Source organism: Phasianus colchicus, chromosome 2, assembly GCF_987193195.1.
Source record: "Phasianus colchicus chromosome 2, bPhaCol1.hap1.1, whole genome shotgun sequence".
Taxonomy (NCBI): Eukaryota; Metazoa; Chordata; class Aves; order Galliformes; family Phasianidae; genus Phasianus; species Phasianus colchicus.
The window spans coordinates 83,505,541-83,577,629 of record NC_143437.1 but is presented as its reverse complement, the minus strand read 5'-3'; the positions used below and the strand labels follow the sequence as shown (position 1 = coordinate 83,577,629).

The 72,089-nt window shown below is 36.7% G+C and overlaps 1 long non-coding RNA gene across 1 annotated transcript; it reads left to right on the top strand.

Annotated features, from left to right (window-relative positions):
• Positions 1-15,124: 15,124 nt before the first annotated feature.
• LOC116240584 (uncharacterized) lies at positions 15,125-68,772 on the top strand. Its single transcript, XR_004169334.2, has 4 exons — positions 15,125-15,201; positions 26,017-26,110; positions 67,464-67,596; positions 68,702-68,772. It is a non-coding gene; the product is annotated as an uncharacterized LOC116240584 (long non-coding RNA).
• The last annotated feature ends 3,317 nt before the right edge of the window (positions 68,773-72,089 follow it).

Here is a 72,089-nt window from a genome sequence, read left to right as displayed (position 1 = left end):
GTTAGAATAAAGTACTTGAATAGTTAACACAATTAAAAGATGTTTTATACTCAGTAGCTCCCACTGGTCTCTCAATTTCTATGGCAAGAAAAGATGTGTTTTCAGAAAATTTCCAGATTCTTTCCAGTGCACTTTAGAACGTTATTACATTTCAGATTGTAAGCAATCTAATGATAAAGATATGGTAAACTGCTAATTTGGTAAATCTCAGGATCTCGTAGATATTGGACACTTACCTAGTCAGTCGGGGAGAGAAATAGGTACTGTTGGAATGCACTTCATCTAATCAAAATCAGAACTTTAAAATGGGTCTAAAATTTCCATTTACTGCAAAAAACACTGGAGTAACTACTTCAGATATTAACATCTAAGAGTGAATATCTAGGGCAGGATTCAGATCAAGAAGAAAACATTTTATGGTTAGTTGTCTACATGAAATGATCTGCAGACACACAAGGTATCAAGACAATGTTTTAGATAAAGAAGAGCTAGTAAATGCAGCTGATGGAACCAAGAGAGCAAACTAAGCAGCAATCTGGTGTCTAATTTAGATCAAAATTTTAGAGTGAGCCAAACTGCTCTCCAGGCTCTCCTGGTTAATCCTCTGCTGTCTGACATGGGAGCTGAATTAACTTATATGACTACCTACTACCACAGAGACATTTACGTATGCATTTCTTTATTTTAAACAGAATGCATATTAGGGTGTTTTTTCCTGATGTATATCATAGCATACTGTTTCCATATTCAAAGTGGGCCCATATCTCATCAAACAAGTCAAATATATTTTGGCTCTTCTGCCTCTATGGAAACAGAATGAAACAAAAATGAAAATTAAGAAAATCTTGCACTCGTTTCAGAATTTAACGTTTAAAATTCACAGTAAACTGACACTACAGAACATCCATTTGAACTCTATACCAGACAGGATATTTTCACTCTAGACTCTAGGTTTTTGGATTTTCCAGAAGTGCTGAACAAGTATGAACAGATTAAACAGGTTGTTAAACATTTTTGAAATGCTAGCTTAACTTCTAAAGTCATCTCATAAGTATGCATAAATATATATCTCATAAATAAGCAAGGTTACTTAGAAACTATGATTTAGCAGTTAGTATCGTAAGGACACTGTATGATCTAAAACTGTGATCCATAAATTTAGCATTTGTTTAGTTTACTGAATATATAATTTTTAATCTCTAGAAAACGTGGATGAGAAAGAGCATTTCTTTCCCTGTTTTGTCTCCACTTGTTCTAATTTACATGAAACAATTTATCCTGATTCAGTGTTTTCTACAAATAAAGGCATAAGATGCAGACCTTGCAGACATACTCAAGCTAAATTAACCAATCCAGGTAACAATATGTATCAAGACAGCATAGTAAAATCCCATCTCTGAGGGATTCCACAGAATCACAGAATCACAGAATGGCCAGGGTTAGAAGGGATCTCAAGAATCATGAAACTCCAATCCCGCTGCCACATGCAGGGCCACCAACCTCCCCATTTAATGCTAAGCCGGGAGGCCCAGGGCCCCATTCAGTCTGGCCTTGAGCACCTCTAGGGACGGGGCATCCAAAACCTCTCTGGGCAGCCTGTTCCAGCACCTCACCACTCTCTCTGTAACGAACTTCCCCCTGACATCCAACCTAAACCTTCCTTCCCTCAACTTAAAACCATTTCCCCTTCCCCTGCGGTTATCTACCCTTTCAAAAAGTTGATTCCCCTCCTGTCTGTAGGCTCCCTTTAAGTATTGAAATGCTGCAATGAGGTCACCCCGCAGCCTTCTTTTCTCCAGGCTGAACAAGCCCAGCTCTTTCAGCCTGTCTTCATAGGGGAGGTGCTCCAGTCCCCTGATCATCTTTGTGGCCCTCCTCTCAACCCTCCCCAACAGCTTCGTCTTTCTTGTACTGGGGGGTTGTAAGAGATTATTATTTTGCATCATCATTGTCTCAAAGCTTGCTGAGGACACAGAGGAACAAGTTCAGGCAAGTCCTGGGCAAGGGTTGAGAGATCTTTTGTCTGGAGAAGTTTGATGGACAAGTCTTGGGCAAGGATTGCGAAACCTTTTGTCTGAGGATGACAGATGGACTGGGCCGGGGGCAACGAGAGAGAGAGATAAGCTGCAGCTTAATAGCTGCGAAGTGGTCTTTTGTGTGGGCTTATCTCGAGGAAGATGGCCATCTCGGGAAGTACTCGCAGGACTCCTGCTAAAACGCCCAGGGATGTCACGTAGGCAGGAGAAGAAGTAGGATAAAAAGAGGAATCGAAAACCATGAGAGTGGAGGTTTTCTGCCATCAGATTCCTCACCACGGAACTCCTGCATGCTGACGGACTCTCCTGGGCCTGCTACCTGAATCCCGCTGCTTCCTCCTGGACTGGCTCTGCGACTTCTTCCTGCTACCTGTTGCTCCCCAGGCCTTCCACGCTGCTGCTCTCCCCCCCTGCTGCTTCTGCCTTGGACCTTTGGAACGTCGTGCAACGGGACCGCCGCTGGATCCTGGTGGTGACTATCCCCGCTTCACGGCATTCTTGCTTTCTCCTAGCTTTTCTATCACACTCCTTCCCTTCCCCGTCTCCCTAATTAGACTTATAATAAACTGGTTGGACTAACATATGAACCGTTGTTTCTTAATCTCACACCGGGTATACAGATATTAACAGAACCACAGCTCCCTCCTATAAATTGGAGCGTGACAGGGGTCCACACTTGGACGCAGTATTCCAGATGGGGCCTCACAAGAGCAAGGTAGAAGGGAATAATCACTTCCCTATCCCTCATGGTCACCCCTCTTCTGATGGAGCCCAGGATACCATTTGCCTTCCGAGCCGCAAGGGCACGCTGCTGGCTCATATTAAGTTTCTCATCTATCAAGATCCCCACGTCCTTCTCCACAGGGCTGCCCTCAAGGACCGCTCCTTCCAGTCTGTATGGATGCCTGGGATTCCTCCGGCCCAAGTGCAAAACTCTGCACTTTGCCGTGTTGAACCTCATCAGGTTCACCCGGGCCCACCTTTCTAGCCTCTCGAGGTCCCTCTGAATGGCATCCCTTCCTTCAACTGTGTCGACCGCACCACTCAGCTTGGTGTCGTCAGCAAACTTGCTGAGGGTGCACTCGATTCCGTCATCGATGTCATTGATAAAGATGTTACAGAGCACCGGTCCCAAGACAAACCCCTGGGGGACGCCACTCGTTACCAGCCTCCACCTGGACATAGAGCCATTGATGACCACCCTCTGTCTGCGGCCTTTCAACCAGTTTCTTATCCATCGAGTGGTCCACCCATCAAATCCACATCCCTCCAATTTGGCGATGAGGATGTGGTGGGGGACCATGTCAAAGGCCTTGCTCAAGTCCAGGTAAATGACATTGGTCACCTTTCCCTTGTCCACCAATGCCATCACTCCATCATAGAAGGCCACCAGATTGGTCAAGCATGAGTTTCCTCTGGTGAAGCCGTGCTGGTTGTCATGGATCACACGCCCATTCCTCATGTGATCAAGCAAGTCGTCCAGGAGGATCTGTTCCATGATCTTCCCACATACAGAGGTGAGACTCACCGGCCTGTAGTTCGCTGGGTCCTCCTTGCTCTCTTTCTTGTAAATGGGAGTGACATGATCCTTCCTCCAGTCATTCGGGACCGCACCTGATAGCCACGAATTTTCAAATATGGTGGAGAGCGAATCGGCAATCACCTCAGCCAGCTCCTTCAGAACCCTGGGATGCATGCCATCTGGCCCCATAGACTTGTACACATTCAGTCTCATGAGGCGGTCTTGGACCTGCTCTGTCCTCATAGCAGGGGGGGATTTACCACCCTGGTCCCCACCTAGAGGTGTAGGGATGTAGGGCTCAGGGACGGGAGAAGTACTGGAATCCTGGATGCCAGTGAAGACCGAGGCAAAGAACTCATTCAGTACTTCAGCCTTCTCTTTGTCCATTGAAGCCAGTTCTCCTTCTACATTTACCAACGGAGGTACACTTGCTTTGGCCTATCTCTTCTGCCCATGTATCTGTAGAATGTCTTCCTATTTTTTTCACGTCCCTCGGCAGGTTCAGTTCTGCCTGCACCTTGGCTTTCCTGATCCCACATCTGCAAGTCCTGATGGCATCACAGGTGACACACCCTTGTTTCCAGAGCCTATATGCACCTTTCTTTGCCCTCAGCATGCCCAGCAGGTTCTTGCCAACCCATGCCGGTTTCCTACCTGCTCTGCCCGCTTCCTTATTCGGAGGAGCAGGGAGCTCTTGTGCTCTTAGGAAGGCATCCTTGAAAAGTAGCCTGCTCTCCTCAACATCTTTGTTTTTATAGACAGCATCTGAGGAGATCTTGGCCAACAGTCCATTAACAGCTTAAAGTTCGCTTTTCCAAAGTTCAGGGTCCTGATGCCACTCTTTGCCATGCCCACATCACTCAAGATCTTGAACTCGACCAGGGCATGTGGTCACTGCAGCCCAGGCTGCCTCCACCCTTAACGTCTTTAATGATTTCTTCCACATTGGTGAGCAGCAGATCCAGGAACGCTTCACCTCTGGTTGGTCTGTCCAATACCTGGACAAGAAAGTTATCATCAATGGATTCCAGGAGCCTCCTAGACTTCTTGCAGCTCACCATGTGGTCTTTCCAACAGATGTCTGGATAGTTGCAGCATCCAGCATCCCCCTGCCCTAGTCCATCCCTTTGCACTCCACCATCTTTGCCCATCAAGTTTGGTACGTGACCTCGAACAACCTGCTCAACCCCAGCAGCCTTCGTTTTGTCCCCTTCCCCCTTCATTCCTAGCTTAAAGACCTTTCAATGAATCCCACCTGTTCCTTGGCTGAGATCCTCTTACCCTTCGGAGACAGGCTAATTCCATCTGCAGCCATCATGCCAGGTGCCAAATAAATTGCCCCATGGTCAAAATAAAAACCAAAATTCCTGTGCTTGCACCAACTTTTAAGCCATTTATTTATGAGGTGGGTTCCAGGAAGGTAGATGTGTCATGATGAGTTTTTTTTTTTTCTATTACAATCATAGAATCATAGAATGGCCTGGGTTGGAAAGGACCACAATGATCATCTAGTTTCAACCCCCTGCTATGTGCAGGGTCGCCAACCACTAGACCAGGCTTCCCAGAGCCACAGCCAGCCTGGCCTTGAATGCCTCCAGGGATGGAGCATCCACAACTTCTCTGGGCAACTTGTTCCAGTTCGTCACCACCCTCTGAGTGAAAAACTTCCTCCTAATATCTTCTTAAACCTCCCCTGTCTTAGTTTAAAACTATTCCCCCTTTTCCTATCACTATCCGCCCTCATGAACAGTCATTCCCCCTCCTGTGTATATGCTCCTTTCAAATATTGGAGGGTCACATTGACTAAGACTATATTTGGTACCTAAACAAATAAAAAGCTAACTCAACATACATTTGTACAAGACTCAGTCACCCATTTAACTAGATCATCAATATGCTTTTAATCATGACCATTGAATGTACTCCACTTTGCATGAAGTAATTAAATAATCTTTCAGTCACATAAAGAAAGCAAGTGAATAATTGCTTGCAGAGAGAGGCATGTATCCCAGCCCATGTCTCAGAGGCAGGATAGGAAGTAGGAATTCTACTTTGTGAACAAGGTAAAGGTAAACAACTCAGTGCTCAAAATTTAGCATTTTGCTGTACAGTTTGGTACACGCTTAGGAACATAGAGTTCAGTGTCTTAAAAACGCTCCAACTCTCCTTTACAGGGAAAAGAGCATATTGTCTATATACAAGTCTAGACAGGAGTGATGATTTTAAAGCTCTAAATTTTGGGCTTAGAAACCATCTTTGTACCACATAGGTACCTTTAGCTCTCCTCTGGCTTTCATTATCTGTCTGTCTAAACTACTTAAAAAATAAAATCTCCTGTTTATACAATCTTCATCATAATAAAAGATACTATCATAATAGTTAATGAGTTCCATTTATCTCTGGTAGAGCTCTAAGTGCAAAGCCATAAATATGGACCAAAGTGACCAAAGATGACCACAGTTTTAAATCTCAAAATGGCATTATAAAAAAAAAAAAAAAAAAAAAAAAAAGTCTACTAAGTCCCAATTAATCTTTGGTTAAAGCAGAACAACTAAAAAGACACATGTGAGAGAAGCATTAATACAAAATTAGCTTAGTCAGATTCATTTTTTTGCAATGCATATAAAATGAATTCAATATCACAAGGCACTCACATCATTACCAAAATATTTCTGAACCTGAATAAATATCACTTTAAGGAAAAATCAAAGACATAAAGAGCAAAGGTCCATGGTGTACTTTCAGAGATATCAGTGTAAGTCCTCAGCAGCTACAGCAACTTTGTGTGTGCAATAACTATATTATACTAATGACTGCATTCAATTTTCTTAACCCATCAGCTCAAGCAACATTTTAATGTATACTAGTCAGAACACTGAAGAAACTGGCACTCTGTCACAGGATTCTTACAGACTGGAAAACTGGCCTCCTAGAGGCTTTTGTCTGCCAGTTCATGATCCAGAGATGGTATGAGCTGTACGAATTCCATTACACCATATAACATTAGCTCCAGCTCTCGCAGACGGAGTCCATTTAAAAAAATATAATGGCGCAGACAAGAGGCATAACGTTAAATTATATCTCACATTGCTTTAGGGAAAACAAAACGTTTTCAGAGAAAAAAAAGTCTCAAGCTTCACTTTCCAAGACATTTGTACATTAAACAACTGAGTGATTACAGTTATGTTTGTTTACTTAAGGGGAAAACTGTTTATAATTGAAAAGAAAGCTTGTTCAGAAATTACTGAGTGTTCACTGTAGTTATAATCCTCTGATAACAAGGAATAACAAAGATTACTTTGACAAAAACTTAATTATAACAGCACTACAAAAAGACCCCACATACTTGACTAATTATAGTAATTGAAACTGTATTTAATCTGCTGTTATCGTGTTTCTGCTTTTAAATCCCAAGGAGCCACAATTGTTTGGTTTGTGAAGATGTGGTTTAATACCAAAATAATAAATTTGGCTTGAGATGGATAGGCTATGCTCAAAGAGCTTTGTAGCCTTTCTACTACATGTAGAAATCTGCATGCACTAAATGAAGCGTAGTTTTCTCACTGAGTGTTTGTATTATTAGCAACTTTACCAGTTGCTTATTTTAAAAGAATTTTTGTAAGGGTGCCTCAGTGTGATAGCAGAGAATCCTTTGTGATTTTATCATAGAGATGTACGCTAGTAATACTTTCCATGCACTTTTGTGCTCAGGAGCCAACACCCCTATCATACTCAAGATATTTGTAGGTAAACAGTGCCAGTTGCTGAAGTGAATTGGGGGTTTTCTATTCAAGATATTTATAAAAATACATGTCGGGAGCATTCAGAATTAAAAAAACACATGTTCTGTTTGCAGTGAGAAGATGACACATAACTACACACAAATACTAAAATTCAAAATCCTGTTGGATTTGGACTCCCTACTCTATTCTAGATGTTTTGGGATCTAATTGCTGTTTCAATTTTAATTAATTCAGCCAGAGTGGATGGAAAAAGCTTTAAATCCAAGGGTTATTTGTGCTCCAAAAAAAAAACAAAAAACAAGTTATATCACAAAGGCTGGCTGTTAAAAAATGAAGCAGCTAATTACAAAATGGTAATTCCAAAACACTGGTGGCCACAGCTTTAAATAGAAAGATAGCTTATAAGACTTAAATCACACTTACCACAAAACTGCAGACTTGTCCTGCTCTCATCTGAAATAAGTATCAAAATTCTACTGACAAGTAATAGGAATCTAATCAGGTCCTAAATCTGCTGCTTGGAAGATTAGCTGAGTTCAACCAGCCTTTTCATGAAAAAGATAACAAAGCAAAGTGAATTTCAGACACTTCAAGGAGTTAAATTCTAAATCTCTTAGAAAATACTGCCTTTGGGCATGGCACATTTTGTACTGGTTTGTTGAGGGAATCAAATCTCTGGTAAATGAAATGGATGTTTCTGAAAAGCAAATGACTGACAAATTTATGTCACTCAGCTTAAAGAGATATTGCCTCCCATGTAGTTCTGCTCAAATTCCTTCTTTTTCTCTTGGTTTCTTATCCTCTTGGTTTCCTTTAATTTCCTCTTCAAGACAGAAATTTCAACAAAAATCTTTCTATTTCAATTTTCTAGACAACAATTTCCTCCTCTATCTCAATTTTCTAGACAGCAATTTTCTTCTCTGTCCTTTTTTTTTTTTTTTTTTTTTTTTTTTAATTGTTATTATTATTTTAAACAACAACAACAGAAAGAATAATTACAAGCATTCTGGCTTTGGAAGAAGTCAAAATACCAGATAATATGTTTTATAATGAATCTAACTCAGTAGTTCTTAAAATAAAGGAAGAGTTTTGCCTTTTCCTCTGTAGAAAAGTTTTTGAATGTTGAGTGTTCTCAGACTTTTTGACTCTACAAAAAGCAATTCATGCTTTTTAACATATTGGTCTTGCAGAAGAAGTTTGATCTTAACACTTGTATGCAACTTTCAAAAAAAAAAAAAGAGGGAAGTCAAGATGAAAAGAAGTAGCAGGAATATCTTGTAGGTGAAAAATTTGTTTTTCATCATGACAAATTAAAGAAGATAGTAATATAAACATTTTAATGATTGCTGATATTGTACTGTAGTAAGGAAAGTATCCTATAAATATGTTTTAATTCTTGTAATTTATTTATTTGTAACACCTTAAATCTCTTGCAATTAATGATTAAGAAATGTTATGCAGACTGGACTTTTACAACAAGGAAGTATGTGCCGAATTTGGCATACAGCTACAATTTTTAGATATTATTTGCTTATCAAATATTTTTAGATATTATTTGCATATCATATCATTTTCATTCCTTATCCTCTGTGTCTGTTTTGTCTTTTACACAGATATATGCATGCATGCTCTCATGAAGTTTGTTCATCAGCTCACAAATTCTAGCTTTCCTGGGTATGTTAATAGGAGTTAGAGGCATTGTACTTAAAGCACAACAGTTTTGATCTGAGAGATGAAGAAAATTATAGAAAATGAAATGTATAAAATATAACTAATTTATAAATTCTATATTATCACTGAAAATAGCCTGCACATACTGTAGTCTATTTAAGTGGAAATACTTATATCTAATTTCATTAAAACTAACTGAAAAAGTTCTGCAGGTGTTATATGACTAATATCACTTGCCTCCAATAAGCCTTGTTTACATTCACATTTAATCATTCCTTCTACAGCATGATACCCCTTCCTTCTGTTCATTAGGATGTTATTCACTGTGGTTTGTTCTTATACCAATATATATGTTTGTTTTCTCCTACTAGTACCAATTGTATTCTATCTTTTTCTTTCTTTCTGTATCATCCCTATCAGGGCCCAGATTAGCAGATGAAATAGTAAGTAGCAAGCAATATTGCATTATGTTTTTCTTCATAAATGTTTTAAAATATACATGTATGTACTGAGACTCAGGTTCTGGCCCTTCAAGTCAAGGTCAGCTTAAAGCAAAATCAGGCTTTATTACATTAATTTATTATTATGTTTCCTTTGTTAATCACAACACTGTTTCTGCTGCTCATGAAATTAGTATTCTATTAAAACAAAAACACTGAGATTTTCTCCAGGGACATTTTACAGTAAAGATCTCCTGTCTAAGTAAAATTAGTAAGATATTGATAAATCCCTTAAACGTAGTAACATTTGATGATTTAATCTATTTCTAAAGATGCTCATCTGTTAATTACTCTCAGAGCTGAAACTTCACCAAGCATCTCAAAGACAGACACTTGTCGACTGACATTAAACTCTTCATCACTGAGGCAGAATTTGCATAGATTTGATTTCTTACTCCCAATGACAGCTAAATGTGTCCTGAATATTGAACAATACAAATTTCAGATGAAATAATTTGTCATTCCTAATGAATTTGCCATTAAATTATGTAAATCTGTAATGGGATGGAAGATTAGTTATTTATCAAAGCAATGAAAAAGAAGTCCAGAAAGCAAGAAAATAGTATATAAAGATGACAGACTGACACTTTTTATAAGCTGAGTGATTAATTTTGAATTTATACATCCTGTAATATCTCCTGGTAGTAACAGAAAACAATAAAATAGGAAGTACAGATATAGCAAAAATCAGTGCAGATTTTGTGTTAATTTTCCACTGCCTTATACTTCAGGAACTGTGCTTGTGAAATGGATGTAACTATTTGCTTAATCAAAGGAGTGGAACTGACCTCATAATATACACATTTTCAGCTGTTTAGACTCTCCAGGACCTTCAAAAACAGGGAAAAAAAAGAAAAAGAAAAAAAAAAGCACATGGAGAAAACAAAATAAATTAAATAGAACTTGTTAATATACTCTATATATCAAATACACTTACACCAATACACTATCACTGGGCATCATGCATGACAGATGCATGACAAAGTACTTTGAAAAGGCTGTCCCTCTACAAAAATAATAATAATAATAAATAATAATAATAATAAAATCTAGGGTGTATAAAATAAATAAATATTATTTCAGAGACGTTAATTTAATTCAGTTTCCCCTGGCCTTAGAATAGCTTTTCTGAGTCTTGTCTAAGAGGGCCATAATTCTGCACCCTTGTGCAACATTAGAAAATAGGACCATAAGTGTAGAATTGCATTATAGGCAAAGAGATAATAACAATCTCAGAAAGTTTTGTTTTTTAGTTAAAAATAAACATTTCCATTTCCCTTCTGACATGCAACTGATAAGTGACTATTCACCTTCTGTTATCACAAGGGAAGAATATCAGACTACAAGAGAAATATCAATAGCTGTGTTTTAACCTCTTAACTCATCTTTCAAAATCATTTTCAGAGTTGAAGATGGATAACCATATAGGCACAATGTAGAATAAGAGGTAAAATTAGAAAAGTTTATGAAGTAAGTAGACACCCAGTCAAAGAGACTGCTCACAAGTCTGTTATCTCTGCCATATCAATGAGAAAAAACTGCTTTTTCCAAGCCAAAGCTTTATCACTCATGCAAGATGCATTCTCCACCACAGACATGGTCCTTACTCTTCAACAGGCATATCTGAGAAGATGGGAGAACACAGAAAATGTGGCACAAATATGGATGAAAATTACCAATTATGATGGCCACTAAAATCTCTTGTTTAGAATAGTGTGTGAGATTGTTAGACTAAATATAGACGCTGCTCTCACTCCTTCCCTAGCAACTTCCTCTGTTCATGCTTCTTCAGAAAAGGACTTGTGAAATCAAGCTCTGTAAGAACAGAAATAACTAATGAAGTAAAATGCTCAGCACGGAGAATGAGAAATTAAAGCATTGGTATAGAGAAAAAAGGAAGAAAAGTTTTTGTTCTTTCTGAAGCTGAGAAGCTGTTTACCGTAGAGATTTGTTTGTTTAACCTATGAAGTGACTCACTGCAGTGGAGAATTGAGCCCTTCACCTTGAACTATCTCAGTGTAATAGAGTGTAAGAATGAGTAGCTGGTTGCTGTGATCCAAAGCAATTTCCCCAACAGTGTCAATACATAGGAAAGATTTTTATAACCAATATTTTAAACAGCCAAAATTCTCACATCCCAAATTCTGCATGTAAAAGAAAATTACTGAACGCCCTAAAAATTAAAGAGATAAAGCCAACTCAAGCATTTATTGAAAAGCATTGCCTACAAAAGGAAAAATAAAGAATGTACAGAAAGGTTAGGCAGTAAAAATTCTTAATCCTAATCACTTGTTCAAAAGAAATAATCATGAAATCATCTTATAGGGAGTGTCAGTTTGCAGAAAACAACAAATGAACCAAAAGAGAAGATTAATTTTAAGTTGAATTTTTAATTTCTCCTTTGTTTGCAAGAATTATATGCTCATAGAGAAACAAAAATAATATGCATTGCAAGGAAATACGGAAAAATCTTATTTTGATTGTCAAAAATATAAGCATATGATCCTTCTTATTTGAAAGTGTTGATTAACACTTCATCATTTTCTCTCACTACTGTTCATCTTCCTTTGCCAGAATAGAGGCATTACACCAATGTTTTATCTCTTCATTTATATATTCTCTATTTAACACAAGTATGATATTATAAGATTGTAAATATCATAAAAATTCTTCCTTTCACAATATACATTCCATCTTCAAAAATTATTTCATTATTTCAAGTTGTTGCTTTTCCCAGATTTGCCATTTTCTTATTGATTCTTATCTGTTTTTTACTTCGTTCTCATATGCTCTTCTTGTAATATCATCTTCACTTTCACCACTCTTTCTTCCAGGAAAGTCTTGCATAGAGGAATATTTACCAGCAGATAGCACAGAAATTTTTCTCAAACTGAGATTCAGTCATAGAATGCAATATAGTAGGCTTTTGGGAATAGTGACCAAGTTACGAATTGTTGCCACAATCAGTGTCATGTTTTTTTGTCTAGGATAAAGATAATTTTCTTTGTGGAGGGTCATATGGTGGTGTGTTTTGAATGTGTGATGAAAACAGTGATGATAATAGACAAATATTTTTAGTTGTTGCAGAGTAGTCCTTACACAGAATCAAGGTCTCTTCTGCTGCTTGTAGTGCTGCTCTGTCAGCAAGCAGGCTGGAGTGCAAAAGTTTGGAGGGGACAAAGGATAGCTGATCCAGACTATCCAAGGGGATATTTCATACCATATAGTGCCATGTTCCACAGTAAGACTGTTGGGAAAGAAGGAGAAAGTGGGGGATGTCCAAAGTCATAGCATCTGTCTTCCCAATAAACCATTACATGTGAGGAACCCTGCTTTCCCAGAAGTGGATGAACATCTGCTTTCCCATGGGAAGCAGTGAATGAATTCCTTGTTTTACTTGCTTGTATGCACAGCTTTTGCTTTACCTTGTAAACTGTCTTAGCATCAAAAAAAGAGTTCTCACCTTCTTACTTTTCTGTTTCTCCCCTCCATCCCACTCTGGGTGACAGAGACATATAGAAAATTTGATCCAGAATCTTTAAATGTAAAAAGAATAAATGCACAATATGCTAAGATTTTAACACAGGGAAAAAAAAAAAAAAAAAAAGAAAAAAAAACAACAACAACAACAAAAAAAACCACAATTCTACATGTCTTTTCATCTCAATGAAGACCTCAACTTTTTCTGAAAAGTGACATTAATATAATTGTAAAGGAATTCAGCTAACAGAAAAATTATTCATGATTTATGGACAGACAATATACTTGCTTATAGGAACACTAAATATACTAAAACATAACATCTAAATATTCAGAAAATAATATTCTTTCCTTGAAAATCTGATGCAGATCTTGTATTAACACCATAAGTTGAAATATTCAAGTTGGGGGGAAAAAAAAAAAAAAAAAAAAAAAAGGTTGTTTTTTCTAGATATCTGAAACATCTTTCTAATTTTCAACACCTGTTCACCAGAACATAACTCTTGATTTCATCGTCTAAGATTGTGTCAATAATTTAAGTTTAAATGTTTAACTCATGTCTGGATTATCTGATTTTATCTGACTGAGATTGGCCTTTCTGATGGAGGACACAGATTTGCTGAACAGCCCTTGGAGACTTGGATGGATGGATATGTGATGAAAACAAATGTTGCTAACAGACTAACACCACAAAAGAATTTAGTGGTATTAATTAACTATTTAGAGACACTGCAACAAAACTTACAGCTTGTTATGCATAGAGTAGTAAGTGACAGTCCTTACCCTCCTACAACAATGCAAATCAATCAACTCCTATTCCTTGCCAGAAGGAACTGGCATCCCAGTTTATCTTTAATTATTGAAAGATAACAGACATTACTCTTGATCTGTAGATACACTGTTTCTAAACTGGCACTTATAGTCCAGGTCTGTCTTGGCTATTATATTGGCTACTGTTCCTGGGCAGGTTTTGGCAGCAGGAGCTACAGGACTCCTCTGTGAGATGTGGAGATGTCCAGTGCTACCCCATGCCATATGAGGTAGGTTCCAGCTGGCTTCAGCAGTGTCAGTGTGGGGGTAGGCATACCAGCCAAGGTTGCCGTGCCTCTGGAAGATACATTTTAGGAGGGGTAGAAAGCATTTGCTTTCTGGCAAGAGATGCAGCCCAAACAGAGAGAAGCCCAAACAGGAACATGTTGTCTGGCAGGATGTGCAGCCTTGAGTAGAGGAGGAATAACTAGAGCAATTTTTGAAGGATTTTATCCCATGGGATCCCATGCTGGAGCAGATCAAAAGTGTGAGGAGGAAGTTGAGGCAGAGAGGAATTGTTACGTTCTGATTGCAACCTCCAGTCTTCTGCACTGCTTGAAGAGACAGATGAGATAGAAAGACAGAATGAAGGTGTGAAGTTCAGCTAGCGTCAATGGGAAAGGTATTTCTAGTTTTGTCTTTTTCTTTCACTATTCCAATCTTATTTTTAATTGGCAGTAAATAAAAATAATCTTCCCTAAATTCTTCCTTATTTTGCCCACAATGGTAGATAGAAAAAGCTATCTCCCTGTCTGTATCTCAAGCCATGGCCTGTTTTACCCTGTTTTTTCCCCTTGTCTTGTTGAGGAATATGAGTGAAAGAGAAGCTTGGTGGGGTTCTGGAAGCCAGCCAAGGTTAACCCATCAGAACTACAGAGCCAGCAAAAGCTGCAAACAACTGACACAGATGATAAGTCAGATGGCTGTCATTGTAGTGATCACAGGAACACTGTGGAATTATGTTGCGTTGGCAGCAACATGGCACATACACAGAGAACATTTAATGGACAATCATGCTTGAAGGATTTTCTGTGATGAGCGAGTTCTCATTTTGACTCAAAGATTTATTACTCATATCTGACATCTATCCTGATGTCTTGGTTTCTGCTGGGACAGAGCTGATTTTCTACACAGTGTCTGGTATGATTCTATGTTTTGGCTTTGGGAGAAAAACAATATTGATAACACACCAATATTTTAGTTGCTGAGTAGTACTGTACAGAGCCAAGGACATTTTAGCTTCTGTTACTGATCTCAATAAGATGGGCTGTGGGGTCCAAAGTTGTTGGGAGGGGACAGAACCAGGACAGCTGGCCTAAACTGGCCAAAGGGGTATTCCATTCTATATGACATCATATGAAAGAACTATAGAACTGAAAGGAGTTGCCTAGGGGGTGCTGCTGCTGCTCAGGGACTGGCTGGGTATCAGTCATCGAGTGGTGAGAAATTGCATTATTTTCTTTGTATATATACATATCACAGAATCACAGAATTTCAGGAGTTGGAAGGGACCTCAAGAGATCATCACATCCAACCCCTTGGGGGTTGGCATCACATAGGTAGGCATCCAGACAGGTTTTGAATATCTCCATTGAAGGAGACTCCACAACCAATCCAGGAAACCTTCCAGTGCTCTGTCATCTTTACCACAAAGAAAATCTTTCACACGTTTGTATGGATCTTCCTATGTTCAAGTTTTAGGCCATTGCTTCTTGTCCTATTGCTACGCACCACCAAGAGCCTGGCTTCGTCCATTTGTCTCTCACTTCCCTTTAGATATTTATAAACATTAATTAGATCCCCTCTCAGCCTTCTTTTCCCCAAGCTGAACAGACCCATGTTACTCAGTCTTTCCTTGTGCAGGAGATGCTCCAGGCCCTTTATCATTCTGTGGGCCTCCCCTGTCCCACTGGGGTTAGAAGGCGGGAGGGTGAGGAAGAGTGAGCAAAAGGCAAGTTAAATCACAACACTTACAAAACCTGCCAACAATTAAACTCTACAACATACCTATGTAGTCATCAAGGTACTTCGTTTTTTTGGGGTTTTTTTCAAAGATCAATGACAATATCATTTTGTTGCAAATGAAATGTAGTACATCTTGCTCTACTAGTAGACATGAAGCATATTGAATCAGCTGTCTTTCCCTAACACTTCATTTAAGATTTCCAAGCCAGTATCACCCTTTGCCTCAGTTTCTTCTTTCCCTTTATGATTTTCTTTCACAATCTTAACTGTTTCTATTTCTATCCTCTAAATTCTCTCCCGTTAGTGTCGTTTTTTTCTTTTCTTTTCTTTTCTTTTCTTTTCTTTTCTTTTCTTTTCTTTTCTTTTCTTTTCTTTTCTTTTCTTTTCTTTTCTTTTCTTTTCTTTTCTTTTCTTTTCTTTTCTTTTCTTTTTTCTTTTTTTTTTTTAAGCCCGGTGCCCAATCCTAGAGGCATTATGCCAGATGTCTTCCATTCCAAGCAAAGTATCATAATTACCGTCTATGTCTTACATGCATTATTTTGCTTAATGAAGCAGAGGTTGTAGGAAGAGAAAGGATGTTTTCCTAGCCAAATGAATATAATTTAGATTATCACATCTGCTGTAGTACCATTTTGCATTTTGTTAAAACAATGCAGATTTTTCCCCTGTAAAGAGATTCATTCTGATTTATTTAGAAGATTTATTTTTGGTAAGTTTGCAACCCATTGTCTCTTTTTCTGCCACAATGCTGCCTCTCACTTAGTCCCACGTTTTATTTTTTACTGTGCATTTTTCTCTTTTACTGTTCTTATGTTTCTAGCTTTTGCAACTCTTTTTATGTCTTAGTCTCATTATTGTATTTTCTTCATATTGCTCTGTTACTCTTTCTTAGTAATCTTTTTCTCTTTATGTTCAATCACTTTTTATATACAAATCATTAAGAGGTCCTGATGCACCATTTGGTTTCTAATTATCCTTCCCCCACACCAGTATACATCTAAGTTTTCAAGTTTCTTAAACTTCACATTTCTTTTTTTTCTGCAATGTTTGGTGACTAATTTCTTCCAGGTCACCTATAAACAAGCTCTCTTCAGATTAAATTCTAACATTTTCTCCATTTCAAGTAATCATTCTGCCTTCTGAGGCAAAGAGCTCTCATATGTATTGCAAGAACTGGTTGAACAATATGTTATTTACTTAAGTTTTCAAATTTAAGGAACCAGCTAAGGTCCTTGAGTTGACTTCTATATCTGATAAAAGGTATTTAGCTACTGTTCTGTCTCAGTCTTCTCTATTGTACGTATCTATAGTGGACTAATATGTGTTAAATACCATGGGCTATATTACTTTCTGACAAATATCCATGTTCTGTTACTCTTTGAGTTGAAGGTCTTGTCCTTTAGCTCTTTTATTAAAAATAAAATTAAAAAGTAAGCATTATAAACTTTTGGGGTACTTGCATCATTTTGAACCCATAGGTATTTTGACACCAGTGGGTTTGTGAATTTGGAGGAAAATATAGGAAAAAAAGAAAAAAAAACATTAAAAAAAAAAAACAAGTTTTAAATAAAAACTCAAAGGAAACCTCAACTATGGGTTTAACATGTCCTCTTCATAAAAAACAAACAAACAAACAAAAAAACCAAAAAACTCCATAATAAGAGTAAAGATTCTACTTAAAATTCTTACTATGCTCATCCATTTTTTTCCTTTCATTTTCCAATTCACATTTATTCTAACAAAAATTATACACAGATGGGTGTTTGTCTTTTTGAGTCTAATATTTAAAAAGATGTCCCTCCATGATTTTGTTTGCTTTTCCTTACAGAACTCATTTAGCCTTAATTTAAATTAATCTATAAATATTTCTGTATCTCAGAGTTAAAATGCAATATGCATGACAAGCTTTGCAGAAATAGACAAAACACCATAAAACTTAATCAAAATGACAACAAACATTTCTTTCCATTTGCAACTTACTCCTTTAAGTCCTACTGAAGATACACATAGTCACAATCAATTTATTTTCTGTTGTTTCCCTCAGGAAAACATGGATGTTCCCAAACATAATCTTATTTCTCTTTTCAATCTCAGTAGGAAAAAAAACTTACACACATTTCTCCTGAAGCTTGGTATTTTTCAAGTAAAGAACACTAATCTTTTTGACAATTATCTGTGAATATCTTACTAAAACTTAAATACATTTAAAAGAGCTTACAATATTTCCTGGGTACAGAGACCATTTTGCACTATCTCTGGCATTGCAGGTATAGGGAGCATTTGGATAAGTAACTTTACGATTCAGTAGTTCTGCTCCAGAAGTACATTGCACACTACTGGGCTCAGAGAGAAATGTATCTGTCACGGAGTTAACTGGATCAATCTATGCCCCCCTACCCCACAAAATGGGAGGGAGGGAGGGAGGGAGGGAGGGAGGGAGGGAGGGAGGAAGGGAGGAAGGGAGGAAGGGAGGAAGGAAGGAAGGAAGGAAGGAAGGAAGGAAGGAAGGAAGGAAGGAAGGAAGGAAGGAAGGAAGGAAGGAAGGAAGGAAGGAAGGAAGGAAGGAAGGAAGGAAGGAAGGAAGGAAGGAAGGAAGGAAGGAAGGAAGGAAGGAAGGAAGGGAAGGAAGGGAAGGAAGGGAAGGAAGGGAAGGAAGGGAAGGAAGGGAAGGAAGGAAAAACAGTGGCAACAATCTATGGAGGTAAACTTATTTTACTAACTATGATATCAGAATGCAAGATAACACAATACAATACAATCTAATCGAAACTGAGACTACTAAATCAAATAAGATAGGAGAGAGAGAGATCCTGAGACCAAGTCAAACCTGAAAAGCTTGGAACGGCTAGGAAAGCACCCTCCAGCACCCACTGCCAGGCAGTAAGAGACAGCCCCACCTGGAAGGGTCAGATTCCATGACTTCTGTAATGTATAGGGAGAGGTACCTGGAATTGGAGCATTAACACTAATTCCAGTACATGATGTTTTAATGTGGAACACTGAAAACCAAAAAACATAAAACCATGACAGTATCTGAAGAAAAACATTTAACAGCTCTCCAGATGCTTTTGAATAACTCATAATCTGGCCCTATGCATTTTTTTTCTGTTGGAATAATTTAGCTTTAACTTTATAACAATCTATTTTAATAGAGCAAAAAAGAAAGGCAAGACAAGGCTTGTGAAGGGCTTGGAGAGTATGCACTATGTGGAGTGACTGAAGGAACTGGGGCTGTTTAGTCTGGGGAAAAGAAGGCTGAGGGGAGACCTTACTGCTCTCTTCAAATGCCTGAAAGGTGATAGCAGAGGGAGCAGAGTTGGTCTCTTCTCACTGGTGACAGGTGACAGGATGAGGGGAAATGGCCTCAAGTTGCGCCAGGAGTGGTTTAGGTTGGATATCAGGAAAAACTTCTTTACTGAAAGGGTTGTTAAGCACAGGCATGGGCTCCCCAGGGAAGTCGTTGAGTCACCATCCTTGAATGTGTTTAAAAACTGTTTGGGTATGGTGCTCAGGTACATGGTTTAGCGGAGGGTTTTAGTGTAGCATGGTGTGGTTGAGATTGGACTTAGTGATCTTGAAGGTCTTTTCCAACCTGAGCAATCCTATAAACATCTCCTCTTTTTTAATACGTATCTTAGAGATTTTCATATTATATCTGAAATATAATTGGTGTCACTTTAATTTTTTTTTTGAATGTTCAATCTGTTATGGATTATTTCTAGCCTAAGAACAGTTTGTCCTACTTGAAGCTCGTGTTAGAGTCTCTCGTTATTAAAATGTGGTATTTCTTTAATGAAGTCATGTTTACAGAGATAATTTCATGTAAGAACCAACTACTACACCCCTTTATTCACATTCTCTTTATATTTCACAGTATGTATTTTAATTAATATATTTATAATAACTTACGATCTAATATTGTAACAAATATTTAAATACTTAAAGACACGTAACACATGGCTGCCCAGAGAATAGAGCTGTAGTCTGCTATATTACTGCTATATTACCTGCTATATTACATGAGACATGACTCTATTGCTATCCCATTCCGAATAACTTTTACACTGACACAAATATAGTAGGCTTATGGGGGTTGTATGGGCATATTTCATCTAAATTAGTGTATCTTGGAGTGTATTTTGGAGGAATACGTGTTATGAGAGGATTTTATGAAACTAGCTTTTATCTTAGTCTCAATAGAGAAAAAGTTTTTGGATTCTTTATTATCTAGTCTGGTAGTAAAACTCTTGTTTTTAATGACTTTATTTTTTATTATTTCATTTATCTTTTTCTTTTCTCGTGCAATATATGAATTGTGTTGTATATCCAGTTTTAAATTCTAATTGATAACCTAAACCAAATACTTTGAAATTTTCAGTTCATATCTGCTACACACACACACACACCAAAGGGGGAAAAAAAAGAAAAAAAAAAAAAAAAGTTAAATTCCTTCACTTGTTGCTTTTTTTTTTTTTAAAATTGCTGTACATGAAATTTGGAAAATGATATTTCCCTTTTCTTTCTTTTCCTGAAATATCAGTATACAGCAAGCTTAACCAAACTCTCCACTGTTTTTTCAAATTTATTTTTAGAAAAACATGTATAAAATTATTCTAGTCCTTATGCTAACTCAACATACCTCAGTGCGGTTTCCACTTAATAATGAGCAAATTCAAATTTATATTAAATCACTGCCTGATACAATAACCTGTTTTTTTATACTATATATTATGCTTGAGAACACAGCAGAAACACCACTATTCTGGTGTTTAAATAGAACACTTTTTTTTTTTTTTAATTTAAAAATTAATTCTTCAGTATAGTTACTCAAGAAAGTAGAGCTTGAAACCATTATTCTTGGTTTGGGTACTATCTTACCTTCCTGGAGAATATTTTATATTTTATTTATTTGGTTGGTTGGTTGCTTGGCTGCTTGGTTTCAGTTTCTGAAGACAGCTCATAGATTCATGGAATATTTAGCTATATTTTTCTCTTTGCTATTGTCATTTTGTTTTATTTTCATCCAGAATATCTGAAGTGGGATTCGAATTCCTTAGCAATACAAACAAGCATATTTTCTATTGAAAACTGACTTATTGTTTTCTCTGTTAAGAATGCAAAATAATAAATTTTCTTGATACAAGAAAATAATAAAAAAAAAGATAATGTAAAGGCTAAAGATATTGTATTCTGACTTTAGCAGACCAGAAACTGTATTTCAGTTCAGGAAGTCATAAGGTAATTCTTGATTTCTCCTTGTTCCAGGCAGGAGAATAATATGCGTTGCAACTTTACCTACCAAAGGTTTCTTCCCCAGTTTTTCTAGTGTCTGAGCTGTCTGGGGCACCCACAGAAGAGTCTTAACAAAGCAAAACTGCCTTTGTTCTTTGTCTGCAAAAGAAGAGCTTATGTGCTGTATTTTCAAAAATAAGTATATAAAGAAGCAGCATCACTTCTTACAAAGGTGTTTATGTCTTTATACAGAATATTTTCAAAACACTGTCGGTTGGTGCTGTATATGTACTTCTACAAACATGAATAAATGTTAACATGACCCAGTGAATTCTGCGCAATACTATTTATAACCTGAAAATGTGGAAAATATTAGTGTTTTTCTGATTGATTTATCGGGAGTATTGTTATTGTTCTTTTCAGAAAATGGGAGCATTTGCATATCTATGGAAAAGTGTCACGGTAAGACATATCAAGTCAAACTATGTGAGTCACACCATGCCAGAATACAATGCACAAAGAAACTTTATGAAAATGCTGCAACCTGACAGTGTATATCAGAATCTGGTACATCATTATCAAGATAATCCAACCTATGATAACTTCATTATCTAAAATTTTCAGTGCAGAAAAACTGCATTAGTTAGGGATTGCAAAGGTCTCCTCTAGTCTTAAAGACTCTTTTTTCAATGCAATTTACAAATGATTTACATGCTAAGCTCAAAACTACTCCTTTATGGAGCTGTGAAGAAAAACTGTTGTGTATCAAATATAATACCTATAATTTTCTGTATACAAATCAATTAAATACAACAAAGTAATAAAATATAAAGCTGATATAACATCACATCTGTCAAATCCTCACAATCGGCAATGTGTGACTAGGAAAGAGGTAAGTAAGAAAAAAAGCTTAAGTGTTCTGTGCAGTGTAATATTGTTTGGCCTTGATAATACAAGAAAATATTCATACAACTTTGATTGGAGCATTTAATTTAAGATGCTATTCTGTCACCTACAATCCATTTATAGAGTCTCCACAGCTTCTAAAATTTATTGGATATCTAAAATTATAATACTTTATAGCCTTTCTTTGACCTTAAATTCTTTATAGGAAACAAAAATCTCTAATTCAAGCATCTAGATCTAAGTATAAGCATCTCCTGATATTTCTTTTGATGACTTGCTGGTCCTGAAGAAAGATGTTTCTTGCTTTTTAATAAGAAAATTATTAGACTTCACAAAGAAGGTATAATGTATTATATAAAAGAAAAATCTCCTCTATGAGGGCGCACTGAGAGAGCTGAGGCTGTTCAGCCTGGGAAAGAGAATGTTTCTGGGAGACCTGATAGTGGCCTTTCAATATCTAAAGGGAGGCTATAAGAAGGAAGGGAATAAATGCTTTAGCAAGGGGAAATGTTTCAAACTAAAAGAGGGGAGATTTAGATGGCATGTAAGAAAAAAGTTCTTTACAATAAGGGTAGCAAAGCAAGGGAACAGGTTATCCAGAGAGGTGGTAGATGCACCATTCTTGGAGACATTCAAGGTCAGGCTGGATGGGGTACTGAGTAATCTGATCTAGCTGTGGGTGTCCCTGGCTATAGCAGGGGGATTGGAACTAGATGACCTTTAAAGGTCTCTTCTGCTTCAAACAATTCTGTATAGAAATAATCATATTAAAAAAAAAATCATTTGGCATGTTTCAAAAAAGTATATATATGTGGATGACTTATTAACAGGCAGTGGGTGCTGAGTTCATTTCAAAAGGCCATTTCTTAGAGGGCTCCAGTTTGACTTTTTAACAAAATCTGAGTGGGTGACCATATCTGATCATTTGTTTTAACAGCTTGATTAGGACAATTTTAGTAATTCCAGTAATTTACTCTGCTCTTGTGAGGCTCCATCTGGAGTACTGCATCCAAGTGTGGAGCCTCCAGTACAAAAAAGACAGGGAGCTGTTGGAGAGGGTCCAGAGGAGAGCCACAAAGATGATCAGGGGACTGGAGCACCGCCCCTATGAGGACAGGCTGAGGGAGCTGGGCTTGTTCAGCCTGGAGAAAAGAAGGCTGTGAGGTGACCTCATTGCAGCCTTTCAGTACCTAAAGGGAGCCTACAAACAGGAGGGGAATCAACTCTTTGAAAGGGTAGATAATCGCAGGACAAGGGGAAATGGTTCTAAGTTGAGGGAGGGAAGATTTAGGCTGGATGTCAGGGGAAAGTTCTTTACAGAGAGAGTGGTGAGGTACTGGAACAGGCCGCCCAGAGAAGTTGTGGATGCCCTGTCCCTGGAGGTGTTCAAGGCCAGATTGAATGTGGCCCTGAGCAGCCTGGTCTGGTATTAAATGGGGAGGTTGGTGGCCCTACATGTGGCAGAGGGACTGGAGATTCATGATCCTTGAGATCCCTTCCAGTCCTGGCCATTCTGTGATTCTGTAATTCCAGCCATTTCAGAAAAAAAAACATAGAAAAGTTTCCTGGAAGCTCTTATGAATTTTTGTTGTTTGTTTTTTGAAATTGAAAACTGTCCTAATGGACAAACTTTAACTTGAGGGAGAAACAAAGAGAATATTTTTCCCAAATGTCCCATTTTTTTTGTTTCTGGATGTTCAACTGATACTTTTTTTTTTTTCTAATTTGGTATTTTAACCACATTAGTGCAAATTGCCATAAATTTTATTTGGTCTTAAAATAGGTATCAATCTAACAATAAAATCAATCAAAAGCAGAGGCCACATAGATATACATATGTTTCAAGAAATTTCTGCTCTCCATAAGCACATTTATAAATTTTAGCATGGCCTTGAAAGATAAGCTGTGTAAGTGCTGTGCTTCTCAAGCCTGTGTAAATTAGCATTAGACAGAGAAATATAGCAAAATGCAGCAAACAAAATCCTACTCAGGGGAATTGCAGCAACTGGTTAAACAATGTTGAAACAGCTGGAAGAAAAGAAGAAATTAAGGGCTAAAGTTAAATACTTTTTTTTAAAGGGGAGATACTTAGAGGAAGTGATTATAAACGATCTTTCTCTCATTCATTACTTAGGCTATGATTTAGTACTTTATCCCCTCACTATGACTACCAACACATATGCCACAAATCCCATCACAGCCTGTATTGTTGTGTTCGTGTTCCTTTTTAATACTTTAAAAATTAACCAACTCTTTTATCTGGGTACATTTGGTACATGTGCCTATATCTTGTACAAACTGGTTGTCCTGTTGAATGATGCTTACTCCCACTGACGTCTGCTATGATAAGATGGAATGAGTCATGCTAGGTGTTTGTAAAGGTTAACAAGTAATGTATTCAGAGCTGCAGATAAATCATGATGCCCTTCTATGTGGCAGATGTTACAGTGAAATTGCTAAGAAATGCTTAAACGTAGGTAAATAAACAGGTGGAACCAGTAACTCTAAAATAAATTCAAGGGTACACTTTCTACTGTACATGTTGAGCATTATCTCTGTAAAAAATAGCAGCACTGTGAATGGCCACTGAATATTATTACTTCATTATTAAGAATCTGGATATACCATTAAAAAACAAAAACAAAAAAACCACACCATTTCTGTGATGTCTTGTCACTGCATACTGCCAGTGTTGAGTCCCTATCGTGTTTTTACATATTTTTCACCATGCCATATATGCTCCCTATCTAGAAGATCTGATAGCCAAGACAAAACATCATAATGGTTATGTCCTATCACACTATCCCTCTGCTAAAAGCATTAAAGAAATACTTAATGTAACATTTCTTTCTATTCTGCTTTTCCTGTATCAAAGTGGCCAAGGAAATCATTGTCTGATCATTCCACTAAGGATTTGGTAATTCACTATGTACACACTGTCCTTTGAAACACTACTGAAGTCTTCAGCACCATCCAAAGAGGTTTAATGAGGCCAGTGTTCAGTGGTCACACAAAAGTGGTGGTCTTGTTGCAGTCGCTCAAGGTGAAGAAAAACTGAAGAATCAAACTGAAGACATTACTAAACCAAACTCTAGTTCACATCTTTTTAATCTGTCAATCAGATTTTTTTGTGAGTTTCTAGAAATATGTTACTCAATCTCCTTCCTGTAAGAAGGAATACAGTTCTTCCTATGACATAGGAGTGGTTACATTCTGTCCTTGTGTTGACTGTATTCATTAACAAAGTAGTAGCTCTAACTTTTATCCATCCTTCCTGATATGGGAGTAAAAAAAACATATACTCAAGGCACTGTATTTTCCATACTGATGTGATGGCTCATAGAAAATTATTGCAAACTGCTAAGAATTTGTTCCCCTAACCAAAGTTACTATTAAATTCTGAGTGGTGACACTACCGCCTCTCTAGGCAACTCATTCCAGCGCCTGACCACTCTTTCAGAAAAGTAATTTTTCCTAATGTCCAGCCTGAACCTCAGCTGGCACAGCTTGAGGCCATTCCCTCTACTTCTATCACTAGTTACACACAGAAGAGGCCAACCCCCAGTTCACCACAACTTCCCTTCAGCAAAAAGGTCTCCCCTGAGCCTCCTCTTCTTCAGACTGAATAAACCCATCTTACTCAGCTACTCCTCATAAGACTTGTGCTCCAGACCCCTCACCAGTTTTGTTGCCCTTCTCTGTACACACTCCAGCACCTCGATATCTTTTTTGCAGTGAGGGGCCCCAAGAAGGATGTGGAGAGTCTCTGTATCAGGGAGTGTAGTGACAGAATGAGAGGTGAGGGCTTTTAACTAAAAAAGGGTAGATTTAGATTAGGTACTAAGAATAAGTTCATTATTCAATGGGTGATGAGACACTGGAACAGACTGCATAGAGAAATATTGGATACCTTGTCTTTGGAAGTGTTCAAGTCCAAGCTGGACTCTGAGCACCATAGCCTACTGTAAGGGACCCCCACCCATGGCAGATGGTTGGAACTAGATAACCTTAATGGGTCCTTCCAACTATTCTATGATAATGACTTCAAACACACATAGAAGCACAACAAAGAATTCACCATGTTAAAATGTTTTGCAAATAGGAGAATAATATAGTGCGAGTATAAATCAGCTTTTTTTTTTTTTAAATAGAGCCAAGAAAATAAGTCTTAGAAAAAGAACAGAGAGCAATGCTGCATCACCTCCTTAGCAGTTCCAAATTACCCAGAGCTAAGAGGAGAAAAAGGCAAGTAAAATTACAAATGAAGAAAGTATTTGTTAAAACAGGTAGCTGCAAAAAAAGCTACAGCAAAAGTATAACTCACATGGAAATACAGTCAATAGAACTGACCAGATCACTTATGGGTAGAATATTTAAAGGCAACATATTTTACTGTTATTCTTTGGGTTACAAATTTCTGTATCAGTAGATGATATGCTGGAAATGCATTTTAAAAGGTCTTTCCTAGTCATACTCATCCTGTGCAAGATCCTTGAATGAATGTTCTGAATATTGTGGGTTTTTTTTACGTGTCACTTTTTTTTTTTTAAATTAAACCTTTCAAATTACCCTTATTTCAAGAAATTTGGTCCTGTACATCTGTCTGATGGTTTCAAAAGTGCCTAAGCTCCACTTTCATAAATGATTTAGATACCTACATTCTTAATATCATTCTGAGATCTAGATTTTTCAACATAAGGTAAGTAAACACCTTAGATTTTTGGTGAAACAAAATCTTTAGAAATTCTCACAGTGGATCTCCATGGGCAAAAATGTACCAAGCAATGAGCAAAAGGAATAAAATCTCCTAAAGTTGACTCACCTTCTACTTCACTAGAAAAATCGATATAAAATATGTTCCTTTTCCTTCTTCTCGTACATGACAGAAAAAAAAAAGCAAAATATCACTGAAAATACAATTTTTTTTAAACATCTCATTTTTATATCCTATTTCTTATGACAACAAACATGTCATTCACTTAAATGTAAACTGCTACCACTGCAAAAGAAGAACAAAAACTCTTTAACAAGACTTGTTTTAGAGCCAGATGTGAGCTTATGCCCCTATTATGTCTACCAACACTTCAAAATATATTAGAAGATAGTACCTTGACTAGTTATGCCCTAGTTTAAGTAAATATGATGATATTCAGCCTTACATTCTTTCCTCAGCAGGTGGAATTAATGTTTTCACACAGGAGTCAGATGTCTGTTAGAGATAACCACTTAAGAAAAACAGCAATCCCAGCCAGGAAGGGCCTAAGTGATGAAAAGAAAAACTTTTCAGGGAAGCTCCACTGATTTCCAGAGTTCTTCATCTCAACTCTTCTTTTCCACCTTTCTCTGTCATACCACATTTAATTCCTTTCTTCTCTCTAATACCTTTTTATCAAAATAATGTCAAATCTCAGAATATAGACTTGAAGCTCTCCTTGATCCCTAAAATCCAGATTACCACAGAGATTATTCAACAGTTATTCTCGATAATGAATGCCTGTAAGAAAAGGAGTTAATAAAACACTTGCATTTCTCACCTCTGATCTGACTTCTGAAACTGTATCCATAGCTATCCATCCACCTGTCCAATAAAAGAATCAAGTCCAATAAAAAAATCAAGTTCCCAACACACAGGTGTCTGTCCACCCTTTAAAATTACCAGCAGAACAGTATACATCATCACAAAGTTGTTCCCATCATTGACTACCCTGTTGAAATCAAAATGTTTGTATTTACACTTTTCATAGCCAGGGCATACATATAAATACATTCAGACTTGAATCTAATGACAAGGTTCAACAGGAAAGAAAAATGGAAGAAAAGAAGAATGGAAAATCTACATTATTTCAGAGACTGTCTTTACTAACTGTTAGGGTAAAGGAGAAACTCACATTTTTCATGCCTCGGAGTAGGAGTCTCAAGATACATAAAATGCATTTCCAGCTTAACCAGTGAAGAAACAGAACTTCTACAAGCTTTTAGCAGTGCAGTCAGAGAGAGTAAGTGACGAAGGCAAAACCAGATCAAAGAAGGAAGATGATTTTGCACTTTTGCAGTCTTGAGCTGGGATAGGCTGAGAGAGCTGGAGTTGTTCAGCCTGGAGAAAAGAAGGTGTGGGGTGACCTCATAGAAGCCTTCCAGTATCTAAAGGGAACCCCCAAACAAGAGGGGAGTCAACTCTTTGCAAGGGTAGATAAGAGCAGGACAAGGGGAAATGGTTTTGAGTTGAGGAAGGGAAGATTTAGGTTGGATACCAGGGGGATTTTTTTTTTTTTTTTTTACCAAGAGACTGGAACAGGCTGCCCAGAGAGGCTGTGGATGCTCCCATTGGTGAAGGTGTTCAAGGCCAGGTTGGATGGGCAGCCTGGTCCAGTATTAGATATAGAGGCTGGCGGCCCTGCATACAGCAGGGGGGTTGGAACTTGATGATCCTTGAGGTCCCTTCCAACCCAAGCCATTCTATGGTCCTAAGAGCTTGCCTACTTGAGGAGATAGTTCTTTCCATAAAACAAAAGATAGACACGTAGATGTCACAGAATTAACTAGATCAGTTTATGCCCGTGACAGGGGGGCAGTAGGCCCCTGCCCTCCCCACCCCCCACCTGGCCCCACAAAACGGGAAGGAAGGGGGGGGGGGGAAACAGCAGCAACAATCTATGGAGGTAAAATAAGTTTACTAACTATGATATTGGAATGCAAGATAACACAATATAATACAATCTAATTGAAATTGAGAGTAAAATAAATGATGTATCTTTTGAAAACAGTTCTCTCATTCATATCCCCATTATAGCCTCTGAGCAGGTCATGTTACACTCTTTTATCCCCTAAAGATATTTTTGCCATTACGTACTTTTTTTGACATGCTTCAGCTCATTCTCTGGAACTACTGGCCACAGGGCTTGCTCCATTACCATGATCCTTCAGATAGATGACTAGGACAAAGACAGTCATGGATTTTTCTGTAAAGTAAGTATTTGCATGACTGTAATATCTGAAACAAAGTTAGAATTTAAGGATTATTATTTCCTTCTGGATTATCTAGGGACTCTGTTCAAAGATTAAAGACTTCTATACTGATAATTTTCACATAGCAGAAAAAGGAATTATATGGACAGAAAAGTTTTGAAAGTCTCAGTCATCAACTTTTGTTCTCCGGCAATTTTTCGTCATGAATTTCTCTGTACATGTACTTTTAGACACAAATTTCAATAAATATCAGTACTACTACTGTTACTTTTGACACTATTATTTACTCCAAACATTTTATTTCTTCCTCAGTCCCGATATAACTTTCTATGGCAGATGTGACAATAGAATATCTCAGAGTTTTGCCTCTGTGGTAAAAGCTCTGAGAAGATCTAAATGACTGTATTTAACATTTTCTTTACTTAACAACAATTATCTCTAAAGAATGGTATGGTCATGGTTTTGTGATTTTTGGTATTCCACATCATATCATGTGGGGCACTGGGAGTTTAACTGCTAATGCTCAAGTTCTGGGTACCTGCCTAGAAGAGAAAAAAAACTACATTCCCCAGGGGACTTTGTAGTTACAGAGGAGACATAACTCCTGGCAAGGTCACCTGATGTGCTCTTCTTCATCTGCTCTTCTTTGTCAGCTCTTCTCCCATCTCCCTGCTGCTCAACTGGACTGTGCATTTCATCTCAGCATTGTGGTGAGGCCTATCCACCTTTCGGACATTCTCTCTCTCATTATATTTGATTTATTAGCTTCAATTCTAATTATATTGTATTATGGTGTGTTATCTTGCATTCCAATACTATATTTAGTAAATTAGCTTGTTTCCCCTCAGATCATAGCCGCTTTTTTAAAATTACTTTGGGGTCCCCTGTTACCTTTTTTCCGGAGGCGCAGCCTTTGCAAAATCCCTCCACCCCGCCACAAAACTGGGCTGAACCAGCCCGTAAGCCATTGACAGGTATACATCAATGTATTTTAATTTATGTCAAGAATTTTAATTAAACATTTCTTAAAAAAAAAAACAAAACAAAACAGTATTTGTATGAGATTTCAGAGCATTCTCTCTTCACTTATACCTAACAAATATATATTTAATTCATAAGACTGTTATTTCTATGTGTCTAAAACAAAACTGCCTATAACCATTAAAAAGCAATGCTATAATTTATTATTGTCCTTTCTTTAAATGATAAGCCTTGTGGAACGAAAAAAAAATCATATTACCCTGATTTGCAGAAATAATCCTAAATAAAGTACAGTAATTCTCAAAAACAGTCATCAGGCTTTGATCTCCTTTTTATATAAAGCAATGATTACACTTCTTAACATTTAACTGTTTTTCATTTAAAAGCCTTTATAAGAGTTTGTTTGTAGTCACTAATGGTGTAAAAAAAGCAATCTACCTCAGCAGCTTAGCATTCTAAGTGAAAAAAATCAATTTTGAATGACAATCTGTTATTAATCCATAAAATGCATTAACTAATGAAAAAATAGTTATTTCTCTACAATATTACAGTCACATTTCAGTAAGAGATTTAAAACAACTGTGACTTCACAACCTTTAGATACAATTAAAGATGTGTATGGCTAAGTCAGCTGTAAGCGTTGTTTGAAGTTTATCAGGGTTGAATGAAATACATGACTTGAAGCTATAAATACAATGAAAAAGAAAGGATAAATACTTCATTAGTAGACAATTCTGTTGTAAGAAAGGAAGAAAATCCAGTTATTTGACAGTTTTTATTTATTCAAGTTCAGAAATAAGAAGCATACATGTGACAGATTAATTATTTTGTGGAACCTATTTCTTCATATGTCACACAGCAGTATTTAAAAAAAAACACACCCAATGAAAATGGAAAAGCAAATATTGCGTGTAAAAATAGAGTCAGAGCCAGTTCACTGTATTTTATCCAGAGCTGGATAAGCAATTTCCTTCCTCATTGTGCTAGGGAATTTTCATGACAATCCTGCACGTTACAAAATCCTTACATTAGATCTTCAAGCAGGCTGTGGTAAAAAAAAAAAAATCTAGATACAATTTTGATAGTAAAAAGCTTTCAGCTTCGAGAAATTCTAGAACCAATATTGCAATACATTAGCTGGTTTTGCTTGATGTCCTGAAAGACAAGACAAGCAGTGGAAAAAAGTATCCTGGACATTTAGCCACAGCAGAAGTCTGCTACACTCCAAAGAAAGAGCACACTAAGGTAGCATTCCTCTAACAGAATTTTTATACTCAATAACTCAGAGAAGTAGTACTGTCATAACTAACTACAGGCCAGAAGGCTTATGCTAACTATGCCTCCTGTTAACTTCACAGGCCCAAGCCTGTTAAGTTTGTTATCAGCTCTCTAGGTGAGTTGACTGGTATGACGTGCGTCTTGTTACAACACAGTTTAAAACTGAGACAACAGCAAAGATCTGAAAATATGGGCACTAGATGAGAAAAGAGGCTTCAATACAATTAATGGTGCACCAGTGGACCACTATTCTTTGTTAAAGAAATAGAGCTGGCAGCGGTGGGGGAAAAAAATAAAAACAACAAAAAAAAAACAAACAAAAAAACAACTTCCTTCTCCTTTAGCAGCAACCACTGAGCAAGTAAAGAAGCAGTAAGCAACTTTCAAAGTAATATTCCCTAGGGACTAGGCAGAGTATAGCCTAGGGTAAGGCTAAAAGCTGAGAACTGCCTTAATAATCAACAGCCTTATGAAAAGATAAGATCCTGGATTTGGGGGTGTGGAGGAGAAAGGAGTTTACTTCAGCTCTGGGTCTGATCACCTGTTCTGATATGACTGAGACCGCAAAGGCCACAATGGACTGTTAACATCAGTGCAAGATACAGAGATTAGTTTAGTGATGACTAAGTTATGACTGAGTATGTAAAGATAACTAACAATTTGCATTAAATTTGTTGTTAATGACTGCCAGCCTACAAAAGCTTTGTTTTACAATTACTTATTTAAACATTCTATTCATAGTGATCTATGATTCTCTAACTCTGAATTTTGTGTGTATAGTACATGTATATGTGCATGTGTACATTACATTCATGTAAATGTGTTTTGGTGCAACAGTGTTTCATCCCTACTTAAGTAAGTTAAGAGAAGTGAAAGAAAAATGGTCCATGTTGTGTTTTGCAAAGTGGTCTCTAAGGAAATCTCTCTTATTTGCTCTTCATGAAAGAATAATTCTCAAAATCAGTTTTTCCTATTCATCAATAGGATTTGCTCCAGTTATATGATTGATTGTACAAATCTTTTATAGAACATATGACCCAGTTTTCATTCTAAAGTCACTATTTTTTTTCTGAGAAGAAAGAATTTTTTTTAACTTTTGAAGAGTTCTGTCCATGCGAACTGTATTTATCATGAGAGAACAGAGTTATTACTGAATAGACTTCAGATGCTGTGAATCAGTGCATTTTCACATAATACAGCACAGATATCACACAATACAAAAGTGTTATATAAATGATAACAGAATTAGGACATTTTCCATTTAGTTAGATTTTATTCATATCTAAATTATTTGACTAATACTGTCTTCAGCAGTTTAGTATTTTCCCACTTCAAGTGCTTTATTGAAAGGTAAGTTAGATCTCCCAGTTCTTGTGTATCTAGAAAATCTGTTATTTTGTCAAAGATATCAGTGTAGCTTAGTATCACCTATCCTTTAGAAAAATCATGTTAAATTTTAACTGATATTTTTCATTCATTCTCATAATTAATTTATTCATAATATGTTTGAAAGTTTTCTATTCTATTGAAATCAGCAGTTAGGCTTCTATTTATACAGACCATTGTATAATCAATGAAAATTATATAAAGGAATATTATATAATCAAATGACATTAAGATGTTATAATAATGAAATAAGCAAGAGAGTTAAGCACAGCAAGACAAAGAGAATAAATAGGATGCTTACCCATATTGTAGACTTACCCATATTGTAGACTTGCTCAGGAAAGACCAGTGGAATGGATCTTCCAAAGAGAGAGAGATCCTTCCCTACTGGTAGTCAGCTCTTAAATGGGTCTAGGAGAGGTGGAGCCAGGCTCCACCCCTTCCTGCAGCACAGGTGAATTGCTTTCACCTGTGCTTTCAGGGCTGACTCATTGCTCGCCTCAGGTGATTAATCAGAGGTTCAGGCCGTGACTCAGCAGTTCCCATACAATCATGGTGGTTTTTTGTTTTTTGTTTTTTCCTATTAATGGCAGTAGGATATTTATTATTTTACAGCCATAAAATTATTCTCCCAATTTGATAGACCAGCTTCTCTAATCAAAATTTAAATGTGTGCCAGATTTTTATTATTCTGCAATGATAATCATTAACTGTCTTGATCTAAGCACATTAAACTGTGTTGTTTCCTCCACAGATAAGGCAATTTCTATTTCTATTCTGTCATTCTGTCATTGCCATTAGCCAAACTATCTCTGCTATACCTTACTCTTACTGAAAGGGGTAAAAATTATTAATATCCTTATTATTACTCATAGAATCATAGAATGGTTTAACTTGTAAGGATCCTTAAAGATCATCTAGTTCCAAGCCCCCTGCTATGGCTAGGATTGCCACACCCTAGATAAGGTTGCCCAGGTCTCATCCAACCTGGCCTTGAATGCTTCCAGAGATAGGACGTCCACAACCTATCTGGCAACTTATTCCAGTGCCTCACCACTCTCTGAATAAAAAATGTCTTCCTAGCATATAAATTAAATCTCTCCCCTCTCTTAGTTTAAGGTCATTCACTCTTGTTCTTTCACTGTCAGACCGTGTAAAAAGTAGGTCCCTCTCCTGCTTATAAGCTCCTTTCTAGTACTGGAAAGCCAAAATGAGGTCTCTCTAAAGCCTTCTCTTCCCAAAGCTAAACAAGCTCAACTCCCTCAGCCTTTCTTCTTTCAGGTACTCTAGCCCATTGATTATCTTCATGACCCTCCTCTCTACTTGTTCCAACAGCTCCATATCCTTCTTTTACTGGTTGCCGCAGGCCTGGATGCAGTACTCCAAATGGGTCCTCATGAAGGCAGAGTAAAGAGGGACAATTGCTTTCCTCTCTCTGCTGGCCACCTCTCTTTTGATGCAGCCCAGGGTACTGTTGACCTTCTGTGCTGCTAGAGCTCCTATCCAGATTTTCGTCCATCAGGATGCCCAGGTCCTTTTCCATAGGGCTGCTCTCCATGAGTTCTTCTCCCATTCTGGGAGGACAATCCAGGATTGTCTTGACCAAAGTTCAACACTTCACATTTGGCCTTGTTATATCTCCTTAAATTCTCATGTACCTATTTTTTAAGCATGTCCTGGTCTCTCTCGATGGCATCCATACATTCTGTTGTGTCAAATGCACCATTCAGCTTGTGTTACCAGCAAACTTGCTGAGAGTATATTCAATTCTATTGTCTTTGTTAAAGGTGTTAAAGAGCACCAGGCCTAAGAAAGGCCCCTGGTGTATACCATTTATGACTGGCCTTTGTCTGAATCTAGGGCCACTGACAACAACCCTCTGGATATAACCATACAACCTGTATGCACCTGATAGTCCTGCCTTAAAATCCACATTGCTCCAATTTAGAGATAAGGATATGATGTGGTACCATGTCAAAGGCCTTGCACAAGAGCAGGCAGATGATGTCTGCTGTCCTTCCTTTGTCCACTGATGCTGTCACTCCATCACAGGAGGCCACCAGATAGGTCAGGCATGATCTGTCCTTGAATCTTTGCTGTCCACGATCACTTCCTTGTCTCACATGTACCTTACAATTTCTTCCAGGACGATCCACTCCATGATCTTCCCAGGCACAAAGGTGAGACTCACCAGATTGTAGTTCCCTTTCTTGACTATGGGAGTGATGTTTCCCTTTTTCCAAACACTGGAGACTTTGCCTGACAGCCATGATTTTGCAAATATGATGGAAAGTGGCTTGGCAACCACATTAGTTAGCTCATTCAGAATGAGATGCATGTCATCCAGCCTTACAGACTTGAATACATTTAGACTCATGAGGTGGTCTCAGACTTCCTCTACTTCTTCCACATTTACCAACACTTAAATGGTAAATCAGTCTCTACTGCACATTCACAGCTTTGTCAGAATATTATTTTGATGCTTTGGGGTGCAGACTAAAATATTCTTTCCCTTTTGCTTATTCTGTAGATAATGGGATCCTAAAAACTAACACCTAGAAATAAATGAACTTGATATAGCTGCATTATAAGGAAGCAGTTAGATCACCTATATGGGAAGAAGCATTTCACAAAGCCTTTTTCCTGACCACACCCAGGATAAAGAGCCATTGTTTTAATGAATTTATCTAACCTGCTGTTTTTTCTATGAAAGCAGAAATTGCTACTAGACCTATAGCAAGATACTCCTTTTCATAGTTTTGTTGTTGTTGTTTTGTTATAAGACAGCTTACTAATGCAAATAAATATGAAAAATGAAGATAGAAGAAAAAATGAAGATGGAACTCTATTTTTCCTTTGACATCAGAAACAAAAGACAAACACTGAACTTTACAGATGTAATAAAAGTAAAATGTATCTATGAAAAACCTAAACTAAATTATTGTGAATCTTTGGCACCAAACATATTATTTTCTTGGCTGTTAAACTTTAAGTCATGAAGCCAAATAAGAATATTTGGGCTCTATTAACAATACATTTTGAATTATCCATATCTAGAAAGTTCAACGTTCTCACAGCCACAAAATTTATTTATTTATTTATTTATTATTGATTGTCTCCTAGTATTTCTTTCTCTACTAATACTAAACATATTTTTGTCCATGTCTAGATTTTTAATTTGGAGTGCTCCATGATTATATTAATGTACTGATGAAAGTGAAAATTGAATGATATTTTTATGTTTGTTCTGTTAAAATAGTAATGAAATATTCATACTGGATTGAAATATTCATATTTCTTAGTGGAAAGCAATACTCTGTGTTGCTATTCTTACTTATTATCTCCATTATTATTATTATTATTTTTACTGTCACTCATTTTCTGGTTTTCTTCTGTTTTCCCTTTTTTCCTTTCATTTTTGTGTCTTCTTTTGTGTAGACCTTACCATAGAGTTTACTTCTGCATAGCATTCTGCCTCTCATCTCTTCATGAAATTGTGAATAGTCTATTGCTTGTGTGTTGTCAGAGTCTATCTTACCTCCAAAGATTTTCCAGAGTTATTTAACTTGATTAGAAAATTCTAACTTTTTTTGTCTAAGGTTAATTCAGTGTCTTTCAGTGTCCTTTTTTCTCTCTTCTGTTCAAGATCACAGTTTTCTCTCCCCTTGTGAGAGCTGAGTTAACAAACTTTAAGCTTAGCTCTCCCACATTACACCAGTCTATCTGCACAGTTATTTGAACACCATAATGTCAATTTATTCTGTTTTTCTAAGAGAAGTGTAGCATTCCAAAAAACTGTTACCTAAATTGAGTTTCCTTCCTACACTGAAAAAAAAATTAATTACAATTTATCACACTTTTTAAAATGCATGGTAATATCAGTAAAATCACCAGAAAAGTGTATATAGTGTAAGCTGCATAACAATTCTTACACAGCATATTTTTCCTACTGGAGTCAGAATTCTGCTATAGATAGATAATGAGAAAATAAATAAATAAATACACCAACACATACACAAAAACTAACAGCAACACAAAAACCTATTTCAATGCTGAATAATTTGGAGTTACTTAATTAGCATTGGTTGAAATGCATTTCAGTACTGAATCTTATATCAGCAGATGATAACCCTATCATGCTTAGGTTGGAGAGTTCATTTTACAGATAAGCCTTTTATGCAATGACATGTTTAGGATCTCATAAAAAAAAAATTACCATAATCTATTCATAAGTGAATAAAAGAAAAAATGCGGCAATATATAGATTTTGCAAGAAAATTGCTATAAGCACTACTAAGAAAAACAGTAGAAAGTAGCTATTATACACACTTTTTCGCAAAAATGGTCTTAGTCTATTCTTGACAATTAATTCTAACTCAAACATTTTTTGTTACTGAGACTGAATGTCATTTTAAAACAGTCTTTCACAGATTAATCAGCTGACCTACTGAAAGAACTGTCAAGGAAATGTGCAGTTTTATATGGCAAATGAAAAAAGTGTAGGGCTACTTAAAAAAGAGCAGTACACACATTATTGTGCATGCATTTAGTACTATCATCTTCTCTCTTTTTTTCTTTCTTTGGGGAAATTTTTCGCTCAGTAGGCAGGGAAAAGCTTCCTGAGCTCCAGGATTAGGCATACTGTATCCCTTATGATGTACAAGGAAGCCAAGACACAGTATCACTGTCTTTCCTTTAAAAAGTATACTAGTTCCTGCCCAAAAATATTTGCTACACCATGATCTCCACTCTCTTTTTAAAGAGGAGCTGCCTATTTTGCTGTGGTTTTTTTTTTTTAATGCTTAATAACTTGAAAAAAGTTTTATACTTCACTGACATCATACCTCATTAATGTCTTTTCAAGTACTATGTTTTTGTTTTGCACTTAGTTAAATAACCATTTTGATATTTGATATAAATATTGTTCCGTACTCTCATAATGAGATTATTAAGCATATTTTCAGACTGTGAAAGATAAACATAGTAACATGGTAGAATAGAAAAATGTCCCAAAAATCTCCGCTTTGGACTTCTTCTGTACCTTGTAGGCAATTGAGCATTAGGCTTCTGCTTAAGTTTTAGATTTAGGTTTTAGATTAAGTTTTAAATTTAATTTAAGATTTAGGTTGGATGTCAGGGGAAAGTTCTTTACAGAGACAGTGGTGAGGCTGCCCAGAGAGGTTGTGGGTGCCCTGTCCATAGAGGTGTTCAAGGCCAAGTTGGATGGGGCCCTGGGCAGCCTGGTCTAGTATTAAATGGGGAGGTTGGTGGCCCTGCACGTAGCAGGGCGGTTGGAGATTCATCATCCTTGAGGTTCCTTCCAACCTTGGCCATTCTGTGATTCTGTGTAAGTTAAGCAGATTGCTTCAAGAGTAAATGGGGACCAAGATCATGATTACAGAATGACTTCCCCTCGCAAAAATCATCAGTGACATGCCACTTGGAGGTGACTAGAATTTTCTACTAGTAGGACAACTTGATGACAGCTAAATGTAGTTTTCTATCTTCTTCTAGATGATACAAATTCATCTGAAAGCACTGACAGCTGAACAAAGAAATAGGAACACAGATCTTCTTAATGATAAATTAATCCTTGGATAAATTAATTTCCTTGGATTTCCCAAGACAATCAGCAGCATTGCAAGCATGTTCTGCAGCACAGTGGGGTATAATGATATGTGAACAAAATGGGAGAAGAACTCATTGTCACAGAGTTATCTAGATCAATCTGTGTCCATGACAGGGCGCAGCAGGCCTGCAGGTCTGTGGGCTCCTCCACCCCCCGCCCCCCTTCCCCTCCCTTTCCCCCCCCCCCCAAAAAAAAAAAAAAAAAAAAAGAACAGCGGCAAAGCAGCAATGATCTACAGAGGAAACTTATTTTTTACTAAATATGGTATCAGAATGCAAGATAACACAATATAATACAATATAATTGGAATTGAGGATAATAAATGAGATAAAATGAGAGTGTCCAAAACTGAAAACCTTATTTTGAACTGAAGGTGTACAGCTGGCGAGCACAGCCACACACTGCCAGGCAGCGAGTGAGAGAGTTAATCCCATGACTTCCTCCCATGGCTTATCTTCCCCTCTGAATGCAGAGTCCTCTGGGATATGTAGTTGTTCTTCTCTTCTGAGAACCAGGTATCCAGAAAATTGTCAGTCCATGGAACAGGAGCATTGACTCTTTAATTCCCCATGCTTTACTTGGTGTTATGATATTGCCAATAACAAAATTATAAAGCCATGACACTCATTGAAAGCAGCCCTGCCAGGGAGAACTTGGGAGTCCTGGTGGATGAAAAGCTGGTCATGAGCCAGCAACACATACTTGCAGCCTAGAAGGTCAATGGTATCCTGAGATTCATCAAAAGAGGTGTGACCCCCTCTACTCTGCTTTCATGAGGCCCCATCTGGAGTGATGCATCCAGGCCTGGGGTCCTCAGTACACAGAACTGGGGCAGTTAAAGCAGGTTCACAGGAGGGCCAGTGAAGATATCAGTGGGCTGAAGCACCATTCTTGTGAAGAAAGGTTGAGGGATCTGGGTTTGTTCAGCCTGGAAAATACTCCAGAAAGACTTCATAGTTGCCTTCCAATACTTAAATGAAGCTTTTAAACAGAAGGAAGACTGACTGTTCATCTGGTCCGATAGGATATGGCAGATTGGCCTTCAATTAGAAGAGGGGAGATTTTGATTACAGGTTTAGCAGGAAATTCTTCACTTGTCCTTTTATTTTCAGTCCTAGTTTCAATGGGTTCAGTCCAGTTATAACTGTAATTAGTGATAGATTCCATATGAACTTCACTGTTTAGTAAACTGGAATGGAGAATAAATATAAATTTTCTACTATTTCAAATAGATTGTTATGCATTCAGGGATCTAAATGGCAGAAGAAATTCATTTATAGTGAGATATAATTCATCACTTGAAGCAAAAATTCCCCATTGAATTTCACATGGCACTATGTAGCTACTTAGAAGATTGCATCATATATTTTGAACAGAGAATATTCATTTCTCTATTGTCATTCATGTATTATATAATAGTTTAGTTGCTGACAGAAAAGAAAAGGTGTTTGGTGAATAGTAAAGGAATGGTAAATGGATTTGCACTTATTAGCCATATGAATTGTATTTCAAGTGTTGACAACACTACGTGTTGGGAGTGAAATTGGTATTAATGTAACTACTCCGTAAGCAACTCTTTTCCAAACTTTCAAAAAAGATCTTTCTTTTCACAGAGAATATTAATCACAATAGACAATGACGGAAGTATTTGAGTAGAAATAGAGAGTGTTTATACTGTGGTTTCATTCAGCATTTGATGCTGAATCAGGAGAAGGGTTCAGACTGATAGAAAGAATCAATATTTTGGAAATTATTAGAGCTTTTCTTCTCACATTTTGACCCAAAATCACAGAAAGCAAATGAGGTATGTTATTCTGCTCAGCACATTCTGATTCTGACAAATGGAGGTCTCATAAGAGACCTGCTTTCTGGAAAAACCACTAGCACAGTAGGCCAAAATGTGATCATTAGTTATTCAGAGCTTGTCTAAATTAATTTCATTCTTTTCTGAAAGAGCCAGTTTCATCTTCTTAACTTCATGTTACAACAACCACTAACTTGTATTTTCCAATGCAACCTCTATTACCTGATCATTGTGATCCGACATATATTCCACTCTGAGTAGTACTCAAGAAAGCAGAGATCAGAATTTAAGAAGCTTAACCCATGAGCTTCTAAGTTGCCTATGTAGAACTTCTACAAGCCACAGTTTTCAGCTCAGCTGTTTACATCAAAGTGTTAACAAATAAAAAGATCAATGGAAAAAGACCAAAAATAGGCCAGCTGCAGAAAACAAGCCAATACCTCTGTTCCCTCTTATCTGCTCAACTTGAAGTGCTAAGTTCCTCATATTTTCTCAGTGCAGAAAGAAAAACTCCTTTAAGTGTGATGTCTATTAAATTGTAATGCTATTATTAAGGGTGTGATGTGTTCATCCTACATTGCCTTGAAGAAAGAGTGCCATGAAAAAAAAAAAAAGAAATGCAGCAAGAAAGTTGATAATATGTAACCAATGTTATTTTCAGCACATTTACGCAGATGGATTTTTTCATTCATTAATGAGTTTATATTTATTTTAATTTGTGTTTTCAAATCTTTCTTGTAAAATGCATAATCACTGACAAATTTCTTCATCAGTTTATGCAAAATGTTTGATTGGAACACGTCGATCTGAGGTGACTACTGTTTGAAAATGGTTATGCTACTGGAGAGTAGTATCTGCTACCTTGTGCAACATAAAACTTCTTCTGTGTATGCTTTAATTGAGAAATATATGAGGATTTAGGAAGTAAAATCAAAAAGAACATATAGATAGAAATTTGCAGTTGGTTAAATAACCCAGTAAAAGATCAGACAAACTACAGTTAATGCTAAAAAGTGAATATAAAGCATAAAGACGTTAACTATAATAGTTAGATTTTAAAATCCATTTGATTTTATTATAAGCATTTATCTAGAAGCCTCTTAAGAAGTTATCTTGTGTGTGCTGATGTAAAAACATTCTGTTGTATTCAAGATTACACAAACTATAACCATTACCAAACTAGATTAAAAATAGCAAATAAAACAGAAAACAAACAAAAAACCTATAATATTATAGAACTATGTGTAATAAAGAACATACGGTACAAGTGCAAACAGTCACTGCAAAGAGACAGCCTATGGCTAAATCTTCATGCTTGTTAAAGGATAGCAGTATCTAAATAGCAGTAGTCAAGAGTATCCTTACAAAATTCCTAAGCAAACATATTGCCCAAACTGAGATTAATAAAACCATTTTTCTTTGGCCTCAGAGGTGCCAAGGCTTCATCTAGGAAAAAAAAAAAAAAAAGAAAAATAAAAAGTTATGCTTCTATTAGTAACAGTTGTCTATAAATACTTCACATGTTTTTTTCTTGCAGTAGACTGTCCCCTGTTATTTCTCTTTACTTCACATGCTTACTAAGAAAAATAAAAGTAACTAAAAGAATAGGAAATAAGACACAGATTGTGATTATTTTAAAGTCTGACCAAACAGCTCATTTTGCTCTCTAGTAAGTACTGGAAATCATTCACTGTCAGGCTAAATGAAAAAGAGCATCACTTGTCCCATGTAGTGTATTTCAGTGATTTTTAACTTTTTTTATTATTATCAACAGTGTTAGTCTTTGTATGGCTTATTCAGATACTACAATGATGACAGTTAAATAAAGTGCAATTTCTGTTTAGAGTAAGTAGTAGCTCTGCTGGAATCAGTAATTATGTTGTAACAGCAACATTGTTGATAAGACACCAATCATCAAGAACAAACAATATAAAAAACTTTTTTTTCCTTGCATACATATAAATGTACTACTGGTCATAATTTAAAGCACATGTACACATATATATCTTGGCCTGTTTTCCTAGCCACCAATGACTCTGGGAAGTAAATTCTGGTGAAACCGTGTTATATAACTAATTGAGGTAATCAAGATACTTAGCATCCTAAAATTGTGTCTATTGCTTCCAGGAATGATCTTCTGATTTCATTAGCTTTTAGAATTAGTAATCATCTCTGACTTTAAATAGACTACAAGCTCTGTATGTTGCATATAAATGTTCAGTCTATCTGTTTAATCATTCAGTTTCAGTATTTTGCATGATGCCATATGTTCCTGTGACTAAACAATCTGCAGTTGCTATTCATCTGGCTTTTATTTTTGAGATTTTGGGGAATTTAAAATTTAGCTATGAGGAGTGCCATTTTCTCCATATCCTGACCTGCCTCTCAGCTTTTCAATTAGCACTCCATTCTTGTATTCCCTAAATAAAAAAATGCATGGCATCATTTCTCCACATGGTAATGTTAATTACTGTCATCCCATCACACTTATTTGTTCGTAACAGAACTTATAAGGATACAACTATATGATGCACTCAGTTTAACTTCTTACTGTTCTATATACTTATTCCAAAGCCAAGCAGCTTTATTTCTTAATGATCTCATCCCGGTGGAAATATATTTACAGTATTTCAAAGAGCACTATTAAAATCTGGAATGCTCTTTTTGTTCACATAAAATTTAATTTTATTTAGCTTCCTTTTTCTTTGGAAATCACAATTATATTATAATTTTCAAAGGTTATAGGGACACTCCACTTTAGAGAAATTGCAATCAAATATTAATACATCAGAAATACAGTTTCCATCACTTAAGAAAAAAAAAATAATAAAAGAAAAAGAATGATTGAGTTGGTCCAGTTTTTATTCATGCTCTGTCTGAAATGAGAAATTATTGAAATTACTATTGCTGTTAAAAATATTATTATGAATTCAAAGCACTCATAGGTTAGTGAGAAAGTATTGTTTTTTTCACCAATTTCAGTCTTCACCAACTTCCAGGTGTGACATCAACCTGCCCATCAGAATAAGAGAGAGGGAGTTGTGTGCGAAGAATGCATCCTTGTTTAATTTTAATATGCTTTCTGGGAGCAAAATGAACTATACCTAACACATATTTTCTACAATAGTCCATTTAAGGCAGCAACCATTGTTACCATCACATCTAATACGTATCCACTCTTCTTAAAACATAACGTATCTTAATGATGATTACGAAACATTTCTAAAAAGATTTCCCCCAAAAATCAGGCTTTTTAATTCACAATTTTGTGCAGTTAAAATTAAAGACAGGTTTATGATACCTAAAAGGAAACAGTTGTCTCATGATTAAAGGTACTTTTTTTCCATAGACAAATTTTACACATTTTCTTTTATGATCAAAGTAAAGAACACAATAAAACGGCAATTTCTAAGGCTCATTAGACCAAGTAATCTGATGCTTTTCTAAATTGAGTTACCACTGTTTATTTAATATCTTAAAAAAGTTTGATTTTTTTTTAAACTGCTTTCATTGTTTTCTGAAATCGACTCCTCATTTCTGGCCATGCTTAATTCAGCAGCAATGTCTTCAGAAGTGCATCTTTTGTCCTCGTGTCAGATTTTGCAGCTTCACTTAATGTTTTAGTTAACTTCTATGCCCAGCTATTTTGCTGTTTATGGTTTCATCTGCCTCCATCTGCTCTGAATAAAGCTGCAGTAAATCGAGCCTCCTGCTTTTTCTGTCAGGTTCTAACTGGGAAGAAAGTTTAGAGGGCAGTAGACCCAGAATTGAAAAGCTTGGTGGAAATCTTTCTCCTTCACAGACAGCTGTTATGCTGAATAAAACAAAACCAGCCTATTAAGGACTTAGGAACCTTAATTTCTAATGATATCTTTTAAAAACATGAGGAAGGGAAGAAAAGAATTTGTAAAAGAAATTATCTGAGAATAGCAATTGATATTTTACATATGATTCCAAAGGAATTCATTCATTTTAGGTACCTTAACTTTTCTAATCATCTATTCTTCCAGTTAGTTTCATTATAGTAGCAGATGTTCCTCTTCTTATGAAATCAGATACTACCTTTCAACTTGACCGTGAGCACTGGCTTGTGAAAATTTGACTCAAGGTTTTTTTTGTTGTTTGTTTTTTTTTTTTTTTTTTTCTGAAAATAATGATTAAATAAATAAAAAACACTAAGTCAAACTTCATTACTGATTTCTCTCAGAACACACATAAAACATTTCTGTCTTGACTTGGTCCATTTATTGGAATATGGTCTGATAAAATCTGCTAAGTCTTCATATGCTCAAAATACTTGATAAAAAAATGTGAATCACTAATATCTCATCATGAAAGGGAGAGAAAGGAAAACACAACTGCCTTCCTTGTACTGACTTCCTTGTACTGCTTACTTCTGACTTCTTCATCCTCCTGGGGAGAGTGAGTGTGGGGCTGTATTGTGCTTGTTTATCTACTGGGTTTAGCACACAGCAATGTTAGAAACGAAAACATGGACAGAACAAATCAATTCTACTTGCAAATAGTGGGGAAAAAAAAATCCTATATTCTTGGGTCTGAATAGAATTATCTAGCAGGATGAACAGAGTTATATCAGGGAATATATTTGTCTTGGTAATTAAATGGCACCATTTTCAGGCAGAATTCATAATAACTCTGAAATACTACTTTTGTTTAGTTGTGAATTTTCAATTTCCCACTCAACCAGTAGGGATCTGTAGCAAGCCAGAGAGAGTTTTACATTAGAAACCCAGATGACTTATTACAGTGAAAGCTGAATTAGAACTTGAAAGCATTAAATAGACTGTACAAGGGGGATCTTTAAAGAGGTAGCAAATAAGCTAACAATATAGCAGTAGAAAACTCAGCTAGTAATGCCTAATAGAGGAACAGCTCTCATTGGAGAAAACTGTAAAGAGGAATTGGAAGTGAGACATCGCAGTTCCAGTGAACAACAGAAAATAACGTTATCATCCTGTTTTTGAATGCCTTTGTGCAGGGCAGATCACTCCACTTCTTGACTCTTTTAATCTCAGAATCATGTATATATATCAGTATAGCATAGCCATACTGCATATTGGGCCATATCATTCCTAATGAGATCTTTGTCTTCACTAATGCAATGTGCTTTTCTTTGAAAAAAATAATCAGAAAGAAAGAGAGAGGCTTCTGCTCACTCTAGTACATCCCCAAGGACAGAAAATAAAGGCATCATAGTTGTGGAGCAAGCTGCAGTTCAAATCTACATCATGGCATATACATGCCAGGGCAGCCTTATTTTTCTTCTTTTTAATCAATTTCTTCCCTGCATAGAAAACTGAGGTTATTATAGAATCATAGAACCCTTAGAATTGGGAGGGACCCTTAAAGATCATCTAGTCCTACTCCTCTGCAATGAACAGGGACATCCTGTTCTTTCCTAGATCAGGTTGCTCAGGGCCTGATCCAGTCTCACCGTGAAAATCTTCAGGAACAGGACACCAATCACATCTCTGGGCAACATGTTCCAGAGCATCACCACTGATTTCCACTTGTTTTATTGCAAAAAAAAAAAAAAAAAAAAAAAAAAAAAAAAAAAACCCTGCTGAAGAGTGTGTCCTCTTCTTCCTTGTAGTTCCAATTTAGATACTGAAAGAACCAGTATAACATTTTGGACCCTCCTGCAGGCGGTAGACCACCACCTCCCTCAGCCTGTCTTGTAGGAAAGGACATGATTCCTTGGGTCATTTTTGTGTCCTTTCTCTGGATGATCTCCAACAGGTCTATGTTTCTCCTGTACTGAGGACTCCACATCTGGACACAGTACCCCAGGAGAGCCTTCACCAATACAGAGTAGAGGGGCAGAATCACTTCCCTTGACCTACTTGTCATACTTCTTTTGGTGAAGCCCAGGATACGGTTGGCTTTTTGGGCTGTGAGTGCATTGCTGGCTCATGTCCAGTTTGCCATCCACCAGTACCCCCAGGTATTTTCATCAGGGCTGTGCTCAATTCTCTCATCCCTCAGTTTGCATTGACAGTGGATGTTGCCTCAATCCAGGTACAAGACCTTGCATTTGGAGTTGTTGAACCTCTTGGGGTTCACCTGGGCCTGTCTAAGCCTGTCTAAGCCTGTCTAAGTCCCTCTGGATGTAATCTCATTCCTCACCTGTGTCAACTGCACCCAACAACTTGGTGTCATCAGCAAACTTGCTGAGGGTACACTAAACCCCACTGTCAATGTAATTGATGAAGATATTAAGAAGTATAGGTCCCAGCAGTGAGCCCCGGGGAAAAACACTCAGCACTAATCTCCATCCAGACACTGAACGATTGACAACCACCCTCTGAACTCAATCCAGAAACCAGTTCTTCAGCCACTGAACAGTCCACCCATCAAATCCACATGCTGTGGGGTACCAGATCAAATGCTCAAAGGCCTAACTGAAATCCAGACAGATGACATCAGTCATTCTTCCCTTCTCCATTTATGTAATACTACCGTCATTAAGAGGCACTAGGTTGGTCAAGCAGGATTTGCCCTTGCTGAAGTCATGCTGGTTCTCCTGTATCACCTTCCTGTCTTCCGTATGCCTTACCATAGCTTCCAGGAGGACCTGCTCCATGATCTTTCCCAGCACAGAAGTGAGACTTATATATATATAATACTTTTTTTTTGTAAGATTTCCCTTAACATCAAGAGGTTAGGTTAGATATTAGGTTAGATATGTTTTTCACTCAGAGGGTAGTGACACACTGGAGCAGGTTCTCCAAGGAGGCTGTGGATGACCTGTTCCTGGACGTGGCTGGATGTGGCTCTGGGCATCCTGGTCTAGTGGTTGGCAACCCTGCACATAGCAGGGGGGTTAAAACTAGATGATCATTGCGGTTCTTTTCAACCCAAGCCATTATATGTTTCTATGACTCTATGATAAGAAAATGTAAAATGAAAGCACCAAGTGTTCCTACCTTGGGACTTGGCTAAAGTTTCTCATCTAAAGACTTGTGCTTTGTATACCTCCTCTGTGTGGGATTTGAATGTAGTTCACAACTCTGGAAACAAAACATTTGGATAAATTTTTGTGAGGAGATTATTTTTATGGATATTTTCTTCTTAAACCTCTTATTTAGTTATTTTTTTCTATGATCATACTCACGGGCTGTGGAAGAAATTGGTTAAATGTTTATTCATAGAAGTAGTGTGGGATTATTTTTATCTCAGTGGACACATCATGATCTCAGAAGTAAAGAAACCACTTTTGAGACGGATAACAGTGAGTGAATTAAGTTCAGGGAGTGTGAAGATACCAAAGAAAAAGGACTTTTTAGATGTTAAATCTTTTCCTATTAAAAATAAATAAATAAATAATAATAAAAAAAAGTATCTAGGAAAAATATAGACGTTATAATTCACAGAAGTGAACTTATGGATACTAGGTTTATTGAAACAATTTACTTAAGCGAAGAAAAAGGTTATTCTACTAGAAGAAACTATTAAGCTAATGAGAGGTAGTAAGCAAGGTCATACTTCTGTGTATACTAAAAGGCAATTTACTTCACCTGTGATGAGCATGACCTTAGAAAGGAGACAAACACTCATAGTCATCAGTTATCATAGCATTTCATTTGTTTGCACATGTAGTGCTATTTATCTATAAAAGATGTTGGTATTATATTACTAAGGACTAAGAGGTGCTCTCAATCAAAATTTATTCATTATTTGAAATTTTATGAGTGCATTTGTGAAGTCTATTTCTTGCTGAATGTTGAATACCTAACATGAAATTTAAGCCTTCATTCTTAGTTGTGATAATCCACAGAAATGATATACAAAGGAATATGAATGGAACCGGCACTAATTATCGCTTACACTGAGTTTAATGTTATGGGATATACACTTTTTTTCTTTTCATTTTGTTTGTTTTCTTATCTTTTTGCCTTGCTCAGAAAGCTTTTGCCATAGTGAAAGACACAACTCAGGAACCAAAATCAAATTGCACAAGCTCTGATTTTTTTATTATTTTTTTTTTTTTAAACAAAATGCTCACTATTGATGAAAAAATACTCCAGCTGACAGCTGAATAGTTGAAACTCAGGGATGTAGAGCCAGGTATCTTGAAGGATAAGCTTTAAGAACTGAACAAATTTAATTTGTCACAACAGAAAATAATGTTCCACAAAATACTGAACAAACTTGGGAAGATCTATCATTCATTCACAATTTATGCAGATATAGCTATGTGAGAAAAATGCATAGTATTTGCTGCTATGATAGAATCACTGAATCACAGAATCACAGAATCACAGAATCACAGAATGGCCAGGGTTGGAAGGGATCTCAAGAATCATGAATCTCCAACCCCCCTGCCACATGCAGGGCCACCAACCTCCCCATTTAATGCTAGACCAGGCTGCCCAGGGCCACATCCAATCTGGCCTTGAACACCTCCAGGGACAGGACATCCACAACCTCCCTGGGCAGCCTGTTCCAGTACCTCACCACTCTCTCTGTAAAGAATTTCCCCCTGTCATCCAACCTAAATCTCCCCTCCCTCAACTTAAAACCACTTCCCCTTGTCCTGCAATTATCTACCCTTTCAAAGAGTTGATTCCCCTCCTGTTTGTAGGCTCCCTTTAGGTACTGAAAGGCTACAGTGAGGTCACCCCGCAGCCTTCTTTTCTCCAGGCTGAACAAGCCCAGCTCCCTCAGCCTGTCTTCATAGGGGAGGTGCTCCAGTCCCCTGATCATCTTTGTGGCCCTCCTCTCAACCCTCTCCAACAGCTCCCTGTCTTTTTTGTACTGGAGGCTCCAGACCTGGACACAGTACTCCAGATGAGGCCTCACAAGGGCAGAGCAGAGGGGGACAATCACCTCCCTGTCCCTGCTGGCCATCCCTCTTCTGGTGGAGCCCAGGATACCATTTGCCTTCCGAGCCGCAAGAGCACTCTGCTGGCTCATGTTAAGCTTTTCATTCATCAAGACCCCCAGCTCCTTCTCCACAAAGCTGCTCTCAAGGACCGCTCCTTCCAGTCTGTATGGATGCCTGGGATTCCTCCGGCCCAAGTGCAAAACTCTGCACTTTGCCGTGTTGAACCTCATCAGAGATCCCTCTGAATGGCATCCCTTCCTTCAACTGTGTCAACTGCACCACTCAGCTTGGTGTCGTCAGCAAACTTGCTGAGGGTGCACTCGATTCCATCATTGATGTCATTGATAAAGATGTTAAAGAGCACCAGTCCCAAGACAGACCCCTGGGGGACACCACTCATTACCGGCCTCTGCCTGGACATAGAACCCTTGATGACCACCCTTCTGTCTGCAGCCTTTCAACCAGTTTCTTATCCATTGAGTTTTCCGCCCATCAAATCCACATCCCTCCAATTTGGAGATAAGGATGTGGTGGGGGACCATGTCAAAGGCCTTGCTCAAGTCCAGGTAAATGACATTGGTCACCTTTCCCTTGTCCACCGATGCCATCATTCCATCATAGAAGGCCACCAGATTGGTCAAGCATGAGTTTCCTCTGGTGAAGCTGTGCTGGCTGTCTCAGATCACACACCCATTCCTCATGTGATCAAGCATGTCATCCAGGATGATTTGTTCCATGATCTTCCCACGTACAGAGGTGAGAGTCACCGGCCTGTAGTTCCCTGGGTCCTCCTTGCACCCTTTCTTGTAAATGGGAGTGACGTGATCCTTCCTCTAGTCGTCTGCGATCTCACCTGACAGCCATGACTTTTCAAATATGATGGAGAGCGGCTCGGCAATCACCTCAGCCAGCTCCTTCAGAATGCTGGGATGCACGCCATCCAGCCCCATAGATCTGTACACATTCAGTCTCATGAGGCGGTCTCGGATCTGCTCTGTCCTCACAGCAGGGTTGGGGTTAGGGTTAGGGCACAGTTCTATCCAGTTTTGTAAGAATCATCAAATGGCTTGCAGTGGAAGCGACCCCCAGATAACCTGATCTAGTTCCACACCCCTGCTGTAGGCAGGGATGCCTCCCATGATGCCTGGCTGCCCAGGGCCTCATCCAACCAATATTATTTATAGAGATTAAGCATAATACACACAGAATCCGTTCCTCCCCAGAGAAAAGTTTGAAGATAAGGTGTAAGGAGTAGGAAGAATTTCAGAGAAATGGAGCAGTAGACTAAAGAGGAGTTAAAGGGGGAAAATGTTATTGTGATATCTTCAGGAAGGAGGAAGGTAGTGGTATATGATATTGCACTGGAAGGAAAATGCCACAGGAATATGTACGTGTACAAACAAATCTTAAAAAGAAAGCAGAGGACTGAGAAATGTGTACTAGATAATGATCTAACCTGTAAGGATGAACTGAAACTAGCCATCATTAACTGCAAACCAAAGTAGTTTGTGTTTTTACAGACAGAGGCAAGGTTAGTATTGCTAGTGGGAAAAAAAAAATAGTAATGACACTGAGTGGCAGTAATGAAGGAAGGAGTATGAGAGACAGAGATTGATGCCATAAATATCAGTTTGAAACAGTGTTGGCTGTTAGGAATACTATTAAAATGGAAAATAAATATATTGTTTTTTCCGCACAGATGTTTCTACAGTTGTAACCTTCAGACTATGTTGTTGTTATTTATTTTTAAAAAGGAATGGAAAGACTGGCCATATATATATATATATTTTATTTCATTTAAAATTTTCTTAATTTAACAACGCTAGTCTCGAAAGCAAAATTATTTTATCATAATATGCACACATGCACAAATATATACAACAACACATACAATTAATATATCATTTTTTGATGTTATTTGTATCTTTTCAGCCTTTTTGGGACTCTTCTTAACACACATTCCTGGATTGACTATTCTGTTATTTTTGAAGATTTTTTTTAAGATATTTTGTAAGTGTTTCAAAACCATTACTACTTCTCCTTTCATCTCAACAGAGATTTTTAAGTCTTCTTAATTACAATTTATTTGTCTGTACTGATTGTAATCTTTACTAATTCCTCTCTGTTTGACTAACAAAAAGTTGAATGTGAATAGGAGATAAGTATATTCAGATTAGTGTACTGAGATAAATTTATAACATGAGCTGACTATTATTTTGAAAATAAATGTTTCTTCACTGAGGTATGATTACAGTTTGGGGACACTGTATTAAATTAAACAAAGGTTGAATTAGGCAAGATTACATTCTGCAGTTCCAGGTAGGCTTTTAATCAAAATCACATCAAGAGCGATAAAATAGCCATCAGCCTGATGGACTTTTGAAGATTCATCAGTAGTCTCACAGAGTACAGAATAGATTAAAATATATATATATATGGATAAACTTTTCTCTGCTTGGTTTCAACAAGGCACATGATTTCTAATCTTTAATATATAAAGTTAATATTCCAACTACTGAATATTTTGCATTACTGCCTGTTTTCCTCTACAGAAAAAAAAAAAAAAAAAAAAAAAAAAAGAAAAGAAAAAGAAAAAAGAAAAAAAGAAAAAAAAAAAAGTATTAAAATTAATTCAGTAAGGGAAAACATATTTTTTACAAGGCCAAACAATTTTCCGTCATCTGTCAAATCCCGCAGTATGTTTACTATAATATTTTTCATTGTTGCTGAATAAATTCTAGCTACCTGACAAACATTCTTCCCAGCCTAAAATGTAGGGTTGGTGGTCCACTTCTGGCTTGTGCTAGCTTTTAAATAATCTATCTTGTAGGTAGCAGAATTGTGAAACAAATAAAATTAATATGTGTCACAGAACCACTGCAAAGACAAACAGCTCAAATAGTTCTAGGGAAACATAGCATTAGATGTGCAACTGCTCTGCTTAATTTGGCTAAACATTTTTTAAACTTTTATGAATTTTAAATTATGGAATCTTACAAAATATGACTGGGAGGTACCTCAAGGCATGTTCAGCTGATACTTGAGCTTTCTACTTTCTGCCTTTTTTTTTTTTTCTTTTTTCTGTAGTAAGAACAGAAAATTTATTCTCATCTTCTTTTTCAGGGAAAAAAAAGAAAGGCAAAAACAAAAACAAAAACTAAAAAACAACCCTCGCACCAGGCAGCATTTTGTTAATGGTATACTTTAATTAATGAAATTATTATTCTGCTGGTGGGAAAAAAACCCTTTGAAAGGGTGAGTGACAGCAGGACAAGGGGAAATGGTTTTAAGCTGAGGGAAGGGAGATTTAGGTTGGATGTCAGGGGGAAATTCTTTACGGAGAGAGTGGTGAGGTACTGGAACAGGCTGCCCAGGGAGGTTGTGGATGCCCCGTCCCTGGAGGTGTTCAAAGCCAGATTGGATGGGGCCCTGGGCAGTCTGGTCTAGCATTAGGTGGAATGGTGGTGGCCCTGCATGTGGCAGGGGGGTTGGAGATTCATGATCCTTGAGGTCCCTTCCAACCCTGGCAATTCTGTGATTCTGTGATTCTGTGATTCTGTGAAAAAAACAAAAAAAAAGGTAACTTGTCCCGTGTATCTTACATTAAATCTTTCATGTCCTGTGAACTTCTTTAACAAGATCTTTAATTTACATGAACAACCAATTAGTCCTAATTTATGTAAAATATTCTAGTATTCTATGCCTATTGTTTGGCATTGCTATTGCCCTTTCTCACTTTTTGCTAACAATAAGTGCTACTACCATGAACACAGTCAGTACATGCTAAATAAAGCAAAACTTTTAGCTTCTTTACATTATTTCTCCTCCCCTCCCCTCCCCTGCCCTCCACTCTCCTCACCTTCCCTCCCCTTTCTCTCCTTGTTGCCATCAACAAAAGATGGTAGGATCTTTCTCATGACTAGAGTGCACTTATTAAAGAGTACAAACCATGTGACTATTTCAGCATACTTCATAAAAATTAAGTAATATGTGAATTCTGATTAATGTTATTAAATTTGCATAAATACAGTGAATTTGAAGCAAATTCTCTAACATGATTCATCTACAGAATTTGCAAAGGAAATCAGAGATCTCAGAGGATTCTGCTGCTTCATCTCTAACTGTTAGGTCACTCTCAAAATAAACCAGAAATATTTTGGTTTCATATGTATCAACATTATGTAATCATTAAAACTCCCAGCAAGTATTAAATCTAAGCAAAGCACACAGAAGATACAAAAAAGATTACTCTTCTCACAGCTATGTGTAATAATAATTATGCAGATATGTAATGCAAAACAAATACATAGAAAGAAACAAACAAACAACAAAAAAAAAACTTACCTGGAATGTAGTAGCACAATTTAAATTTAAATTAGGAAAGAAAAAAAAAAAAAAATTTTTTTTTTTTTTTAAAGAAAGACATGTTGTCCTAGGAATGGGTAACACAGATAAGGGTACATTTTCTAAACTTTTTCCTGGGTTAGTCTGATGTCTTCTGTTAATGTTAATGATTTAATGCATATTTTGCATATGTTAGCAAAAGGCTGAATGACCTAATGAGAATTCTTTCACTAGATTTCTTTCAGTGATTTTGGAAAATGTCAAATTTGCTTAATTTTTTATTACTGTATAGAAACTATTAGCTGGATAATATTGTTTACATAAACAGAAATTTTACAACTAACTTCTCAATAATCTGGAAAGTAACACTAAGCTATAGTAGAAAGCTTGTGAGCTGGCATTAATAACTACAAGGAAATTGCTTTTAAAGTTTCACTCATTGTATATAACTCGTAATAACTTTGGAAGCTTAGGAACCTATTTTGCTAAAATCTGTTACATCTTTAATTGTGCAATATGACTGTGTATAAGTTAGTGCCACCAGCATATTTTATTCTTTCAACTGCCTTCTGGACAATTGCTCTTCTGTTAATGATCATTCACATTCAGGAAGGATCTCATGAATTTCATTACAGTTTAGTTAGTATCTCCATTTAATTTTCTAGGTTTCCCTTTACTCACTTCATGCATTTTTGTGTGTAGGTACATGTGCACCTATACATACATGAGCCTAATATATTAGATAAACCTACATCCGCTGTGTTTGCAGAAATAAGTATAACTACACATTGTAATTCATTGGAAAAATATTTTTGCAGTTATTCCAGACATTTGGACATCCAATACTCTCATCAGTTTTCTTGTAAGACACATCATTATAGAGGTATTTTTTGTTGCTATGTATATTCATCTCTAACTCCATTGTGTATCATCCATATCACCAAATGTCCTTGTGAAACTGGACTGCGCAAAAGAGTTAGCTTGTGTAGAACAGCACGGTTTTGACAAGGGTAGGGGAAGGCAGAAATTATTATGAATTATTACAATTAATTAGAATTATTGCCACCGTTGATTTAAAAAACAAAACAAAACAAAAAAAAAGCCTGTCTTTAGTGCTGATCCTCAACGTAGGTCTGCAAAATATTATAAAATAGCAAATCTGGAAACTAATTTTTAGTAGACAAGAAAAATCATGAGCTGAAGAGAGATATTAGAGGACATTTTCTAGTCTTTATTTCACTGTATTTTTATTTGTATTTCTCTTGAGTTGTCTAATTTTGTTAAAGATAAATTTTGCTGATCCATCTAGATTTTTATTCTTCCCTGTAGAAATGATCAATTGCACCTATGTCTTTGCTGAGAGACATTCATCTAGCATTTTCTTGAAGTCTTCCAAATTTCCCGTGCACAGCCTCTTCCCCAATCTGTTATCATTTAGAAGTATTTTTTCATTACTGAATCATGTCATTTCTTTTTACACATTAATAAGATTTGGAGAATAGACCGAGCTTTTCTTCTTCAGAATTACAGTACGTAAATTGATGAAAGCACATCTGCACACTTATAAAGGAGCACAGAGAAAACTGTAGGTGGTGGAAGCCCAAACAAATTCCTGCCTCACTGCAGGAGCCACCAAGTTGCCATGGGCCAACCTCCACAATCCAAGATAAGCACAGAGCCCAGAGGCAGGCAGGAACCCAAATTAAAGGATCAGAAGGGGCATTCTGCCCAGGCTTCTCCCTGGGCTCTCCCAGGGTAGCCTCAGTTGTAGTGTTCAATGTGATATCCACCATGATGAATGAAGGCTGAAGCACCTTCTGAACTGAGAGGGATAGATGCCTATGTGTCTGTGGAAGCACCAGGAGGTAGTATGTGTGTGAAAGTGGGTGAGCCCTAGTAAAGACCAGCTGGACAAAATGTTTGAGTAGGTAATGTGGTCTAGGAGACAGAGGGACATTTGTGTGCCTGAGAGTCTGACCACAGTAGGGAATGGCTACTTGGGAAACAGGAGATCCTAGCCAGCACTGGGTGTGCCTTTATATCTGTGTGAGTGATGGGGATAGTATACAAGCAGTGGGATAGGGGCTTCATCTTCAGGCAACTGCAGAGAAGGGACGGAGTCCATGATATACACATATATTTTTTCACTAGCAGACTTCTATCCCATTCAAACAGAGACGGGTGCAGGCTGAGGTCCTTGGTGCTGTCTGTGTTTCTGTGATGTAGTGTATGCGTGTGCTCTGTGTGCCTGGGAAGATGTGCTCAGTCTGAGGTGTGGAGCTGCAGCAGCCTCAGCAATCTCTTGGACTGTTGGACCCATCACGGTATATTTTTCCAAAAGAAAAACCTTTTTCAAAAAAGAGATTTTTATGTATTTCCCACAGTCTTCTCTTGACTATACTTAGTTTATCCAGTATTTCTATTTAGATCATGCCCTCTAGATCTCTGATCTGCCTCTGAGACTGCTTATTTTGAAATTCCTCTGTTTCAAAGAAATAGTTGTTGACACTGACCTGCCAAGAAAACAGTACTCTACCTGTTGTCTCACTAAATGAGTAAAGTAATCAGTGATATTTAATATATTTTGCAGACAACATTCTTGATTATATTTTGAGTATGGTGTTTGATTTTTTCACAGAAGTATAATTTTACAAATTCAAATTCAGTTTATGATCCATGATAATCCTTGGGAAGGAGGGGAATTAATTTTTCCACAACCATTTGTTTTTCCTCCCACTTACGCTGTTAATTATATCTGTCTAAATGCAGTTCCTTGCACCCATCTCTATTGAACTACATCTGTCTTTTTTCCACACCATTTCTCCAATTTGTCAAGATCATTTTGAATTCTTGTCCTATCCTCCAGTATGCTGATAGTCCCTCCCAGCTATGTGTTGCCTGAAAATTTAATCATATGCTCTTGATTCCATAATCCCAGTTACTAATGAAAAAAATGAATGAAGCTTCTCTGTGCATTTTTCTGTTCTGTCAGTGAATCACAGATAACAGTTTTCTGGGCACAGTTTCCAAATCAATATTTAAGTCCTCTGTAAAAGATGAAAGAAAAAAAAAAAATTCCTTACTTAGATTATTAAAAAACAAAGAAACAAACAAACAAACAAAATTAAACCAATAGCAAGTAATAAAGTTTAAACCCATACTGAAGTTTACGACACCATAGATTTAGCCAGATTATTTCACATTCACACGGTCTCCAATTTGTCATGGAAAGAAATTAGCTGGGTTGAATTAGATTTTTTTTTTTTTTTCAGACTCATAATAGATTTGTCCATTTTCCTTTAGAAGCTTGAAATAATCTGTTATTTTAGCTTTTTTCCTTATCTCCATAATTATAAAAAGAGTAAGTACTCTACAGCCCTCTTCCCCCCCTGATTCTATGACCACTACTGCATTATGTCTCTCTTGTCTTTCAGGATAAAATACAATTCAAGAATAAGTTTATAAGTGTAAAGGAACATATTTTCATGACTACATATAAGTTTATAAAGATGTCTAATGTATCTAAATTCTCAGTATAGCCAAAATAAGTGCCCACTTTGATTAAGTTATCCACACAAATGTCTAGTGACATTTGAGATTGTGCAGGGTCTCCAACCCACCTGACATATAACACCAGAAAAGAGACTCAAATCCTCCTCAGCTAGTATGAAAATATCAAATAGTGCTGAGTAATTGAAATGTGGAAACAATTGGAATATTTAATCAATTGAAATGCACTTTAGGTTTTCAATGGCTACCGTGGGAATTTAGAGCTATTTGAGGTGTTGTACTGTATCAAATCCTGAGCAAAGTATCTGATTCAAAAGGACAGATTCACAGATCTGATATCGAAAGCATAGATGTTCCTCACATAGTTTCAAGTATTTAAGTAGAGAAATTTGAATTTAAGAGAACAAATCTGAAACTGATCCCCTCTGAGATGGTCATGAATTGCACTCCTAGATTTTTTTGTAAACTCCGTTGCTTTCCACTATCTCTCAGCTTTATCGATACACCAATTTGATAACCACAGCATCGTCTCATATACAGTATATTCCTATTATCTTCTCCTGAAAGGCACTGTTACATTACAGGACCTTCTGTAGCTTTCTATCAAGAAGATATTTCACAATTGCAAGTGGTAAAGCTGAATTAAATGTATTTCTAGACTCACTGAGTCTAAAGTCTTGAGTCACATTTTAATATGTTCTCTTATTGACAATTCTTAGCAATTCATAACTTTATCACTGGACACAAATAACTTGCACTGACAATAGAAAGTATTACAGCAGTTGCAAATCTATCCCCTTGTATAACAGAGCGTCTTCAAGTTGCACTGAGAAGAATAAGCATTTATTTCTCTGACTATGTCACTGTTCGTATTTAACAATTATCCAGGAAACATTGTAGGAAGGTTGCAAGGTTTGTTTTTTGGAGGTTCATAACATGTAACTGACTTTCATTTCTCATTCTTACCAATGAAAAATCTCTGATTGCCTATCAGCCAGCATGACATTTTTATCTTTAGAGGCTTTATGCTCAGAATGGTTTGCATAATATCAGACGAAATACACTTTTCATCAAGCCATCTGCTAGGTATCCCTCTTGAAATTCCTTCCTCAGAGTTTATGCTACAACACAGTTCTTAATCTTTCCCTTTCACTGCTTTTATGTGTTTTTTGTTTTTTTTTAAAGCTTCAACAAGTTCTTCACCTCAACATGAAAAACCTTCACTGACCTTTCTCTGTCATTCATGTTATTTCATTGCCTACTAAAAGAATGGGCCAGTAATATGCAATAATAAGAGTAATCTGATCTCAAACTCAACAACAATATTGATGACATTGAAGTCTGCATGTCTTCTAATAGGCCTGGAAAATTGTGAATTAGTGAGCCTAATTTACTGTTCTTCTTTTTAATTTACTAATTTACTATTCTTCTTTACTATTCTTCTTCTCCCTAATATACTATTCTTCTTATTAATATGAATCCATATGAGTTTAGTCTAATTTAATCCCTGGCTAGATTTTTCTCTCCCACGTTCTTAAATACATTTTGAACATTTAAATGCATCTTTATTGCAAGGGTGCCTCCCAAATACATGTAATGATGGGGTATTTTGAAGCTTGGTGTTGCCCCTCCTTGAATCAAGGACATTTGACAGTGATTATGGTTACTTTAAAATACCATACATTTAGAAACATTTTAACTTTTAAAAATGGAATTTGAAGATTGATTCAAACAAGTCTCACAGGCTGATAGAGCCAAGTTGCAAAGCAATCTTTTCCAGAATACTGCTTTCTGGACAAAGAGAAAATTGAATTTGCATATGTCCAGCCCATCAAAGTCATATCTTTCTATCCTTCTTTTCTAAGACAAGGAATAACCCTCTTCCCATCCCTTCCTTTATGATTATTACCATACAAATATGATAAAGTCATCTTTATTATACTAATACACTGATAACCATGCTCTTTTTCTTGTTAATCGCACACTTACTTTTTCATGATCTAGAAGAACCACTTCCCTCTTTCCACATATAATTTGCCTTCTACCACATATCCAGAATCACAGAATATCCATATCCATATCACAGAATCACAGAATCATAGAATGGCCAGGGTTGGAAGGGACCTCAAGAATCATGAATCTCCAACCCCCCTGCCACAGGCAGGGCCACCAACCTCCCCATTTAATACCAGACCAGGCTGCCCAGGGCCACATCCAATCTGGCCTTGAACACCTCCAGGGACAGGACATCCACAACTTCTCTGAGCAGCCTGTTCCAGCACCTCACCACTCTCTCTGTAAAGAATTTCCCCCTGACATCCAACCTAAATCTTCCCTCCCTCAACTTCAAACCATTTCCCCTTCCCCTGCAGTTATCAACCCTTTCCAAGAGTTGATTCCCCTCCTGTTTGTAGGCTCACTTTAGGTATTGAAAGGCTGCAATGAGGTCACCCCGCAGCCTTCTTTTCTCCAGGCTGAACAGGCCGAGATCCCTCAGCCTGTCCTCATAGGAGAGGTGCTCCACTCCCTTGCTCATCTTTGTGTCTCTGCTCTAGACCCTCTCCAACAGCTCTCTGTCTTTCTTGTACTTGTACATAAAGTTACAATCAAAATCTGTTCAGAAACAAAAGGCAGCACACACATGGAGTCAATAAACAAATTTTAGCCTAATTAATACCTTAATATTGTCATTGGAATAATACAAACAACTATTATTATGCAATTTATAGGAATACTGACATTCACAATTCATACCAAGGGCCCAAATCTTTGATAATGCCCTTGAAATTATTGTACTAGAAAATGTCTGAGGATTTACTCACAGAATCACAGGGCAATTCCAGTTGTAGGGATCTTAAACAGGCTCCTCCTGAAATCAGGTTAAAATGTAAGATCAGATGAGATAAGTCAGGACTTTACCCAGATAGTTTTTAAATAACTTCTGGTTATATTCACCCTTACATCATCATTCTGGACCCCAGTAGCATCAGCTGCAGCCATTGTAACAAAGGAGTGTAGGAAGGAATATTTACAAGAAGTCACCAGCATCCTCAAGGTCTTCATTAGGAGGAATATCATGTTCACAGTGAGCTTCTTTCTCAGCCCTAGGACTTGCTTGTATTTCTTTTACATTTTTAATTAACTCTTTTCTTTTCCTTGGTTGACAGTGATCCCCAGCTCCTCCAGTTCCATGCCCACAAAAGGCTTTTTGTCAGGAAGTCAGTTGGAGGGGGATCTCCAGCAGGGCCATTTCCAGAGATGAAGATGAGTAGCAGTTACTGGACATAGAGTTATACCAGCAAAACCCAGGGTCAGGCTAAGTACAGGCTGAATACTTGTACTGTTAGGTCAGTGCACAGACTACAGACATAGAATCATAGAATCACAGAATTGCCTGAATTGAAAGGACATTAAAAATCACCTAAATATCAGTCTAGTTTCACTAGACCAGGCTGCCCAGAGCCACACCCAGCCTTATGTTGAATGCCTCCAGGGATGGGGCATCCACAAGCTCTCTGGGCAAATAGTTCTTAAGCCATAATTTGGAAACTGGACTCTCTTCGAGCCCATTTTCTTCACCCCTTGAAAAGCCTCAATCCCAAAGTCGTTTTATATTTCATCCTTCCATTTTTCCCACTAGCTGGTAGAGTCCCTCATCAGTGCCTCCCTAGAGCTACCAAATATAGTAACAAATAGTAATTCTTGCTTCCAATTACACATCTCATAGGTGAGAGAAACAGAAAGGAAAATGATTAAAGCATTTGAGGAATAATTCACACCCAGATATAAGGTTCAGTCTCTAGGAGTCCCTTCAAAAAAGTTTGGATATCGGAGGAATCTGAAAGGGACTTCTGTGTGTGAAATGTGACATGCAGGAGACATCTAAGCAACAAGGGAGGCTGTACAGTATCAAACTCTGCACTACTCTACCCCAGAGAATCACTATCACATTTTGAAGTAATAGGTAAAACTTAGAAGAGACTGTAACTTAATATTATTCAGTTTGATGTCAGATAGAACAATAAAGTTGATAAAATAAATGATGTAGGAAGGAGGAGAAGTAGGTGACAGAACAATTAACAGTATTCAGAAAAGAAATGGAAGTTTGCCATTTATGGAACCAGTGTAAGATAATAGAGGTTTGTTGACATCTCAGTCTTCTTACTCCTAGCATGTTTAGAGTTATAATGGTCATAATGTTACAGAATACCAAATTGTTCAGAAAAATAGGACAATTTTCTTTCTCAAAATTATTCAGGCTCTGTCTGATCCTAGAGCAACTCAGTATGCCAAAACGTAGGGTAAGTCTACATAACACGATTCACTGGCATATCAATGCTACCTAAGCTAAAGCTCCAGGCTAAGTAACCTAGTTCTTACTGAAAGACGGATAGTATTTCTGTGTTATCCACTGAGTGCTCTATAATCCTATGGGAGTAATGCATCAATAACTGATCCTGTACATGCACACTAGCAAAATGGCAGAGTATGTTTTGTTTATGCCACTGGGCTAGAAGTCTGAAGTGCTGGATTTAATTTTTGGCTCTAATATGTGTATGATTTTCAGTCAGTTATTCAGTGATCTCTCTGTCATTGTTATTCATTTATAAAATGATAAACTATTCATAGCTATAGGTATCCATAGTTACAGGAATTACTTTATTTCCTTAAAACTGTACTTCTTGTAATCACTACAAATTTCTGAAGATCTAGAATAAATATTGCCCACAGCTTTACCTAATTGTCACCTATGAAACAATAGAGCCTTATTTTGATCTGGGACATGTAAGTTCTAATGTAATTTCAATGTAAAGATCACACCCTTTTGTCTTATATTTCATGACTTTATTAATAATGAAGATTTTTTCACTGCATTCTGACTTTTTTTCTGTTGCTGCTTCATTTATTTTAGGGAATCTCCACATAGAATATCAGCCCAAAGTCACTGAATTCAAGTTATTAAGTTTAGGGAGATGGAGTAAAAACCTCAATCCATACCGATCTCCATTGTGCCTGTTACCAGACCTGCATAAATTCTTGTTGTTGTGTTTTATTATGAAAGGTATATGTTTTGAGGCTAAGCAGGGCAGCAGCAGTCACTGACTCTTGATGAAAGGTTTAAACCAGTGAAATCCAGCTCAGGCCAAGGCCAGGCTGAGCCTCTGCACTGCTGGGTCAGAGCACCATCAGGGTATCCCTCTGATAAAGGCAAAAGATGTATTTAATAGGCAAAAAGTCATTTTGCAATTCTTCCTCCCCAAAACTGTAGAAGAGTTTGTTTATTGAATTGGTAAATTTAGGTTATAAATTTATTTGTGTCTCTGATAGTAATTCAAGATCCAATGTAACATTTGTACAATTTCTTGTTGCTTTGATTGACTCAAATTTGGAGAGATGGAGCAGCTATCAATCTGTCATTTGGAGACTCTTACATAAGTGGAATAAAAACATTTTTAAAGTTTTGAAGTTCCTGAGATCTGTTGGCGTTTGCATACGTGTTTTGTTTTTTTTAACTATTTTTCTGCACTTACATTTCTTGGACTTTTTCCTAAAACATGAGAATTAGCAAATGTTCATCTTGACCTGAGAGATTGTGTTCTTACTTGGAACACAGTGGACTTTTTGGAAAATGAGAAGACCTCTAATGCCCACTGAGCTTATTTTGTATGACCTTTGTAGAATATTTTCCTTCATAACTAATTACTTTATTCAGTGCTTGACCCAATAGATGGAAATGGAAAGATTATGAAGGAAACAGATTTCTATTAACTTCTTATTTGATTGTTGAGGCAAATGCTACTGCCATGGTAAACCGCAGGCAAACTGAAGTAAAACCAGATATACAGTCAGGTTGTTTTTTTACAGCTTTTCTTCCTTCTCTTTTCATAGGTCATCTATTTTAGCCACCAGTCCACGCCTGTGACTACTCTAGACTATATCACTCACTGCCATATCTACCATTTTCTTGAACACCCCCAGGGACAGTGACTTCACCACCTCCCTGAGCAGCCTGTTTCAGTGCCTCATTACTCTTTCTGAGAATAAATTTTCTTTAATATCCAACCTGAACCTCCTCTGGCACAAGTTAAAGCCATTCCCTCTCATCCTATTGCTGTTACCTAGGAGAAGTGGCCAACTCTCAACTCACTATAACCTCTTTTCAGGTAGTTGTAGAGAGTTACAAGGTCTCCCCTGAGCCTCTACTCTAGATTTCACAATCCCAGTTTCCTCAGTCACTACTATAAGACTTGTGCTCCAGACCCATCACCAGTTTGTTGCTCTTCTCTGAACACACTCCAGGGCCCTGATGTCTTTCTTGAAGTGAGAGGCCTAAAACTGAACACAGTGTTTGAGGTGCAGCCTCACCAGTGTCAACTACTGGGTTGACCCACCTCCCTGGTCACACTGAAATATAATCCCAACACATTATTTGTAGTATAATTGAAATCTTAGCAGCCTAATAAATATTTATATATATATTAACCTAAGCATTAGAAGCTAAGCATTACATAAAAATAAATGTACTGGGTGCAAGTACCCAAGTGTTGGCAGCAAGGTACTGCTGGGTTCCAGATATCTCCAGTGGCCCTATCACAGGTTGTGTCTAGGCTCCACAGCCAAGATGATGGCGCTTCTGAGAAAAGGGAGAAAATGCTGCATAAACGCGAGGAAGAAAAGCATGAGAAACAACACTGAAGATACCAAGGTATGAGAAGTGGGGAGATGATGTTATGGTGAAGCACGTGTTTCTCTGCAGCCTACGAGAAGGAGCATGACAGAGGAGATATCCACATTACCATCTGAAGTGGACTCCACTGGATATGGGGGAAATGACAATTAGTAAATCTGTTTCAAGGTGTTAATGTGTATAGCTTCACAGAGACACTAGAACAGTATATGTATTGCCTCATGATGAGATGTGACCCGTACAGAAAAGATGGTATTTCTCATATTGCTTCACTGAGGCAAGATCATGTGAAAGGATGCAAAACAAACACAAGCTTCATGAGTGAAACATGTATTGTGGATCACTATGAGTTCAGTATATGTGAAGAGTCATTAGGTCAAATATATATATAAAGAAACATATAGTTCTCCAAAACCAAACATTTTTCTTGTTATTGTTCCAGGGAAGCTTTACCTATATTTTGTTGACCTTTCATTGACTGTTCAAATATTTATACAAAACAATAAACTGAAAAAGCTTTATATCTCATTTATAAGAGAAGACACAAGTGGAGAAAATAAAGTTTTTATTATCAAATGAATAACACAGCAGGGTATGATTTGATAAATAGATCATTTCATTTTACCGCATAGGCATTTATACTGCAGTCCTGATCTCCTGAGTAATTTAATGAACTGTGATGGTTGAACCAGTGCCAGTTTTAATACTCAACATTTTATTCAGCTAACAAAATAAGTTATAAATGAGCAATATTTGAATAGCACTTGAATGTGTAGTGGAATATGTTGCTGAGAATGATGCTAGTGATTCTGGATGAGTAAAAGAAATTGCTATCTCTGCTGGCTTACCTAGTGGGAAATTAGGGACCATTATTATTTCTTGTGTCAGTCATTTTAATGTTACTCTTTATAGTATAATTGTGCTAACTCTGCTGTTTGTCTGGACTTTTTCTATATGTCATGTCCTTCTGTGGTTTTCTTACCAAATGTCAACTGTACTGTTGGCATGTACCATATGTTTGACATTGTGAACATCATATTTGTATACATACAAGGGCTATTCTGAAAGTAATGCCTCCTATTTTACGTATACATTTGTTTAGCATTAGGAATCATATTTTCTTTGATGAAAAGAATTATTATTTGTCAGATATTTCTGTACTTGTTCTAAATACTTGTATTACTCAACCAATAATTTCTGAGATGTATTTCATAACTACTTTCTATAATTATTAGTAATACATTGAAAAATTGCTGGAATTATATGTTTGGATACCTGTCTGCCATCTGAATTACTATGTTCTGTAAATATATTTCCTATATAAAAGGTTACATGATGTTATTAAATCATTTCAGAGATCTATAAAAATAAAAATGTTAGGAACTTATGTGATATTCACAATATGGCTTTCACAACATTTTTGTTGTAATATTGAAACCTTTGCCCGCATGGTAATTGTACTGTATCAATAACATTTTATATTTATTCTGAATTTTCCCCTCTACTGCTTCCTCCAACCCGATTATTTGTCACTTTATTTAATTTCTGTATTTGATACAAAACCTATTGTTCTAATAGAAGGATTCTAATAGCATTGAATTGATGTTGGATTACATTCTGAGCCTTTGCGTTTGGAGAAAAATACCCATGACAAGTTAATCTGTAAATCAATTTCTTTAGGGGGAAAAAAAAAAAAATTGAAACCTGAAATTAAGGTAGTACTTCTAGTTATAGATACATAAATGATCACACTCCTTTTTCAGTTGCCAATTTGTGAAATAGTCAGTTTATTTTTAAAGTAATTCAGCAATTTGCAATATAATTTCAAACTTTTTTAAGTTATTTGTGGTTGCGTACATTTAAATGTGTATATAACTAAGAGGATTCTATTGTTGATTACATTTAAAATGTTTAGCCTAAAATTAGTCATGATTTCTTCAAGATATTTTATTGTAGATAGGCAATCTATTGTGATTAGATCATTGCTTCTCATAGTTTGGTTATGTTTAATACCAGAAGGGACTATTAGCTCAGGTTTTTTATAGGCTATTAAACTTCACTTGGTTACTGCCTAACTGTATTCAACTGCTTTAGCTTACCTAATGCAAATCTTGTGTTTAGCAACAACATATCTCTTGGAAAACACCATTCTCATAGTGAGAGAATCAATACATTGACAAGTTTTCCATATTTTCAGCATTTGATGAAAAATGTGCCCACATTCCTATATTGATTTAATGAGCTTTAATAAATCTGGTACAACTCACCTGCTCAAGCAGGGTCACCTTGTGCCACTTGCTCGGAACAATGCCTAGATGGCTTTTGAAGATCTCCAAAAACGGAGGGAGACTCCACTGTCCGCTCCATAAGCATTCCCTCCCCTCCTCTTTCTTATTCTTTTATTTTCATCAAATCAGATTTATTTGACAAAATTTATTTCCTATGAAGCCTTCCTAACTGACTTTACTAGGATTTCTGCTTCCTAGCTCATCAATCCAGTCCCACATCTAGCTAATAGTCTTTCTGGTTTTCAACTATTAAGTACAATACTGGCCTGCAGTTGAGCTGCTCATGTGGTTTGTTTCTTTTCAGTGTTTATTCAAAAATTCCAAAATCATAGTATTTTAAATGCATTTTACAATTCATTTCAAGATGTATTCAGAATAAATCTTGACAGACATCTGTTGAAGATAGGTGTAAATTATCAGGACCAGTCAATGTACAACAGTAATATCCAGTTATTTCTCCAAGTTACCACTTGCCTTGGAATCACATCGTCATATCATATATATTACTAGCAACCTGATGAGTACTATGTAATTGCTAATTTGTGGCACTCATTCATTTTTATCACTTTTGCTGTATTTTTATAGTGCATTGTAAATAATTTTTGTTTGAAATAAATTTTCTTTAGGGGGTGACATTTTTGAAATTTAATTGAACAGTACATAATTTTCTATAACAGGAATAATAAATAATGACAAAAAAAAAAAAATAGAATTAAAACTTTGTTTCAAAGGAAATGCTTCCACAATGTGATTATTGAAGACATCTATTTCCTCCAGAATTTATCAGTTTATGATCCTGTGAGTCAGTGATGCTATTCAACATGTCTACTCAGACAAACATCTGAATATTGTTAGTTCATTTGCAGCACTTCTATTTAATAGGCTATGAAGAACCCATAATTCCAAAAGGATGTGGCAAAATTCTGAGAAACTATGATTTTCAAGGATTATTTCTGAGGCAAGAATTTTCTGATTGTCCATCTAGTATGAGCATTAAAAAAAAAAAAAAAAAAAAAAAAAGAAGAAGAAGAAGAAGAAGCCTATGTACATTTAGTATGATCAGACAATCTCTTACTTCTGACCTATGACTTTTAATAAAAACCATGTGAAAAAAATCAGATAATCTTATTCAAAAGAAAGAATACATTTCTCTACAATATTGTACAAATGTGTGCACATACTGTTTGCTGAAGTGTGAAAACATTGTGGCAAGGAATGAGATGTATCCTAGGAATAGAAGATAGATCAACAATGAATATTGCGAAATTCCTTGCAGATTCTTTATCTTATATCATTTATAAGCTGCTTACTAAAATATTATGCCTTTTTATCTTGGAATATTAAAGACAGCCAAATTAGATTCTGGCACCCAGACTTGTATAAGGATTAGATAACTTTGTTATTGTAATGATGTCAGAAATAATGTTTCTTGATTTTTCTGAATTGCTAATTTACTTCTTGATAGCAATTTACATTCAAGAACATCCTACAGTTCCATTATCAGTGAAAAAAAATCACTATTTTATTCTCTTTATTTAAAATACTGCTTGCAAAATTTCCAAGTAGTTGGCTGTCTCAAAAATAACAGCATTAAATGGTGTTTCCTGCTGGCTGTCAGGTTTTGGTGAGGAAATATAATCAGTAATTTAGAAATGAAACACCACAATGTTGCTATGAAAACTTATCATGGAGCCTAATATTGAAGGCTTTTTCTTACTATAAAATTGACCAAATAAATTTGCTATACAAGTAATATGTAAGCCAATCATTAAAACATGATGCATGCAGCATTTACTCTATGATACAAAAATATGTTTACTTTGGCATCAGGATGTTTTTTGTGAAATTAATACATATTCTCTTCTACCTCCTACAGTTATTATCAGACAAAAGAATTCTTCACTGAGAACGACATGAATAACCATTTCTTTGAAGTGTTTCCTGCAAATACTCCTCTGCCAGAAGTCATGAAGTGATAACACTCCCACACTTCTTACTAGCCTTTATGGGTAAATCTGAATCTTTGTCCTTGGAAGAAAATTTTTGGAGGGTGTGTGTATAACTGTAGAGGAATTACACTGATACTATATTTGTACTTCTGTTTCAGAAAAATTGTCTATTTGCTTTCCTTATGAAGAGCAGTTTATACACCCGAAAAAAACCTCTCATTTTGTTTATTTGTATTTAAAGCATCTGAGATGATAATTTGGTAGCTTCAACTATCAGCTAATACAGAATTTTTTGCAGAGTTTTCTGCATTTTTCACTTTGATTCTGCACATTTTTCCTTAATGTTCCTTTCCCATGATCTTCTATCTTACCTTTTACAGAGAAGTTTGATCCTGCTGTTTCCCTCTGAGTGAGATGGATGCAAAAGACTTTCATAGCAGCAGAGGGAGCCAGCCAAAGCCAAAGGAAAAGATTGGCTTTCCTTAACCATGTTGGCCCCTGCATCTTGCAGGGAGCATTTGTACTTCCTCCTCTCAGCATGTTTTCTCATTGCTATTTGTCTTCCATTATCTGTGTCTCAGCCTCAATCTACTGAAGTCTACTTCCCTCCCCTTTTGGGCATATAAATCATAAAGATCTAAATATTCTATTTGACCTCAGATCTTGGATAGAAAGCTTGTACCTAACCAGGCCATCTGGGATATTTTGCTCAATAGAAAGGAAAGGTGACTTCATGATTTCACCTCTGTTTCCTCAAAGGCTTACAGTATGCTTTAGCACAGCTTTTCTTTCTCTTATTTTGTTTCCTTTTGCTATCTTCCATACAGTGTATTTTCATTCATTTCAAAGTGTTCAAACAGGATCTCACACAGATTACCTGAGCAACACACAGTATTTATACAAATTTTACAGAAAAAAAAAAAACATTCATTTTTCACATGTTAACCAAATTGCTGTTTCTATATTGTTACCCAAAGAAAACTACATCTCTAAACAGTGCAGTGTGTTTTTCTTTTCAGTTAAAGAATTCTCTTGAATTTCTGCAAATTTGGTTTCTACTATCAAAATTAGCACAGATACTTCTGTATTGTCTTTATCTTATTTTATTTTATTATTTTTTTTTTATTTTACAAATGGAGGAACATAAGTATCCCTTTTCTGACAGGAAACCAGTTATAGTGATCTGGACGACATCCAGGAAAAAAGCCAGCAATAAAGTACTGTGGATGGCCAAAGGTTCAGTGCTTCAGTTTGCTCCTTGATGAATGTTATTATCAGTGTAGATGTACCTAACTCAAAATCAGCTGTGTGGTATGTGCCACCTAAGTGGATCATAGTTGCAGAGGAAGAAATTTCAATTTCTTACACTAAGGTTGTTACCATAAAGTCTGAACCTAGAAGAATGCTGAAACTTCTATACATACTATACTTGTCATTCTCTGATAGCTTTGTACTTATTGATGTAAGTTATATCCATCTTAACCATCTGGAACAGCTAGCACAAAGGTACATTTTGTTTCCATCTGATTTCTGAAATGGGAATATTTTTCCATAAAGCTGTCATTTGGTAATTTGCTTTAAATACCTTTGTCCTCCCCCCTTTAACAAGGAGGACAACAGTGCTGAGAAATATTTTAGGAATTTCATTTTTTCTTCAGAATAACAAGGATGTTTAAGATGTCTATTATGAACACTTTTCACTGTTAGACAGTCATCTGTCAGCTTCCACACAAAAAGACAGAGAATCAGACAAACAGACTTAAGCAGATTTGATTAAAAAGATAAAATTCAAATGCCTCTGTGATGATGAACCTGTAAGAATCAGGGTTATATGAATTTACAACACACAGAAAGGAGAAAAGAGACAAATTATAAACATTAACATTAAAAATCTTAATAATTGTTAGATTGATTTTAAAAGTTAAATATAATCAACTGTGGTGTTTATTTGATTTAGGTTTTATCTATTCCCTGTAAAATTTTTGGTGCATATTTTTTGGTAAATATTAGTGGTATGATCATCTGATCAAATGCAGATGTATTTCTATGGCTTAATAGGATACTGCCTAGCAACAGAGACAGCCAACCACAGTCTTGATCTTAATCAGTGCCAATTATAAGTCACATATATTGGCCTCCATTATGTATCACTGCATAATGTAAGGGCAAAAAGAAATTTTCAAATTGTAAATGCAGTAGCAATAAAACGAAGAAATAAAGAGCTTACGTTATGAAAAGGGAAGAGTCATTTATTGACTTACCTAAATACCTGGCTTAAGAATATATGTTATATGTGTAATGATAGCTATTCTAGTTTTGCTAGTTTAAACAGTTAGGACTATTTGACCGTCATATCTACGTCTAGAAGCTTGCCAATATAGTGTGCTTTATTTATAGGTTTTGTGTATGAGGGAGTGCCTAATTTTATAAAGGGTTAACTTTACCTCTCTGGGTGATAAATATATATATATATTTTTAATTAAATTTTATGGCTATTTGAATATAGGAAAGAATTAGAGCATAGAAAAAACAGTATATGATTATTGTATCATTCTCACCAACGCAACAAAATAATATAATAACAATACAATAATGAAATGTAAGTGTATATCAGAGTGATAATGAGAAAAATAGTTCTCTCCTATTTAAGTTCAAAAATTGTTCTCTAGTACCATACACCAAAACTACGGATAAGTACGCATATAAAATCATATCTTGACTAAACTTCATGTTCTGCTGAAACCAATGAAACCCCCTGCCTGACTGCTTCAAACATCTATTCTAAGAGATGTAATTTTCTTCAGTAAGTGGTGAATAACTACAGGAATTTCAAAAGGCAATACCTAAGGCAAATAGATAGTTGTATATATTATTTATGAAAACATTTTATCTGACATTTAGCAGTATGTTAGTACAATGACTGTAGAACATGAGAGGAAAGTAATCACTTCTCTTGGAGATTTTTCTACTAGGAACACTAAAACTTTAAGCATAATTTCAAAGATATTCACTTTGCAGGAATGATTTTCATCTATTTTAATTAAAAAAAGGTTTTACAGCATAAAGATTTAACACTTATGGGATTATTATATTTGTGACTTACATGAAAAGCTTTCCATAATATATGAGGGCTGCTCCGAAAGTAATGCCTCCTAATTTATTCTATTGGCTCATTATTTCAGCGAAAAATGTTGGTAGTATGGCAGTAAAGGATGAACCTTCCCGTCAACATTCCATTACATTTTGTTGCCATGTGACAGATGGCAGCAGAAGGGCAGTCTGACAGAATTGCATCTGACATGCAAGTATATATGAACTAAGGTGTGACACTGAATTCCTCCATGTGGAAACAATCACATCTATTGACACTCACTAACACTTGCTGAACGTTTTTGGATGTCAGCGCAGTGAGACAGTGGGTGGTACATTTCAGCAGTGGCAAGCCAAGTGAAGAACAAGCCACATTTCAGACAGCCAAGCACGGTTGTCACATCATGAAATGAAGAGTGTATTGATCAGCTCACTCATGTGAATCAGCAGATTATGACCAGAGAACTGTTTTTGGAGCTGAATATTGGCTCCAATGTATTGCAAGTGATGGTGGCAATGTTGAAATATTGCAAAGTTTGCATCAGGTGAGTTCCATGAATGCTCTCACAAAAACGGAAAGAACACCGTATACAAGTTTGTCAGGACCTATTGAATCAATATGGTGCTGAGGGTGTTGGTTTCCTGCATCGCATCATTACTGTTGATGAGATATGGTGTTACCACTATGAGCCAGAGACAAAACATCAGTCCACAAAAGTGGTGACATGTGAATTCTACACTGAAGAAAAGGTACAAGAGACAGCCCTCAGTGGATAAAGTGATGTGTACTATCTCTTGGGGTAGGGACAGGGTGATCCTTCTCTATTTCCTGGAACCCAGACAAATCATGAGCTCTGACTGCTATACCGCAACACTGACCAAGCAGAAGGCTTGAACTTCCAGAATCAGGCCAGATAAGACAATCTTTTTCTTCCAACATAGTCATACCAGGCTCCGTAAAAGTTTGAAGATCATGGGGCTATCACAGAGTTAACTAGATCAATCTATGCCCGTGACAGGGGGCAGTAGGCCCCTGCACCCCCCTCCCCCCAGCCCCACAAAATGAGAAGGAAGAAAGAAAAAAAAAAAACTAGCGGCAACAATCTATGGAGGAAAACTTATTTTACTAACTATGATATCAGAATGCAAGATAACACAATATAGTACAATCTAATTGAAATTGAGACTAATAAATAAGATAGAAGAGAGAGAGTTCCTGAGACCGAGTCAAACCTGAAAAGCTTGGAACGGCTAGGAAAGCACCCTCCAGCACCCACTGCCAGGCAGTAAGAGACCGCCCCACCCGGAAGGGTCAGATCCCGTGACTTCCATAATAGATAGGGATAGGTACCTGGAATTGGAGCATTAACACTTTAACTCTAAATGCACTACATGATGTTTTGATGTGGAATACTGAAAACCAAAAACATAAAACCATGACAGGAGCACACTGACAATCCTGG